We start from the raw sequence: 60,948 nt of genomic DNA, 5'->3' as shown, positions 1-60,948 counted from the left end.
ATTTACTGTCATCATGGTAGAGATGAATAAGTTATTAAAACTAATATGTTTAAAATGTGTTGAAAAAAATTTATCCGTTAAACAGAAATTGGGGGAAAAAATAAACGGGGGCAAAAAATTCTGATAATATATATATATATATATATATATATATATATATATATATATATATATATATATATATATATATATATATATTAGAATTTTGTGTGTGTGTATATATAGACACAAACATACATGTAGTTCAAGATCTGTATTTAAAATAATGTTAATCATCAAAATATTAATGGTCATATAATGGCCCCCCATATTGGTCAATAACATTGTCTATAACAACGCCAATCGGTATATGCGAGAAAAAAAAATCATTCAACAGTCTGAAACCGACAGAACTGAGCACCGACATAGTGTTCACAAGACACTTTTAGGTGGTGTTAATATCAACATATAGCCTAAAATACAGTAAAATTTGAGTTTTACCTCAATCAGACAATAAATATAAAAAAATTGAACACTTGAATACGTTTTATGAATAAATTTGATGTTATTTAAATTAATATAAAAATGACAGAAACTTTTATTACACAAACTACAGGAACATTACAGAAAAAGTCATGCCCCGATCGTCAACTACACTGCAGTATATACGTCTCATGAATTGTATTGTAACATATTTCTAAATAGACACCAACCAGCCACGAAACATGATATAAGGGATGTATGTTTTTTTTAACCACAAGAGTGATTCACTGATGTTTTACGACTTCGCTTATTCATGCATTTCAAACCCGCAAGTCACCTCGTCACAAGATGTTTTTAATTGAAACTCAGCATGTATCGAGAGCAATAGACTCGTGCCTGTCATTCACAACCAGCATAGATCAAACCTATTGACTATTACTTAGTTTGTGAATTTGATGTTAGCGACAGTTAGTTGGCGCTGTTGAAGCTCTTTATGATAAGTAATGGCCATTACAGAAGGGAATTTAAGAAGAGAAAAGGCGGCACATTGGAAGTTGGAAACGACAGATCCTTCATGGGAGGAGGAGAAAGAGTGGGTGTGAGGGGGCGTAAGGACACTGAAGAAAAGCTGCAGCACGTGTTTTGGTTTATTTTATTCATTATTCTCTCTTATGGATTTATCATAGCTTTGTCATTTTACCGAATTTGCGTTGTTAGAATGAACTGAATTAGTTTTACGTGAATTTAATCTAACAGAAATAATATGAAATTGATCATAATGAATCACAATGAACGAAGAGAGTCGTATTATGATTCCCGGATTTCTCCAGCATGGATGGAGCATGAAAACTCCTCGAATCTTCTCTTAGCTCCGGTAGGTCATTAAAAGTTATTTATTCAGCTTCAAATAATTGAAATAGAAGAAATGAAACAGAAAAGAGACGTTTAATAACCTGTGTTTTTATTTGTAATTCTTTAACTGTTTGGCTATTTTTAACTAACTATTTTATCAAACATTTCTAAAATAACTTATATTAGTTATTACTGTTTAATTTAATGTGTAATTTTATTTTATTGATAATTTGCAGAATGACACTGAGGACTCTACGTCCAGCCCAGATCTGGATGTCATTACATCTTCTCCAGATCTCCAGTGGTTTCTGCAGTCTTCTATACTTTCCCAATCAGAGACCACCATGGGCACATTTTGCTCATTCCTACCCACCAGCACCACCATGTTCAACTGCCCCTGTTTGTCACAGTGCTGGAGTCCAAACCCGTCCTGTAATGGAGCAGTGGGGGACAATGCAGAGGGCCATGATGATAATAAGCATGTAAGTTCCTGATCATTAAAGATTATGTTCAGAGTTTATAATGCAGTAAATATTGAAAGTGAACTTGAGGGGTTCTGGTGATTCATTCATTTTTGGTATAAGAGTGAAATGACTCACACCTGAATCACAAAGGGCCAGGAGGAGTGAGTCAGTGCTGTAGTATTTGAGCGGGAATCTTAAGGCGCAGGCTCAGATGAATGCCACTGTCATTGGTGCCAGTGGATGAGTAACAGGAACCAACTTATTTGGTTTTGGGTTCAATTGACATGAATATGCTTTCTGGTTATCTTCCATAAGATGGCAGCATCACCTTGTAAGCTTGTTTCCATAAAGGAACACTCCACTTTGTTTTTAAAATAGGCTAATTTTGTGACTCAGTAAGTTGACCTTACTTAGAAAAATTGAGGAAACCGATTGCCTTAAAATTTCTAAGTAAAGTAGTGTATTCATTTTAAGTGAGCATAACTTAAAACAGTTTGTATTTACAACTTCTTAATAAAGTGAACTTCAGTACTGTTGAGTCAAAATAATTAGTTGTTTTAACTTCTTATTAGTGTTCACATTACTAGGAAAATATTAGGAGGCCGTCTGACTTAAAATTTTCAAGTAAGCTGAACTAAAACATTTAAGTAAAGACAAAAACACATACCTCACTTACTGACTGACTCCCAGGGTCGTTTAGATCAAAGTTGATAGCCGTGCCATGTTGGTGTTTGATAACATCTTATTTTTACGGGGTGGGTCATTAGCCCAACGCTCAACTCCCAACCTGGAGGACCAGGACATTCACACACATACACTACGGACAATTTTAGCTTACCCAATTCACCTATACCCGCATGTCTTTGCACTTGTGGGGGTAACCGGAGCACCCCAAGGAAACCCACACGAACACGGGAAGAACATGCAAACTCCACAGAGAAATGCCTACTGACCCAGCTGGGACTGAACTAGCAACCTTCTTGCTGTGAGGCAACAGCACTACCCACTGTGCTGCTATAAAAACAAATTCCTACACTTCTAAAACTTTTTTGTATTGTAGCATCTGCGTACTGCAAAAACAAAAACAATATAACATTTTAAAACAAGTTTTTCAGCCAAGGTTTAATATAATAAATAAATAATATTTATATAATATTATTTATTTATTGTTATATAAATATTATTTTATTTATTTATTTATTATTATTATTATTATTATTATTATATTGTTTTATAATATAATTTATTATATAATCATATCAATATTAAATGTATTTATGTATTTTAATATATTAATATATTTATAAATTTTGAACATCAAAGAATTTAAAAAGCTCTCAGATTTGTTATGCTTACGTCTGATTATGGTCAAGTTTTAATTTTTTCACCTGTTTCCTCAGTTCCTTCATCACCATTCTCTATTATTAACATGCTTTTGATACATGACCACTCAGAAGTTGTAAATACATACTAGTGTAAGTCAAGTTTACTTGAATTTATTTAGTTTAACAACTTAAAGTGCTAAAAAGTTGGGATTACTTGTTTAAATATTGTAAGGTGAACAAACTTATTAATAAGTTAAATGCACTTAATGTTATTAGTGATAACAGCTATTGCCTTCTACTTTGTGTAGTAAGACTGTAAGAAAATCAAAAGTTGCTATATTCAAGTCTGATATGAACTATATAATCTATCAAGGAACTTTGATGCTGTACTATGGCTGCAGCAGGCGCAATGATATTACACTGATTCTAGCGGATGGTGCGAGTGAAGGGCTTGCTGCTGGAGACTATTTTCAGATGGTACAACAGCAACTTTCTTTGCTCAAAATGCAAGTAGCCATTGACTTGCATTCTAGGAAACACCAAGGACCGCAGCTTCAGCTAAAAACTTCTGTTTGACTGAAGAAAAAATGTATATCTATCACGAGTAACCTGTCTCGAGGGTAGATAAATTAAAGGAATGTTTTTTTAAATAAAATAAAAATGACCCCATAATGTTCTCTCGCTCTAGCCATTTTTGTGTATGTGACTTTTCATCAATCAGATGAACACAGTCAGAGTAGTTTTGGATTTAATCCTGGGTTTTGCTTTGCTGTACAATGGCTCTTTTTTGAAGCTTCCAGAAGCACACAAATCTATCGCAAAACTAACCCATATGACACCAGGGGGTTACCGCATGTCTTATGAAGAGGATTGATGTGTTTTTTAAACCATTTAAATCATTTTATAATCATAAACTTAAACTCAGTGGCTGCCGAATGCGCATTCTTGACCACTTTGGCTGACCTCTGACTAGGTGTTTGATGTAAAGCAAAATCATAGACCTGTCTTGTGTGGTAACCAATTACCACAACGTTTGTTTACCAGAGAAGACTTCGATGAACAAGACCAGTTGGCTTGCCACTTCTATATAACATTATACTGAATATTACTTTTACGCTTTCAGTTTTCATTTTTTAAATGAGCTATTCCTTCAACAAAACATCTTCATTTTAGTGTGAACTCTCTCTTTAAATGAAATTAGTCTAATAACATTTTTTTATTATTATTACAGGTGTCCTCTGAGGAGCTTGAGAAAATAAGGATCCGCAGAGAAAGGAACAGGGTAGCAGCTGCCAGATGTCGAGATCGTCGTCGGATGCTTATAGACACTTTACAGAATGTGAGTAGTGTTTTTAGTTGTGCTATATTATACAGAAACCTGTGTATGTATGTTCTGAGCCTGTGTTTTCTTTTACAGGAGACTGATCATTTGGAGCATGTGAAGACGCAGCTGGAGGAAGAGATTGCCACACTTGAAAGGGAGAGAGAGAGGCTGGAGTTAGTCTTTGAGGCTCACGGGCCCATCTGCAAGTTAAAAAACCCAAATCCAGAATAAACATGGATGCTGGTCATGTTTAGTGCTGAATCTGCTGGTTCAGATCAGCTCTGTATTATATAAAGCAATAGGCATATATTTGTGAAAGCAATATGTTCAAATAAATGTCAGTTATACTTCGAGAATTATTATCTTGCATGCATAATTTGTTTTTTTGTTTTTTATGAATAAAGCATAATAAACCACATTTTCAAATGGTGTTGCTCTATCAAAGGTCTATCTCCAGTAAGGTACAAGCTTTTTATTTGTTCATCTATTTATTTTATATAGTTCGAAAGTACATTTAAAGATTGCATTTGTTAGATATTGTAACAATAAATATACAGAGATTTTAATTTACTTATATGATAGCAAAGTAGACTATTCAACAAATATTAGTCTTTAGTTTCTAGAGAAATCAGTAGTACTGGTTTCAAGAAACATTTTATTATCAGTGTTGGAAATGGTTGTCTTAATATTTCATAGAAACATTTCAATCCCTAATGAAAACAATTTATTCTTTATAAAATAAAAAAATAGTACAGTAATATTAATTATTAAAACCATTATTCTAAAGTAAACTGAAGATTCACTTTAGCATGTCTTAAGACCTATATGCAGAAACCCTATACCTTTTTTGTTGATATATCTTAATTGAAACATTTTTATTAATTGAAAGCTAGTGCTAAATAAAACTAAAAGTATTTTTATGCCAGAAATAATTTAGTGAAAATGTTCTCATTAAATGTACTTTGGACTTTAGTGTTGTGTTAGACTTTGGTCTTTATTGTTATCTTACATTTTGCTAAAGTTACTTAGTGGCCGACTTAAACTAAAAACATTGTGGTTGTCAGACAAATACCACAATAAACATATATACTATATCTGAGGGCGAGGCAGTGGTGCAGTAGGTAGTGCTGTCGCCTCACAGCAAGAAGGTCGCTGGGTCGCTGATTCGAACCTCGGCTCAGTTGGCGTTTCTGTGTGGAGTTTGCATGTTCTCCCTGCCTTCGCGTGGGTTTCCTCCGGGTGCTCCAGTTTCCCCCACAGTCCAAAGACATGCGGTACAGGTGAATTGGGTAGGCTAAGTTGTCAGTAGTGTATGAGTGTGTGTGTGGATGTTTCCCAGAGATGGGTTGCGGCTGGAAGGGCATCCGCTGCGTAAAAACTTGCTTTATAAGTTGGTGGTTCATTCCGCTGTAGCGACCCCGGAATAAAAAAGGGACTAAGCCAACAAGAAAATTAATGAATTATATATCTGAATTAGGTTCATTCTTCGTAATTTTGTTGAAGTAATATATTTTCCAGAACTCTATGCAGTGTTTATTCCCTAGCTTTAGGTGGCAGTCACTCATTGATAGACGCTCGATGGCGCTGCATTATCGCTCGATGGTAAATGTAGTTTAGTTCTGGTTAAACCAGATCCACAAGTCTGCGAGCACCTTGACATCATCCTTTCCTGCCATTTACAGACAACTCATGTAAATTTACACGGGCGTCAGAGATCATAAACGTCCTGATATTATTTGATAGCAGCACGGATTGACGCGCGTAAACAAACCTGCACGTGCGTGTTTGGAAATGTAAGTGCGCAATAAGCTCAGCTCTCAGATGCGTCGCCGCAGATGCCACTTTCTGTTTTAACCTCAGCTTACGACTTCATTGACTGTCTTTTCAGTTTTTTAAAACATATATAAAATTACGGTGAGTTCTTATTGGTTTAATATAACGTTAGTTTATGTATTTCAAAAATTAGAACATCTAACAAACACTTTTTATATTATATACTGTCAAGCAGGTGAACAGTACACTTTCCCTAAAATGTTCTGTTTGGTTAATTCATCAAAGCAGCTATTATCATCGTTTGTGTATTAATATATATATATATATAAATTCATTCATTGTTTTTGTAGAAAATATCCATGGAGTTGGATGTGTTTGTGGGGAACACCACTGTCCTGAATGAAGATGTCTACCAACTATGGTTGGATGGACATTCAGGTTAATTTTTGTTGTTGTTGTTGTTGTTGTTGTCCAAATGTTGTTAATGAGCTTGTCAGGTTTAAATTACTACTGATTTGTTATCATAATAATAATTATATTATTATCAACGTAATAATAATTTACAATCGATTTTTGTCATATTTTGTCCTTTGTCATCAGAACACATGGTTTGAATATTAATGGAGAACTGTTGACTCACTCGCAAGTAAATGCTCAAGGGTATGATTGGCAAACAGCAATGAGTATTGAAACATTTTCAATAATTCAGACTGCAATCAGTTTGAACCTGTTCATGTTTGTTTGACAGCTCATATATTATAGATGGATGCTGATGATTTAAATAAAAAATTTTAATAAATACTCCAGTAGATATTAAATGATCTGTGATATTGATCTTCTGTTGAGGTGAAGTTTACCCACTACAAGTCACAAATTCCTCTTCCTGTCATTTTTTTTTAGATTAGCCTGAAAGCATTGAGTTCTGAAATGTGAAAGGATGTTTTTATAGTGTAGCGTCTCTGTTGGTGGAGATGAACTCTTGTTGAACAGTTTCAGATGTAGTAAGGCAGCGGATGGATGCAGGTGTTTTGCTGGAGTGTGAAGCCAGTCCTGATGTTCTGCAGAGCGATACCATGGACCAGTTCAGAACATTCCAGATGTGTGAGCGGCTCCTTCAGTCTCCTTCAAAAGTGGCCAATCAGCTTTTCTTCCAGATCCCTTCTGACCAGCAGGCCATGCTTATCGAGAGGTCTGTGGTCCTGCCGATTTGCATCTGTTTTCTATTTTTTAATGTTGTTAGTTTTTGGCAGTTGTATGACTCTCTGTTTTGTTTTTTTCGTGCATTGTCAGTGTTTTGATGATTTGTTTCATGCTATATTTGTCCTGTAGGTACTATGAGTTTGACAGCGTGTTTGCTAGAGAGGTACTGGGTAAAAAACTCTCCAAAGGGACCAAAAAAGACCTGGATGACGTCAGTGCAAAGACTGGAATCGCATTGAAGAGCTGTCGGCGACAGGTGCTGCACACACCCGAATTCTGAATGGCTCGTTAGGACAGGACAAATATTGTATGCTAAGCAGTTACATGAAAATGTGGACAGAGTAGAAAACGTTAGTATGTTAAATAATTAATGATAAACTAGTAATATAACCCAGATTTTGTATCAAATAGATACAGTCTTTGATTACCGGATGTTCAGTAGAAATTAAAAAGTTATTTGAAGGTATTACATTATATTCGTAATGAGTGTGTATGGGTATTTCCCAGTGATGTGTTGTAGCTATTAGGGCATCCACTGCGTAAAACATATGCTGGATGAGTTTGCGGTTCATTCCTCTGTAGCAACCCTGAATTAATAAAGGGACTAAGCTGAAAATAAAATGAATGAATGAATTATATTTGTCAACCCTTTAACTTTTCCTAGATTCTGCTGTATTTTATCATCCTATCCCATTTTAATGTTTTCCCATATTTCTCTCATATTTTTTATCTTACTATGTAAGGTGTCAGTACCATACATCCTTCCTGTATGAATATGTACACTCCTTCTACACTCAAATGCTATGCTTTAGTTTTATTTTGGCTTGAATGCACTTTGAAATTATAATAAAAATGTGTTATGGCTAGAATAGATACATCTGAAGGTTATGAGAAATGGTCATACGCCCATAAGCAAGGACATGTATTGTTTTAACTCTTTCTACCATCTTCTCAGTTTGACAATTTCAAGCGCGTGTTCAAAGTGGTTGAAGAGCTGAAAGGCCCTCTAGTGGAGAACATACAGCGTCACTTTCTCCTGTCGGATGATCTGGCAAGGTGAGACTTTCACACCTGGAGCCAAACAAAGGATTTATTCTATCATTCTCTTACTAGTGGTAATGAGCAGCTGTAACACCCACTGAAAGACTTATTTCTTATGCTTGATAAGGCTGATCTTCAAACTTATGTTTCTGTTTTGTTCTCCTCCATTCATGCACTCTCTCTTCTGTTCCTGACACACCTCTCCACTTTCCTCTCACTGATTCAGCCATGTCTCTCTGCAGGGATTATGCCGCCATTGTATTCTTTGCTAACAGCCGTTTTGAGACAGGGAAGAGAAAACTACAGTATTTGTCATTCCAGGACTTTGCCTTTTGTGCTGGTCAGCTCATAAGCTACTGGACTGTGGGGGCCGTTGGTAAGAGCGACTTCATAAAAACACACGACAGACTTATGTAGTAGTACCCAATGGGATAGTTCACCCCAAAATATTCAATTTCACTTCAAGTTTATTTGTAAAGCGCTTTTTACAATAATTATTGTTTCAAAACAGCTTTACGAAAGGTGAAAAATAATACATTACAATAAAATTAAGTTCAAGTTACTATCAAATATAAGTTGTTATATCTAAGCATAGTTAACCTGCAGTTTTGTAGTATATAGGTGATGTCTACGTGTACATGTGCAATGAAGTGTATTAAGTGTATGTTTTGTCCTTAAAATTCTCTCTTCACAGGCCTTGGATCCCATATAAATGTACTCGTTATTTATTTGCCTTCAAGTGGTTCCAAACTCATTTGAGTTTTATTCTTATGTGGAACTCAAAAGAAGATATTTTGAAGAATGTTGAAAACCGATAACCATTGACATCTATAATAGGAAAACAAATACTGTGGAAGTGAATGGTCACAGTTTTCTGCCAATTTTCAAAATACCTTCCGTTCAGCAGAAGAAAGAAACTCAAACAGGTTTGAGACAAAGAAAGGATGAGTACTTTTAATTTTGAGGTGAACTATTGCATTAAGAACCAAGCATATGTCCCTGTTTGCACCATGTATTAACAAGTGTTTTAGTGATCTGATCACAAGTGTGCAGCGAGATACCACCTGGTTTACTACTACTAAATCACATTATAGTGAGTGTTTTTTATGTGCAATAGTGAATGGCAAAAATTTAAACAAGCTGAGAGGTGATGTACAGTATGACCATTTTTTTTCGGAGAAGATTAATGGTTGAAGGTTTCACAAAACAAAAGATCTTTGAAAGGTGATAACATTCTTGTTTTCTTTCTGATACTTTCTCAGACAACATGATTGAAGATATGGACGTTGATCTAGAAAAAGATTTTCTACATGACTTGAAAGACTTGAAGGTCTTGGTGAATGATAAGGACTTGCTGGACCAACACAAAAGGCAAGCAAGTTAATTGCCAGATGTAATGGTGTGGACATGTGCTGTTTCTAACATTTCTTTTCTCTTTGCCAACACTAGTTTGGTGTGTGGACAGCTTAGAGGGAAAATAAAAGTCTTTAATGAGATGGAGGCCAGTTTTAAGGTGAGCAGCATGTTTTTTTTTAATTGTAAAGTCATATATAGATGATGATTTTAAATATATTGGGAATAAAATAAATGCAAAGATCAAAAGTGCTAGCAACAAGAATAGAGCAGTTTTAAATAAATGATTTTCTTTTGAAAAAAATTATTCTTTCATCAAGTGATCCTGAAAAAACAATGGTAAAGGAACACTCTTTTTTTTGAAAATAGGCTAATTTTATTTCCCCTGCAGTTTAATTTTAGTTTAGCCATTTTGAAATTCATTCCACTAATATTAAGGTCTTTTGGGGGCAATTTTAGCTAAGCTTAGCATTAATTATTGAATCAGAATAGACCATAGCGTTGCACTCAAAAATGTTCATATTTAAAGCTTGGCTATTCTGTGGTTACAATGTGTACTAAGACTGATGAAAACTGAATAGTTGCTATTTTCTAAGTTAATTTGGCTTTGAATTATACCAGGGTTTCCCCATATTAATCAAGCAACTTTGCTGCTGTATTATGGCTGAAGCAGGAACAATGATGTTACACAGATTCTGCTGGTGCAAGTGTTGCGCTTGGTGATGGGGAGTATTTTCATGCACTGTGAAATATCATTGTGCCTGCTACAGACATGGTGAATCTACAAAGGATGGTACAAAACACAAAATGGGTCAGTTTAGTTTCTAATCACAATCTGGTATTGTAACACTTAGAAATAACATACATCAGTATAAAATACGTAGTTTTATAATCTACAATTTACAGTATTTAAAATAAAACTATTCTAAAAATTAAAAAAAATCTGAAATTAGGCAGATTTTAGGAAATCTGAGATTTTGATACAGTAAGATGAGGGAAAAGTTAATTCTAACCTCTAATATAAAAGAATAAACATAAGACTTCATATCTTTAACTATAATATTAGACTGAGCTCTTGTAGCTATAGCTCAGGGCTCTAGATTCATTCATTCATTTATATTTACATACATATACAGTTGAGGTCAAAATTATTAGCCCCCCTTTAAATTTTTTTGTCTTTTTTAAATATTTCCCGAATGATGTTTAACAGAACAAGGAAGTTTTCACAGTATGTCTGATATATTTAATTCAACAGCTAGGCCTATGCATGGGATACACACATATTCCAGTCAAATACCAAAACACTACAAACCCTTGCTTCCCTGTCAAATGACAAAAAAAACTGAACACTACAACTGAACACTACATGTCCCAAATTGTGACAAGAGATCAGAGCAGTTCCATTTTTTTTCCTATCCCTAAAGGCTACATAAGAATCAAACTGAAAAATTATCCGAACTATTTTTTTGAGCTAGATGCTATTAGTCTAATCTATGCTAAGCTAAGCTAAAAGTGCTCCTGCCGGACCCGGAGATCTGACTGAATGGATTATAAAATGGTAAAACTGATCAACCTTATCAACTCCTATATCAAGTAAAATGGGCCAAAAGATTGGCCCAAAAAAAATTCCAAAAGACTGGAGTGTTCCTTTAAGCAGGACAACTGTTTTCAGCAATATAAATGTGTAATAAGCACAAAATCACCCAAGACTGGAGTAATATTGTTAAAAAAATCTGCTTTGAATTGCAGAAATAAATGACATTTTAAAATATATTGACATATTTATTTACGTAGAACTATGTTGATACACATTTTTGCTTGTTAATTTCAGAACTTGTCAAGAGCTCTAGTTAACATTGCCTCAAAGCTTACACACGCCAAAGATGTCCGAGATCTGTTCATTGACCTTGTGGAGAAGGTAATGCACTGTACACAAACTGCACAGGATGAGGTGATATTTATCCCTGCATTGTCTCAGGCTGAATGTGACAGAATGATTATGGCTTCTCTTCTCAGTTCATTGAACCCTGTCGTTCAGATAAATGGACAAATGGAGACCTCAGACTTTTCCTCACACACTACAGCACCTCAGTACATACACTAGAGGCTTTCAGGTTAGTATTTATGTCTATATGTTAGCACTTTTTAAAGGGAACTTGTAGGTGAATTTTTTTTCTTTTTTTTTTAGTAGAACATTTAAGAAGATTTTTAGTCAAAGTCAGCTTAGTTCTTAATTCAGCCACAAGTACATGGCATACTGAGAACCAAAATTGCATTACTCTCAGACCCTAAGTGCACAACAGATAATCATAATACAAAAAGTAAAATTTAAACAAAAGAAAAATTCCAATAAACACAATAAAACACATAATATAATCTAAAAAATATAAGTAAAATACAAATTGTATAGAATTACAATTAAGGGCACATGGCAAGAAGTGCAAACCAGAGTTGTGCAATTGCAAACAGTATGTAGTGCAAAAAGCTTGCAAGTATGATAAAGTGTCAGTGCCTTAATATTATTCATACTATTCACATTCATACTATTCACAACATTATTGCCTGTAAGCCTCAAATGGCTCGGAATGATAAACTAAGGAAAATTATTGCATTTTGTATTATTAATAATGGGAGTTTTGATAACAAAGTAACGCCATTGCCTAATTAATCATTACATAAACAAACTGGTGAATCTGTTTGGGGTATTTTTTGTCAAATTTGTCCATTCTCTAAGGCTGTAGATAAGAGCTGTTAGTAATGTTCAGTTTGTTTCGAAAGATGTGAATGAAGCAATGTATCAATCATTCAATTCAGCCCCAAGTATTTAATTAGTTTTTCCTTTATATGTTTTCTTTTTCGCTAGTACTCATTTTGTAAATCACCAAGGACCAAAATGTATTTATTTTTAAGTGAGCAATTTTAATATGAATTTTTTTTTCTATACAGGCATCAAGTAATATGGGACCGATACATGGGTGTCATCAAAAGCTGCATCCTGAAAATGTACCATGACTAAAACACATGCTGCTGGTTTCCAGTTATCGTGACCAAATTTCCCCTTTTTAAGTAACAATACAGTTTCCCTATGTTTGTAAGCGTTATTCTTTTGTCTTTTTTATTTTATTATTTTTACACTTTTTAGCAATACAGTTGCACTACTGTTTGTAAATGTTTCTACCTCAGCTCAGTTTATATATATTAACGTATTCTTCTTGTATAGTATAAGTTAAGTAAACCTAGTTTTCCACAAATCTGCCTTTTTTCCTGTTTCTCAAAGTGGTCATTAGGACAGTCCTGTTACTGATTATGCAGGGTAATAGTAGCAGCATGGGGTCTTCAGTTGGCTGGTCAGCTCTGCAGTGGATGGATGAGGAGACACTTTTACTACCTTATAAAAGGCCTGACCTGGGACAGCTGTCACCCTCTACAAATGGTCATGGAAAATTCTTGCATAAACGTCCTCATGGGAACATGCCCTGCTGTTTCTGAAAGTAGGCTGCCTCTGTTGTTTCCATCAAAGCCATTGTCTTAATGGTGCTCAACCTTCTTTGTGTAATGAAGACGCATGATGTTTCTGGCATCGGCTAGTGTTTTACAGTCAAAACAGAGGCCTGGCCTTCTTTTTTTTTTACTTTTTTTTACCCTGTCTGCATTCCTTTTCGACACCCCTAGTAAATACCCAGCAGTGTCAGACACAAGCAAGCTTGATCAGTACGAAAGTTTACAAGGCAGAGTGAATTAAAAATGGGAAGTAATTAAGGATTTGTCTAACAAAACCCAGATGGATTGATTTGCCGCCGGACATGATTTAGTTTTTTTGTTTGATGAATTTTAAGATTTACTCCAGAAAGCAGAAATTTAAGTCATTTGTGGGCTGAAGGAGAAACATGGCAGGAGGGTGAAGGGTGGCAGAGGTGCAGGAGCCAAACGGGACTGGGTGGAGGGGAAGAAGTGGGACGTCCTAGACTCCTTACAATAGCATTACACCTTTCCTCACATTCATAATACACTTCCCAACAGATTTCAGTGCCTAGGTCTTGTTTGTGCTCTGCTATATGCTGCCAGAAAGAGATATAAGGAGACTTTGAGACTGAAGAATATAGCAAGAAAAGTAAGTGTTCAGCCAAATTTATTTGAATTGAAATGTTTTAAATCCAGCAGAGAAATGAATAATCCAAGTGAGAGAAAACATGCATGAAAAAATAGTTTTCATCAGTCCTGGGATCTACTGCTCAAAGTTTTTTGCTGCTCTGATGGAATGTTTTAATTAGTGACATAAAGTTGTTCGGTTCTTTGCTTTTAAAAAAAAGGAAACTTTAGTCCTACTTGACTACTTTGGGCTTTAATTCTCCCTATTAACAAACCATTAAGTATGTTGTTTGCCTCAGTAATCTTCCAGTTTGCGGTTTATTACCAGTTATTAAGGTATTATTTACATTGTAAAAAATTATCGCTGCCTATTTTTTTTGTTGAATCAAATGAACACTTGTAGTCATCTCAACGTACTTCAGTAAAACTGACAAAAATATTCAATCAAACCTAAATAACTTCTTAAAATTACGTTAAAGTATTATAGAAACATTTGTTTTCATGACTTTGTGTTATATTTTTTGTGTAAGATTAAGGATGTACTATAAAATCATGCAGAATACATACTACATGTGCAAATAAACAGCCAGTATATTAGCAGGTAATGAGCCACAAGTTAATAGTGAGACTTCAAGTGTTACCAAACATTGTAGCTGATGATTACTGACCAAGCTGGGGGCTTGTTTATGGAAGGATCTGAGTGTGTATAGTCATATCCTGCAGAAATTTGCCATGTCTGTCTCCTTTCCAGAACAAACAGTAGAGCCTTTAGAAATCAATGGAAATTCGAGTCTGATTATTTAAGGACCATAACTAATGTGCTAAATTAATTTTTGCATTAAAGAGTAAAGGTAAACATGCAAATAAGTCTGAAAATATTTGAAACTATACAGGAAAGCACACACACAAAACAAATATTGTGCCGCTTCTTCAGGCTAATCTATTTGAAATGATCTAAGTCAACTCAATTGCTGCATTTTTTTGAGGACAACTTAAATGTTTCATGTTAAATCTGCTGAGATTTGTAAAAACAAGTTAACTTTGATTAGAGTAGTTGTGTGGAACCCATAATTTATTACAGCGTAGTTTGCTACATAAAAATGAAAGCTCCATAAATGCTAATTTACAACAATAAAAGTGAATAATGCTAGTAGAAACTTAAAAAAAGCTGAAATTATGCACCATAAGTCTTATGCAAATAAATGTTTTTAAATAGCTACTTGAACATTTTCTGTGGGTATGAATTGATGTATTCATGTTAATTCTTGTGTAAAGATTTGTGTACAGTAGTACAGTCAGCATGAATCTCCAGGTCACTGAATGTGAGGAATGGAAAGTCTTCCATGCAGCGTCTGATTATATGCACCAACTTGTCTTGTTTTCAAAAACTGCCTTTTTAACAAGATCAAAATCACAAACTTACATTTACAGTATCACTGATGCTGATAGTAGTATTTGCTGAAAAGCTGTAGATTTATCTCGGAAAAGAAAAGTTAAGCTTTTATGAGTTTTGGTGTTGGTTCAAGCAAGTTGATACTAGCTTAGCTTGTGGACATTTCTTTTATAAACACGTTTAACAGGTTAATAATGGCTCATGCATTTTAGGCATAAAGTAAACCATGCACTTCATTTTAATTTATACTTTAGCTACTTGTTTTTTGCATTTACATATTTTAAATCATATAAATGAACATTGATGCATAACAAATGAGCATGGATTATGCATACAGTATACATCAGCATTGTTTTAGCATTACAGAGTGACTTATGTGGTTTTTATGGTAACACTAAAGTACGGCCCATTACTTACATTGATGGTTGATGGATTGACTGACATTAGGTATTATGAGCAGTTCATTTGTTAGTGTTTATTCATTTGGTAAGATACATTAATACACGTAGCTGTTTAGATTTAGTTCACTTTGGGCTATATCCTTTAAATAATGTATAATATTGCATTTATTAATGTTAACTATTTTTAATGTTAAGTAAACAAATTATATCCTATTGTAAATTTTTCTTTTAAAAAATGTACACATTTTATTTAATCAAATATAAATCACCGCGCTCTACCAGATAGGTTTGTTGCTATGAAAAATGTTGTAAAATAAAAAGTACCAATGGTCTGCCCTCTATAATTTATTAAATAATCGCAGGAGAAAAGACAACAATTTTAATGCAATTTAAACCAATTATGTAACATGTTCTTTGTCTACACTCACGTTTTTAATTGACTTTTAAAAAATATATTTATAGTTCAATATATAGGTCCCACTTTACTTTAAGATGTTATTATTATTGTGAATGTATTTACCTACATCAATAAGCAATGAGCAATACATTTATTACAGTTTTTATTCATCTATGTTAAATTTAGTTAATGCACTCTAAGTGCATGGACATATTTATTTTCATTAATGTTATCAATCATAACTGGACACAGTAAATGTTGAAATGATGTATAATTAATGCTGTACTAGTATAGTTAATTTTTTGTTTATGTCAGTAAATGCATCAACTAACATTAACTAATGGAATGTTATTGTAAAGTGAACAATGTATCAAACCTGTTCTAAGAAAAAAACTTCACTGTAAATGTATAAATAAATCGTAAATCAGAGCTAATGATTCAAATGAGGGCACCAACACACATTCAATATCCAAAGCAAACCATATGGAGGTGATCAGCAGAGCTGGCCTTTTCAACAGGCCACCTTCACTGCTTCCAAATGTCTGTGTTCCAAATGTACTCCTGTTAACATTTTTATTTGCAATTACATATGTTATTCTTTTTTTTTTTTTTAACAAGGTCTCACCTCTCCTGTTTGCCTGCCCTCTTTTTATATCCCCAAAGGAACTGAACAGACCCTCCTGCACTTCTGTTCCCTCTCTCATTGAACCTTTTGGAGTAAAAGTGTTTTAACAACACCTATACATTTGTTCAGCCCTCCCTCCAGCTGTGTATGTGACAGTGTGAGTGTCCTGTAACTATGAAGGCCACATATGTGTTTGTTTGCGTGGGTCTGGCTCTTCTTCCTGGTACAATCTGCCAGTCTCCTGCTGAAAGTGAAGCTTACACAGTGAGTATGTATGACAATTTCTCCATGTTCCTTCTCCACATGAGCATGTCTGTCTGACTTCCTACTTAAATGTCCTTGTATTTTATGCTGCCGGGCTGAGGGTTGCATTAGAAGTCATGTTCCCGTCAGCAAATGTGTTTGAGTGTGAGTGCTGGTGATTAAAGATAACACATAATACAGTGTGTTTTCTCTTCCAGGACTGTACAGATGGCTATGAGTGGGACGAGCAGACTCAACTCTGTCGAGGTGGGTGGAAGGTCATGTGCTGGAGAAAGAGAGAGGGAGATGGCGATAAGAATTCGATGCTTTTCGCTTCTGAATATTTTGTTGGTTACATGTTATATGCGCAGTCTCCATCCTGAGTCCTTAAAGGTTAAAACATTCAAGCAGATGTGTAGTCAAAAATCTTGCTTGTAAATGTCCAGCTAAAGCTTCATGTTTATGCAAATGTCTTTATTTTCAATGTTAAAATGATTTTTGGGATATATTACCCAAATAAATTGCAAAAAATAAAAACACTTCACTTAAAAAAAAGGCTCATTTTACAATTGCTTTAGAGTTAATCATTTAAGTTTTACAATTTTTATAATACATTTAGCTGATCTCCAGGTCTGAGGAGCACTTTTAGCTTTGAATCGGATTGAATTGTTGTGGAGTGACAGAGTGACGAAAGCAACGTGTGCATGTGATGTCCTTAAATATAGCAGGAATCTGACAGCGGGAAACAGTGTGAATAAATAGCGAAAGCGGGAATAAAATCTGGTGGGAGTGGGGATGAAAAACCAGTCCCACGCAGACCGATATACTAAAAAGCAATATCATCTCAGAAATAGCCTTTATTAGTATGGTTCCCCTCTCCTTTTGTGCTATAAACATATTGCTTACAGGTTTACTGTGAAGTGATGTCAAAGAGTTTTTCTCTGGTCAGAGTTCTTTGATCTTCGGTCGGTGTTCTGCATAATTTAGCTTTCCTTCAACACACCTGCCTGGAAGTTTGTAGTATACCTAGAAAGAGCTTAATTAGCTGGTTCAGGTGTGTCTATTTGGGGTTGGAACTAAACTCTGCAGGACACCGGCTTTCCAGGACCTAGTTTGGGCATCCCTGTTGTAGACGTTATTTCTAAATAGCAAGAAGAAAAAACTCCAATTGAATCAAAAATGAAGTGTTTCAATAATTTTCCTATTCTCTATTTTCTTATATTAATTATATATTTTTAATAATTTATTTTAGATTTTTGTTTTTACCAACAACCATTACAACATGTATGATCAGTCTCCCTATATTTTCGAAGTACTAAAATCTTTGTATTTTACAGCATATTTAGGAATAAACCATTTTCTTTCTATAAATACAAACCAAATAGTTTCATATTTTCATTTAATCATGATTAAAATCTTTCTTTTAACATCACAATTCTTACTATTTTATTTAGTAAACCTAATTTGCACAATAAACTTAATTTGCTTTATTTATTTATTTTTCCCTTTTACTGATTCTCTTAAATTGATAGTTCACCCATATATCCACTAAAATAACCTGTATGATATTATTTATTTATTTCTTTGTTTGTTTGTTTGTTTTTTTATATAAAAGAAAGCTAATTTGCAGATTTAATTTTGGTTAACATCTTAGATGGCATCAATTAAACAATTCTGAAACATTTCTTAAAAAACTTCTGTTATTTTGCTCAGAAGAAATTAATTTATATATTTATTATCTTACATATGTTTTATTGTTCATTGGATAAAAATATTCATAAGTAAACAGCTAAAATCAGTCCAAGGTACTCTACAAATATTAAAAAGCCTTTATTGACATGGCAATAAAGGGTTTTTAATATTTTTCTACATTTCTCGAGTGCCTTGGACTTACTTGTGCTGTTTATTCTGATGAATCCCTTACCCAGAGAGCACCAACACATTGTTTAAGCTACCCCTGAGCCTTTTGTTTGATTTAACATACAAAAGTGTTTGAAAAAACTTATGAGTTAATGAACAAAATATCATCAAAACAGAAATTATTTGCTATGGTTTCAGTTTCAGTTAAGAAAAGAAATTGAAATAATTTAATCCATTTTGTTCAAATAAAAGACAATAAAAAGAACATGCCTTACTTTGTGTTTTCTATTGTACGCAGACATAAATGAGTGTGAGACCATTCTGGAGGCCTGTCGAGGAGAAATGAAGTGCTTCAATCATTATGGTGGTTACCTGTGTCTTCCTCGCTCCTCCTACGTGATCACTGCACCTGAGACTTCCAGCCAATCAGAGCCCAATGTGCCTGTGCCAGTGCCAGAAAACGAGGCCTTCAACCCATGTCCACTTGGCTACAGGGCCCAAGGAGAGTCCTGCGTGGGTGAGTGAGTTAAAGAGAGAGTTCTCCCAAAAATGATAAATCTGCCATCATGTAGTCGCCCTCAAGCATGTTCAAACTGTTGTGTGTGTATTTTCTTTCCGTTAAGCACAAAATAAGATATTTCAAAGAATGTTGAATAAAACAATTCTCACTCTGTACGTAAATGGCTGCTAGTTTCCAGCATTTTCAGAATACCTTTTCAGGAACTGCTTGAGGATGAGTAAATGACAGAATTTTCATTTTGAGGTAAATCCTTCCTTTAAGGCCAGATTTGGGAACTAATATTTAGAATAGAATAGAATAGAATAGAATGCCATTTAATGTCACTGTACACGTATACAATGTACATTATATATTCATGTGTGATGTGATAAGGTGCATCACACTACTCAGTGCAAACTTGTAAATGTAAGTTTTTAATAGATCACACTAAAGAACAAGCTACAGTTGAAATGGCTGTAGACGATAAATAGTAGTGCAAAATAGAGGATAAGAGGGGGTAGGTCAAGGTGGAGTAAACAGTTCTGAGGTAGAACGTGAGAAATATACAAGAAGTACTATGTAGATGTAAGATAATAAATAGTAGTGCAAAAATAGGGGATTTGGTGGGGAACTTGGGGAGGTAGGCTGCGGCTGAACGAGAGATATATACAAGATGTATATAATAAAATGTAATTAGATTTAAGTGGTTTTTAACACCTTATTAATATTGTGGAAACATTCATGTGGATTTAGATGAGGGAAAAGTACAAATGACCATCTTATATGATTGGACACTTTTCTATGTTATGGCTTTTTATAAAGGAGCATGCAGTAGCGGTGGGTGTACTAGTGTCCTGACGCATTTAAAAATATTGTGTGTGTGCATTTTGTGTTGGACAGATATTGATGAGTGTGAGCTGAACATGCATGACTGCCAGCCCAGCCAGGAATGTATCAACACAGTGGGCACCTTCACCTGTCAGTGTCCTGACGGCTACAGCAAGATTGGCATAGAGTGTGTGGGTGAGAGAAATGACCTTCTGTCTTTCTGTTTTGAGAATGTGAATGTGTTTACATTTTGTAGCACTTAGACAGTTTGCAGTCATTTTAAAAGGTTTAGGCTTGAATGTGCAAATGATCTATAATTAAAATATGCTCCAATATTTGGTACTATTGTTTTTATAATAAATATAGATTTTTGGCACAAAAAATCTGAACAATGAACGAAGTTAGGTTAGGCATAATAGAGTTAAGAGGGAATCTCTTCTTTCACTCTGTAATTTAGAATATTGTGGACAGCCAGGTAAAGAACTTAAGTATTATCTATGATCATATTGTTCTTAAGTATACACATATAATATAAACTTGAATATAAAACCCAAAATCTCAACGTTTCGAGGTGCATGAACATAATCTGTGTTTTTTGCCTGCAGTGCGTCTCTTTAAATGATCTCCAGTTGTTCTACAGTGTAAATTAAGTGTGTCCTCTTGTCTGCTAGATATCGACGAGTGCAGGTACAGGTACTGTCAGCATCGCTGTGTGAACGTGCCAGGATCTTTCTCTTGTGAGTGTGAACCAGGCTTTCAGCTGGCTGGAAACAACCGATCCTGTGTTGGTGAGTTCTCGAATCTGAGATCCATATTCCAACTAAATTCACTTGACAAACAACATGTTTAATGGTTTAATAACGTTAACTAATATGTTTTTTATTTTTTTTATTTTGTTGGGGTCATGACAGAACTTTTCTCTTTTTTTACCATGATGTAACTTTAAAACATGATAGAGTTTACATCTGGAGATTATTTTAATTCAATTAAATTCATCTTTATTTCTTTAGCGCTTTTACAATGTACATTGTGTCAAAGCAGCTTAACATAGAAGTTGTAATATATTGAAACTGTGTCAGTCCAGATTTCAGAGTTGAAGTTCAGTTTAGGTCATTTAAGTGTGGTTAAATTTCATTGCTGTAGTACAAACACTGAAGAGCAAATTCATCGAGAACCTAAGTGTGATGTAATACTGCAGTGTGTCTGTGTATGTGATATCTTTAACTATGATATCTGTACACAATCTCATACCAAATGTGAAAAGCACAAAGGAATGCACAATACCAGATCACGAAGCTAAGTGGTTAAAGATAATATGTTTGTTAATAATGATGGGATAAATATTATGCTGATGTTTTAATTTTGTTAAAATTAGATGCTAATTTTACTGATACTTCTTGTCTGGTCTGCAGCCTTTTAATGGTTATTTTAAGGTTTTTCTTTGTAAGCATAAAACATAATTTTCTATTTATTTAAAAAAAAATTACCTATACAGAAAGTTCACTGACTGGTGCTCGGAGTTACAGTTAATTAGTTATCTGATTACGATTGATCCAATTGATCAAGTTTCACCAAAATATATTACTTGTGATAAAATGTATACATTTTTGAATGAGTTACAATATTTTTCATACACTTTTTTTGGATTACATGGTCATTAACACTATCAGAATTGTTTAATTCTTACAAATTCTTCATTTTTCTTTTCTTTTTAATATTCCTTCTAAAAAATCTACCATGTCATCCCATTTAAAACTGAATATTAAAAATATATTCAGGCCATATGCTATGAAAATTCTATGCCTCTGCAATCAGAGTCAAAGAAAAAAAGCAAGTTATCAGTTTGCCTGTATAGAGTTTACATTATCAATGAGGAGTGTACTGAATTTAGCCTTTTAATAGCACAGTTTTGCTAAATAAGCACTGAAACCTAGTCAAAATTAATAGTATTTAAATGAGGAAACTTTTTTTCTGTCCTCCAGATGAGCAAAACCATCTAATATCTCTATTGTTTGTCATCAGATGTAAATGAGTGTGAAATGGGAGCACCATGTCAGCAAAGGTGTTACAACAGTTACGGGACGTTCCTGTGCCGCTGTGATCAAGGCTATGACCTGGGACCTGATGGCTACTCATGCAATGGTTAGTGTACAAGACTTTAACCAAATTGTTACTAATACCTCATTTCCACTGACTGGTACAGTACGGTACGGTTCGGGTCGGTACGGGTCACCTTTATCAGGCTTGCATTTCCATCACAAAGGGTAACGTTACCCTTTTGGTGGGCGTGGTGTATGACAAAGTTTTAGTCGACGTCATGCTCGCTCGAATAAATGTCTATGGTAAAGCTGTACGAGTCGTTTACATATCATAATGAGCAGCACTTCTCACAAAACAGATGCTTTATACACATAAATACTGGTTTATAAATGTTTATTACTAACTTTTCTATGAATATGATTTGATTATAACTGCAGATCAATGACTATGAAAATAGGCTACTGTAAAAAAATATGTACTGTACTGTATAAAATTAATACATAAATGCAAAATATATGAACACATACAGCCCCTTACAGTCTCCAATATATTATTAATTACAGAAAAATTACTCACAGCAAACATTTAGTAATTATTTGAGTTCAAAAACACACTATAGCCCACAGTCAGTGCAAACCTCTCATCTGCACATGTAAGCTCTGTTAGACAGTAATTTTGTCATACCCGGTTCATAATAATCCAAAAGACGCAGATAAACATGGCAGTATGTTCATAATTCAGGTTGCTAAAACAAGTTTGCTCCTGTGTTTTGATGGCTTCTCTTGTTTTTCCGCGTTTCACTCCCGCTTCACTCTCGTGCTTGTCCTTTTTTTTTCTGAATGGATCAGATGACAGAGACACTTCAATAAACACACACACACACGTTATAATCATCAGCTCAAGAAGTTTGTTTTATCAAATATAGAAGCCATCGCGAGCTCCCGGAAGAAAGCAAATACCACTCACACTTTTAGAAGGGCTCGTAAAACAACAACAGGACACGGCAGATTTTTCTTCTTGGCTTTGTGTCTGTTCCTGTTCATCGAGACGATGTCAAGGTTTGTTTGAGCTTGGGTCATCCATGGCTCGTTATTATGCATATATTTCCATGTAATGTCTCGGCTTTGAATTTAAAAAAACATGGCGGATCCTTTGTTTACATTCTGTGTAGCTCCATGAGCTCGTGACAGATCTCTGTAACCATTCAGTGTTCTCTTTCTCCCGTTTGGTACCCTTTCGAAAGGGTGCCGAAAAAGAGGTATGGTACGGTTAGGTTCGGTACGCTTTTTGACAGTGAAAACGTTTATAATAGCGTACCAAACGGAACCGTACCGTACCACTCAGTGATGATGGACCGATGTTTCACTGAGTTTTCTGTGTCTGTCCTGGCAGACATCGACGAGTGCAGCTACTCCAGTATCTTGTGCCAGTATCAGTGTGTGAATGAGCCTGGAAAATTCTCCTGTGTTTGTCCAGAAGGCTACGAGCTACTTGGATCTCGACTCTGCCAGGGTGAAAGTCATTTCTGCACCCCTAACAACATTTATATCTCTAAATGAATCTTGCATTTCAATTTGCTGTGTTTTTATTATTTGCTGGGTGTAGATGTGAATGAGTGTGAGACTGGCACTCATCAGTGTGGAGAAGGACAGGTCTGTGTGAACATCCATGGAGGACATCAGTGTGTGAGCGCCAACCGCTGCCAGGAGCCCTACATCCAGGTCTCAGAGAAGTGAGATGCTTTTATTACTTCCTGGTTATGAATAGGTTTACATTCATCCAAGCAAGGTCAACAACATCTAATTTTTTTATTATGTACAGTATACTGCAGCATCAGCTCTATAAGATTGCAGTCTCTCCCTAAGTAACTTCTTTTTTCAGAGTCTCATTTTGCTCTGATGGGTCAGATAAGGTCCAGTGTGTTATAATAAATATACTGCTTACAGTAGGGGTCTCAAACTGCCGGCCTGCGGGTATTTGTAGCCCACCCCCTCCTCTCTCTGGCCTGCAACTGACGTCAAAAATATAGCAAGATTCGGCCCACCAAAACATATTTTTGAACCACTATTGTTGTTGTGCAGTTGCATCTAGCCACTAGGTCAATATTTAAAGTACTTCATTCAGATTAGTTTTACTTTCATTTTCTCAGTGTACGGTCAAGAATAACACGCATGCGTTTTAAATCTGTGGCTAATTTAAACGTTAAAAATATATGCCCGTAAGTGCTCTATTTTTACTAAAGTTCTATTTTTGTAAATATTCAAGGTTTGTTTGATTATTATTAGTTGTATACCTCTTGCATTTTGTTGTACAAACACTTCATGGTTTACACATTGTGCTGGTGTTGTAACGAATATGATCTATTCCCTAATATTCGATTCAAATGGTGTGATTAAATAGATTTCCCTCATATGCTTAAGATTTGCATAAAAATTATGTACATTGGTAAAATTGTACTGCTAGTTGTAGTGAACTTGTTAAAGTAAATGTGAATATGTAGATACTTTTACCTTCTTTGTTGTAGTTTTACAAAAAAAAAAAGAAAGATATTCAGAAAACAAATGGCCAGTAAAATCACTTAAGTTACCCAAACAGCTTTCTGCTGTTCTTAAGCTATTGGGACAATACAATAGGTTGGTACAGAATAATAATTATTATGCTCATTATTTGTAGTATTTTCAGAGCAGTTTAAACTACCACTTCAATATGACCGTTTAGCCATACACACAACAACCACAGATATATTTTAGCAGCTGATGTGTGTCACGATAAACGTGCTAATTTGCATTATCACTGATGACAGGTAATGCTTGAAATATAAACGTCATGTCTGTTGTCCTAAGATGCATCTATTGTGTCAGGTTTCCACTTTTCGCTTGTACTTAAACGTTAAAACGGCCCTCCTATGAACTTTCAGTCACTGAAAAGTCCCCCCGCCAATTTAAGTTTGAGACCCCTGGCTTACAGTGTATGCGGTGAAAACTAAAGACTCATTATCATATATACAAACGGTAACTATGCTGTCAGTTTCACTGCAAAAAAAATTCTTATCAATCATTATCTTGATTTCTTTAAAGTTTAAACAAAGATTTTCCTTCTGAGCGATAGCTGAAGAAACCAGACAATTAACATTTATTTATATATTTATAAAACTTTGAATAAAATATTTTGTTCCCTGACTTTAAGGACATAATGTAGATGTAAATTTATGTTCAGTATCACGAAAGTGCCCCGACATACTACAATTCATACTACACATACTACATTCGTTTTGACTTTGTTTTGGAAGTTCAAAACAGCTCATCAAAGCAAACTCTTTGGTGAAGTGCATTTTTTTTGGTTCCTAAACACCTTTGAGCTTCCTTTGAGCTTAGACAGGAGAACAACATCCAACACAACAACACCCAGTTATAAACATGAATAAACAGGATAATAGAGAAGAAGACCTGGTACAGATATATCCACACTTGGACGATTGCTTGCAGAGATTTTAAAGACTATGAGAGGGTCCACACACTGGACGAGAAGCACCACTGCGTCGCGTCGCACATCTTTACAATTTCTAAGCACTGTCCCATTTGGTGTCTGTCCACTGTAAATTGAAAATGGAAGTTTGGCAGATGTTTAAATGTTTCTCTCTTTGTACTGATATGGGTTTGTGTGAGCAGCATGACACATTTACAACGCCACATACTGCAACAGTATACTGTCACTCTGCCTATTCAAACTTCTTTTTGCCCTCAAACAAAAATTATGAAATAATCTTGTTTAACGTATGCCAGGTATCAACAATTTTCTGTTTTACCACTTGGTTGTGTGTTTGTTTTTGTGTGCAGTCGTTGTATTTGTCCGGTAGTGAAGCAGGAGTGCCGTGATCTGCCCTTCTCTATTGTGCATCGATACATGAGCATCACGTCTGAACGCTCCGTTCCCTCCGACATCTTCCAGATTCAGGCCACCAGTGTCTATCCTGGAGCCTACAACTCCTTCCGCATCCGATCCGGAGACCAAAATGAGGAATTCTACATACGGGTCAGTCAGAGAGACATCAACAGGCACCAACTTATGTTATGTAACCTGTGATATTGATATTATTTTTTTTACTTCTACAAAACTGTTCAAAAGTTTAAAAAGAATTATGTTTGAAAAATCTCAGTTGCTCACCATGTATAGAGCCAGATCAGTCTCAAAAATAATACATTTACGAAATTAAATGTATACATCTATAGCAAGATTCACATTTGCAAATCCAATTTGAAAGTTCTAAACATGATTCATAAATAAACAAATCAAATACATAAGTTCAAAACACAATTTGTAAATACACAAATCCATTTCGTAAGTTTAAAACAAGACTCATGAAAGCACAAATCCAATTCATAGGTTCTAAACACGATTCTTAAATACACAAATATAATTTATAAGTTTAAAACACGATTCATAAACACAAATCCATTTGTAGGTTCTAAACACAATTCATAAATACACAAATCCAATTTGTAGGTAATAAAAGACAAATAATAAATACACAAATCTAATTTATAAGTTTGAAACCCAATTCACAAATACACTAATCCAATTCATAGGTTCTAAACACAATACTTAAATACACAAATATAATTCATAGGTTTTAAACATGATTCATAAACACATAAATCCAATTTGTCAGTTTAAAACAAGATTCATAAATACACAAATCCAATTTGTAGGTAATAAAAGACAATTCACAAATACATAAATCCAATTCATCAGTTCTAAACCCGATTCTTAAATACACAGATATAATTTGTAGTTTCAAAATCCAGTTCATAAATACACAAATCCAATTCGTAGGTTCTAAACACGGTTCAAAAATACAACAAATTCAATTCGTAAGTTTAAAACGCAATTCAAAAATACACAAATCCAATTCATAAATTCTAATTCTATAAACTTAATTTTGTAAATGTATTATTTTTGAGACTGATCTATGGTACCATTTATTTAATGAAAAACACATGCATAATACTTGAATTCAATACTGAATTTGGAATCTTGCCATTTTCTTTGTAAAACTTAAAAAGTGTTAAAAGTTCCTAATATTTAATATTTCACATTAGATTAAGCATTAAAGTTACTAACTTCAAAACTAAATAAAAACATTTATTTAAGCTTTAATAGTATAAAATATATACAAATAATAATGACTAAAGAATAAAAAAGTTAAGTATTTATTAACGAAAAATAATATATACAAAATTCAAAATAAGACTGAAGTACTACAGGGTGGGCCATTTATATGGATACACCTTAATAAACTCATTGGGAATTTCACAAGAAAAACAATTATGTGCTTGGTTTTAAAAGTAACTTCATTCTTTCATGAATTATTTACAAGCCCCCTTACATATACTAATGTGCCCCAAACAGGACGTTAATATCACCAACCATTCCCATTTTATAAAGGTGAATCCATATCAATGGCCCACCCTGTACATAAATTACAGTAAAATATTTTTGATGCAAGTTGAGACGGACTGAAAGTCTCTCATTTTGTGTGCATGCTAATAAAATGATGCATAGAAAGCTGATAAGAAGAACATTCATTTGTAATTGAAAGCTTTTGTAAAAATGTATATAACTCATATATTTTTCTTTTCTTTTTGAAAAGCTATTTCCTTTAAAATGTTTTACTTTTTAATATTAAATGACTATTTTCATCTTTACACTTATTTGTGACTTAAACTATTGTAAAATCTTTAACATTTCCCTTCTTAACTTGATGTCAACTGTTGTGTTTTCAGCAAATCAACAACATCAGTGCTATGCTGGTTTTGGCGCGGACCGTGACGGGGCCGAAGGAGTACGTCCTGGACCTGGAGATGCAGTCGGTAAATCCACTGATGAACTACCAGACCAGCTCAGTCCTGCGCCTCGCCGTTTACATCGGCCCTCATGCCTTCTGAACACACTGAGAAACAGACGGAGCAACACAAGGTTTTCTCTAGTCAGTCTATTTCTGCTTTCATGAGTTGAAAATTAGCAACACTTTCCTCGAATTCACAAGCTAATAATGTGACTTCGGTCTGTGACTGTGCTTTATTCTGGGAAGTGTGAACGCATCTGAACATTCATTTATTCCTCTCACTTTGTCATCGTAGACTCATTTTTACACATCCAGTACATGAGAAACACAAACACAAAACAATTTGTTTGAATCGAGGCATTGTTTCTTATTAATAGCTCAATACAATTATAGTTATCTAATCTGCATGAGATATACATACAGTCCAGCCTTAAAATGTGTCTGCTGTGTACTTTCCAAAAACACTAACAAACTAAAAACAAATCCAGAACTGAAATGAGGAGAATATGAGAGGATTAAATGAATTATGTAAATAATCTGAGACACAATTCTTAGGTAACTTGTTGCATTTTCTTTAGTATTTTTCAATGTGAGATTTTTGTATTGATTTGTCTTTTGAAATATTTTTAATGTTGTTTTAGTATATTGATTTTTTGATTTACATATGTTAAAGTAAAAATGTTTGATTAAATACAAGTAAACTAAAAAAAGCTCTTTATATCTTTCTATTCATGATTTTCTTCCTTTTTTATCTTTCCTTTGGTCATCTGTAAGTCAGTCAGCCCCAGCTGAATCAAAATATTCCTTTCTGTGTGCATGCAGATATTATTGTGCAAATGGACAGGTTAGTATATGAAATGTATTTCTCAGGTGTCTCCACATGGTGACAGTGTAGCACTAATACACACACACATGCTATAATTTTACCTTTGTACAATGAGCTAAAATAACAGTTATTAAAGTCACGGCTAAAAGCCAAAGTTCACAAGCGTGTAGCTCTAAATAACATCACATTTACAGGCTCTTTCAGGGCTACTTTAATCAACCTTTTTATTGTGAAAATCCTTTATTTTATTGTAAGAAATTTGTTGTTGGGTGGATTTAGATTTATTGTAAATTTATTGTTTCATGTCAAACATTTCAATAAGTTGACGCACTGCAGGTTAAAAACAATAAATCTTTTACTATTATAAAATTAATACTTTTACTATTTTTCCCCATGCAACTAACTGATTACACTAAGAATTGCAAAGTGTTTTTGCACTGCAAGTTTTCTCAAATGTTATGTTTAAATATGCAAATTAGATATATTTAATTAGGTATTCAAATATCTAATTTGCATACATTTCTAGCACGAAAATATAATTTTGTATATATATTTTTTGAAGATTAAATACAGATATGAATAGAACTGTGAAGTTTTTTGTATGAAAAAAAATATTATGAAACATTATGTACTATACTTGAAATCTACCGACACAAACTCACATTGCTCAGTATAAGTACACGCCTCACAAATCTATATTTTAAATTCATATTTTTAATAGGAAGCTATACAATATTATATTTGTGCATATACGTTAGATTAATCAGTACTGAACCTGAATCTGGAGCTCATCTAACAAAATAACTTACGATAACGTTCCAAAAACTAGTACAGCGAAATTTATGTTGTAGAAAAATATTAAAAACAAATAAAAAAAAAGAGGAAAAATCAAGAGAAGCAAGAAAATGAAAAATTTAGTTGAAATTTTGTAGGTTGTGATTTTTTTTTTTTTTGCAATATTTAGCTTGAATTTAATTGTATTATCTTTTAATTTCTAAATATGTTTGGGGACTAAAATATTATTTTAATAAATAAATCTGTTTAATAAATCTGTTTTGTTTCAGTGCACCAAAACACATTGCCTATATTCACTGCAAAATGGATACAAATATTCGCTTTCAAAATGGGTGGTGCTCAATTATGCTGAGCACTGAATATAGTGTAAAAAGGAAACATTTAAAAGTGCATTTTGTGCCTTTTATTTACAATAGTGAAAAAACTTTGACAAGCCAAAAATCTAAATTGAGATGGAAAAAAGTATCCAAAACCGCTTCTTATACTCTTAAATAATAATCTGTTTGAGGGAGCAGCCATTTGTAGTAGTGTCCGAAACTAATTGGATGTCCTGAGGTGCACTCAGTCAATCCCATAATGCACCGCAAAAACAAGTGTACAACCCAACGGCTACAGAATGCTCCTAATGCTCACCGAATGAATTTCTGCATCTGACCACAAGAACTCCTATTAGTGTAAGATTCTAAATAAACTATTCTTTTATTTTTTCATTACCGGTGTTGGGGGAAGTTACTTTAGAAAGTAATGCATTACAATATTGAGTTACTCCCTAAAAAAGTAACTAGCTGCGTATTTGGTTACTTTTTATGGAAAGTGATGAGTTACTTTACTTTTGAGTTACCTTTGCATTGCTTTTTATTAATGGGCTCAGGCTTGATCTCCTTCAGGACTGGAACTTCACCATTTGTTTGTTATCTAGGATAATGTTATCCTCTGAGAACTTCCTGGTCCCCGAGCGATACATGTCGTATATACAGATTAATGAAAGTTTAAAGCAATGCGTTTGCTACTTTTGTACTTTTTGTCTTATCAAAAAAGTAAAATCACTATATATTCAGGAAATGCCCTTTTCTTTTTCTGCCATGTGTTCAAAATAAAGAGAATCTTCCTTTGCAGAAGTGTAAGGCCCTGCCACCTTCCTTTCTGTCTGTTCCTGCATTCTCTCATTGTGTACGGTATTCAATGATCTATGATCATTTTAATACAGCAATAAAATTTTTAAAAAGTGAATTCACTAAACTAGGTGATGTGGTGGCACAGTAGGCAGTGGTTCGCTGGTTCGAGCCTCGGCTAGGTCAGTTGGCATTTCTGTGTAGAGTTTGCATGTTCTTTCCGCGTTCTTGTGGGTTTCCTCCGGGTGCTCCGGTTTCCCCCTCAAGTCCAAAGACATGCAGTACAGGTGAATTGGGTAAGCTAAAATGGTCCGTAGTGAGAGTATATGGATGTTTCCCAGTGATAGGTTGCAGCTGGAAGGGCATCCGCTGTGTAAAACATAGGCTGGATAAGTTAGTGGTTCATTCCGCTGTGGGGACCCTTAATTAAATTGAATACAATTAAAAGGGACTAAGCCGAAAAGAAAATGAATGAATGAATGAATTAACTAAAATAAAAAGTAACCTGCAAAAAAAATTTTTTTAAAAGTAACTCAGATATTATAAGGTTTATTTTGAAAAGTAATGCGTTACTTTCATTTTTACTTAAAGTATTATTACGTGACTCGTGTTACTTGTAATACATTACCCCAACACTGTTCATTGCTGGTAGACAACTCACTAAGTGTTAAATAACTATCCCAGGCTTAATATTTCTGCAATGTCTTGCCTTAATATATATTCAAAAACATAAAAAATGTAAAAAAAAAAATAGCTTTAAATGCAAATTGATGCGTAATAAAAGAGAAGTGTTTTTGCAGGCAGTTGATTGTGGCAATCTCATCAATGGACTGGTCATTTCGCACTTGTTTTGTAACAATGGTGAAGAGAGTAGGAAGTTAAGTTTGACTCAGCGTCTGATCTGTGTGTGAAAGGATCTGCATGTTAATAATAACGGCATGTAGTGTATTATGAGCTGAGAAGTGTGAAGTGAAATGATGAGCTCATTGATGGTCAGTGTTGGCACAGAGGGCTGGTGGGCAGTGCAGCAGATGGATGTAGGTGTGATAGGAGTCGCTGAACTCACTGATGGTCAGATGAGATGCTGATGCTGTAATATCTTGTTACATAGCATGCACAACCTTAAAGAGTATACTTCACAGCCTTTTAGTTTATACTTTATGTATTTATGTATTTTTTTTGTTTGTTTATATTTTATGGTGTGCACTTGACGTATGTGCACTAGATTCCTTCCCGGAGTCTGTGCTTCGAGTTTGTAGAGATAAAAATGTCTTAGTGTTTAAGTTGATCAGTTCTAATCATTCATTGCCCTTATAGTCTATTATTTTTAGCCTTCTTCAGTAGTTTGCTATTGTTATAGTCCTTGTCATCTATTAGTTTATGCCTTTTTCAGTAGTTTGCTATTGTTATTGTTCTTGTTTTTTTTTTTTTGACTATTTTTGGCTTCTTCAGTAGTTTGCTATTGTTATAGTTCTTTTTTTTTTTTTTTGACTATTTTTGGCTTCTTCAGTAGTTTGCTATTGTTATAGTTCTTGTTTTTTTTTTTTTTTTTTTTTTAACTATTTTTGGCTTCTTCAGTAGTTTGCTATTGTTATAGTTCTTGTTTTTTTTTGTTTTTTTTTGACTATTTTTGGCTTCTTCAGTAGTTTGCTATTGTTATAGTTCTTGTTTTTTTTTTTTTTTTTTTTTTTTTTACTATTTTTGGCTTCTTCAGTAGTTTGCTATTGTTATAGTTCTTGTTTTTTTTTTTGACTATTTTTGGCTTCTTCAGTAGTTTGCTATTGTTATAGTTTTTTTTTTTTTTTTTTTACTATTTTTGGCTTCTTCAGTAGTTTGCTATTGTTATAGTTCTTGTTTTTTTTTTTTTTTGACTATTTTTGGCTTCTTCAGTAGTTTGGTATTGTTATAGTTCTTGTTTTTTTTTTTTTGACTATTTTTGGCTTCTTCAGTAGTTTGCTATTGTTATAGTTCTTGTTTTTTTTTTTTTACTATTTTTGGCTTCTTCAGTAGTTTGGTATTGTTATAGTTCTTGTTTTTTTTTTGACTATTTTTGGCTTCTTCAGTAGTTTGCTATTGTTATAGTTTTTTTTTTTTTTTTTTACTATTTTTGGCTTCTTCAGTAGTTTGCTATTGTTATAGTTCTTGTTTTTTTTTTTTTTTTTGAATATTTTTGGCTTCTTCAGTAGTTTGCTATTGTTATAGTTCTTGTTTTTTTTTTTTTGACTATTTTTGGCTTCTTCAGTAGTTTGCTATTGTTATAGTTCTTGTTTTTGTTTTTTTTTTTTGAATATTTTTGGCTTCTTCAGTAGTTTGCTATTGTTATAGTTCTTGTTTTTTTGTTTTTGTTTTTTAACTATTTTTGGCTTCTTTCTATAGTTTGCTATTGTTATAGTTCTTGTTTTTTTTTTGTTTTTTTTTTTACTATTTTTGGCTTCTTCAGTAGTTTGGTATTGTTATAGTTCTTGTTTTTTTTTTTTTTTTTACTATTTTTGGCTTCTTCAGTAGTTTGCTATTGTTATAGTTCTTGTTTTTTTTTTTGACTATTTTTGGCTTCTTCAGTAGTTTGCTATTGTTATAGTTCTTGTTTTTTTTGTTTTGTTTTTTTACTATTTTTGGCTTCTTCAGTAGTTTGGTATTGTTATAGTTCTTGTTTTTTTTTTTTTTGACTATTTTTGGCTTCTTCAGTAGTTTGCTATTGTTATAGTTCTTGTTTTTTTTTTTTTTTTTTACTATTTTTGGCTTCTTCAGTAGTTTGCTATTGTTATAGTTTTTGTTTTTTTGTTTTTTGACTATTTTTGGCTTCTTCAGTAGTTTGCTATTGTTATAGTTCTTGTTTTTTTGTTTTTTTTTTTACTATTTTTGGCTTCTTCAGTAGTTTGCTATTGTTATAGTTCTTGTTTTTTTTTTTTTACTATTTTTGGCTTCTTCAGTAGTTTGGTATTGTTATAGTTCTTGTTTTTTTTTTTGACTATTTTTGGCTTCTTCAGTAGTTTGCTATTGTTATAGTTTTTTTTTTTTTTTTTTTACTATTTTTGGCTTCTTCAGTAGTTTGCTATTGTTATAGTTCTTGTTTTTTTTTTTTTTTTTGAATATTTTTGGCTTCTTCAGTAGTTTGCTATTGTGATAGTTCTTGTTTTTTTTTTTTTTGACTATTTTTGGCTTCTTCAGTAGTTTGCTATTGTTATAGTTCTTGTTTTTGTTTTTTTTTTTTGAATATTTTTGGCTTCTTCAGTAGTTTGCTATTGTTATAGTTCTTGTTTTTTTGTTTTTGTTTTTTAACTATTTTTGGCTTCTTTCTATAGTTTGCTATTGTTATAGTTCTTGTTTTTTTTTTGTTTTTTTTTTACTATTTTTGGCTTCTTCAGTAGTTTGGTATTGTTATAGTTCTTGTTTTTTTTTTTTTTTTTACTATTTTTGGCTTCTTCAGTAGTTTGCTATTGTTATAGTTCTTGTTTTTTTTTTTGACTATTTTTGGCTTCTTCAGTAGTTTGCTATTGTTATAGTTCTTGTTTTTTTTGTTTTGTTTTTTTTACTATTTTTGGCTTCTTCAGTAGTTTGGTATTGTTATAGTTCTTGTTTTTTTTTTTTTGACTATTTTTGGCTTCTTCAGTAGTTTGCTATTGTTATAGTTCTTGTTTTTTTTTTTTTTTTTTACTATTTTTGGCTTCTTCAGTAGTTTGCTATTGTTATAGTTTTTGTTTTTTTGTTTTTTGACTATTTTTGGCTTCTTCAGTAGTTTGCTATTGTTATAGTTCTTGTTTTTTTGTTTTTTTTTTTACTATTTTTGGCTTCTTCAGTAGTTTGCTATTGTTATAGTTTTTTTTTTTTTTTTTTTTGACTATTTTTGGCTTCTTTAGTAGTTTGCTATTGTTATAGTTCTTGTTTTTTTTTTTTGTTTTTTTTAACTATTTTTGGCTTCTTTAGTAGTTTGCTATTGTTATAGTTCTTGTTTTTTTTTTTGTTTTTTTTAACTATTTTTGGCTTCTTCAGTAGTTTGCTATTGTTATAGTTCTTGTTTTTTTTTTTTTTTTGACTATTTTTGGCTTCTTCAGTAGTTTGGTATTGTTATAGTTCTTGTTTTTTTTTTTTTTTTAACTATTTTTGGCTTCTTCAGTAGTTTGCTATTGTTATAGTTCTTGTCGTCTATTATTTTTTACCTTCTTCAGTAGTTTGTTATTGTTAGTTCTTGTTGTCTATTAATTTTGGATATGGGAATTACAAATACTGTACATTGTGTATGTGTGTATGGAATGCCAAAAAGGTCAAAATAATTGCATTCAATGGATCACACTTAGATCCAGTCCACTGTATTTAATGAAACTAAGGCTGTCTTAAATGCCAACCTGACTCCAAATTCTGTAAATACCAGGCTTTTTTGTGCAACTAAACCTGTTTTTTTCAACTGGCAAGCCAGGGGAACCAAATGAAAGCTGACTCAAATGCTGTAAATAACATTTTTTACATTTATTTATTAATTATAAATTTTATCTGCATTAGAATGATCTCAAAGTAAAAACATGTGCTTTAAATTAAATTATTATCTTAATGGACCCTTGTCACGTTTCTGGGTTTGCTGAAGAAGTCATCTTAGTTAAGTTAACTTAGAGTGCAGTAAATGGAAATATTTAAAATATTTTTATTTGTTCAAATAATATAAGAAAAACTCAGCAATAGTGTAATCATGACTTTTATAAAATGGAAAAAAGATTTGTGTGGTATTGATGTCTGAAAATGATTAACAGGTGTGGTGACATTTCTAAATAGTTGTAAAACAGATTTTGTGGGTTGGCACTCCTTTTAGCATCAAGAGGTGTAGTGAATTTGAGTTAATTGTTGATGGGTCTGTCTTGTCACCATCTCCGCAGGTGCGTAATCTTGGTGTTCTCTTGGACTCCCAGCTTAGTCTGAAGCCTCATTTTAAACATGTAACTAAAACGGCCTTTTATCATCTTCGAAATATAGCCCGCTTGCATCCTTTCCTCTCGAGGCTTGACGCTGAAAGACTTGTCCATGCTTTTATCACGTCTCGCTTAGATTTTTGCAATTCTCTGTTTGGAGGGTTACCAGCTAATACTCTCAAGATTTTGCAATGCATCCAAAATTCTGCAGCTTCACTGGCTGCTCGTCAAGTCTCGTATAGATTCTGCTCCTGGTTACGTTTGTGACCTAATATCCATTTCCTCTACCTCTCGCTGTCTACGCTCTGCCTTTGGTCCTACGCTGTTTCAGCCTCGCTGCAAACTCAGCACCATGGGAAGTAGGACGTTCGCTTTCCGTGCACCCAAACCGTGGAATGCTCTTCCCACTAACATTAGGAATGGGGGTTCATTGGACGGTTTTATAAAGCTACTTAAAACTCAACTTTTTAGGACTGTTTTTAACTTGTGATACCTTTTATTCTTACTGTGTTCTTTACTGTATTTGTTTATTGTTTTACTGTGCTTTGTTGTTTTTACTTTCTTGTAAGCACTTTGGGATTTAGAAAAGCGTGTTATAAATAAAATATATTATTATTATAATTTGTAGGAAAAGTTATTAAAATGTATTCAGTTACATTAATAAAGTGATTAAAATAATTACACAACTACTAATTACATTAGGGTAACTTGTAATTTGTAACTGAGCAAAATTGCCATGTTCACATAAGCCTAAACGATGATGCGCTGTTCAGTAGAGAAGCGCTCTCGTTCAGCACAGTGGAGATTTCTTTAGTTATATTGTTTAAGTCATTTGATATGCAGTGACATGCAGTCAAATAGTTTGCTGAAAAGATCAGCCACTTTTGACGCTAATGAACAATCATAAAGTCCATGTGCTGCAGGAATTAGCAAGTTTGCTGAGGGTGCAGCTGTCGTGCAGTGAGGAGTTTGCGTCTTTAATAAACTATGACAGTTTGCGTTCATTAAACAGTAAGGATGACTTATAAATCCATATGAAACATATGAAAAAATGCAGTGTTCCACATACTTCCTTCATGTTGTTCCAACACAAACCAATTACTTGTTTTTACAAATTTAAGTAAATTGAAACATAAAACAATCAAGTAGTCCCCTTAAAAATATTAAGATTTTGTATTGTGTTTGAACAAGCAGCAAAAAAAAAAAAAAAAAAAAAAAAAAAAAAAAAATATATATATATATATATATATATATATATATATATATATATATTAAAACATATAGCATAGTTTTGAACCTCTTTGCATTCAATATGTGTGGTTAGAAAGAAATATGTTTCAAAATTAGCTTCACATTCACCTTACCAAATACCATACTTTGGGCTTTACATAATATGAGCAGAATTTTATTAATATACTCTGTTTTGCTGCTATGGTCCCCTTAGATGGAAATCACGGTAATGGTATGTTAACTTTTAAATTTGAAATCAAAATGAAAATCGTTCATATGTATATAAATAGCTGAGTTTTGTCTCTAAATATAAACAAGGGTAGTTATTTTCCTCTGCAGGGAGAAAAATATGGCCTTTGGTGCTATTTTTGTTGCTTAGAATTGTAATGGTACATGGGTTATAAGGAGAGTAATTTTCCTGTCCACCCCCTCAAATCAAACGTCACAATCAGCCCATTAAAACATATTATTTCCTGATAGCTATGAATGACTGAAACAATAGATGCACACTCGTTGTGTAATTTCAAATGTTGCCTTTTCCCTTTTTTTTCATCCCACACAAATCAGCTCTACAACTACAAGATGAAATTTTACCTTCTAAATTATTTGATATGTCTGGCACCAACAACCATGTCACATTCAAAGTCACCTAAATCACCTTTCTTTGCCATTCTAATGGTCATTTTGAACTTCTTGACCTCGTCTAAATGGCAGGTGCATTGAGTTACTGCTGTGTGATTTAGATATTTCCATAACATATACTCTCAATGACCACTTTATTAGGTACACCTGTCCAACTTCTCGTTAACACAAATTTCTAATTAGCCAATCACATGGCAGCAACTCAATGCATTTAGGCATGTAGACATGGTCAAGACAGTTTAAACCAAGTTCAAACCGAGCATCAGAATGGGGAAGAGAGGGGATTTTAGTGACTTTGAACGTGGCATGGTTGTTGGTGCCAGACAGGCTGTTTTGAGTATTTTAGAAACTGCTGATCTGATTATACTGTAATTTTCATGCTTAACCATCACTAGGGTTTACAGAGAATGATCAGAAAAAGAGAAAATATCCAGTGAGCGGCAATTCTATGTTTGCAATCCATAGTCCTTGTTGATGCCAGAGGTCAGAAGAGAATGGCCAAACTGGTTCCAACTGATAGAAAGGCAAAAGTAACTCAAATAACCACTCGTTACAATCGAGGTATGCAAAAGAGCATCTCTGAATGCACAATTATTCCAACCTTGAGGCAAATGGCCTACAGCAGAAGAAGACCATACCGGGTGCCACTCCTGTCAGCTAAGAACCGGAAACTGAGGCTAAAATTCACACAGGCTCACCAAAATTGGACAATGGAAGATGGAGAAACGTTTCTTGGTCTGACGAGTCTCGATTTCCGCTGTGACATTCAGATGGTAGGGTCAGAAATTGGCATCAACAACATGAAAGCATGAATCCATCCTGCCTTGTATCAACGGTTGAGGCTGGTGGTTGTGGTATAATGATGTGGGGGGTATTTTCTTTGGACCCATTACTACCAATTGAGCATCGTGTCAATGTCACAGCTTACCCGAGTGTTGTTGCTGACCTTGTCCATCCCTTTATGACCAGAGTGTTACCCATCTTCTGATGGCTACTTTCAGCAGGATAACGTGCCATGTCATAAAGCACGAATCATCTCAGACTAGTTTCTTGAACATGGCAATGAGTTCACTGTACTCAAATGGCCTTCACAGTCACCAGATCTCAATCCAATAGAGCACCTTTGGGGTATGGTGGAATGGGAGATTCACATCGTGGATGTGTAGCTGAAAAATCTGCAGCTTCTGCGTGATGCTAACATGTCAATATGAACCAAAATCTCAGAGGAAGATTTCCAGTACCTTGTTTAATCTATGCCACAAAGGATTGAGAGGGTCAAATTCGGTACTAGTAAGATGTACTTAATAAAGTGGACGGTGAGTTTGTATAGACAAAAAAGCACTCAAATTTTAAATCAGCGAGAAACAGTGTACACAAAATGCATATAGACTTACAGAATGACCATTTGTCACATGTGCATCATGTTAAAATCACGAATGTGAAACAAGTGAAGCACACATTAAACACAAACGTCACTCATGAAACACAAGTGGAACACATAAAATGCATGAAACAAATGTGAAATACACAGTACACCTGAAATGCACAATACATACATTGAACTTGAAAAAATTCACATTAAAATGTTTTAAAATCCCATTTTTGCATAATTTTTAAAATGTATTTATTGATTTATATTACATCTGAAGCCATATTAGATGTGTGGTCTTTCAGTAAGAGCATAAATATACTTTCAATCTCACAATAAAAAACCTTTGTAAGATTATATTCTAATGCTTAGCTTTAGGGTCATCACTTTTTGGAATCTAATTATCTTTTTCTAACCAAAAACCTTTAATTATCGCAGATATTCTTACATTTAATTCATGTCCAGAAGTTTTAGTTAAAAAAATTTAATTATTAATCCGATACTGTTTATAACAGATTTTAAGCAAAATTTGGATCATGGTGAAACTTTAGAAATGCATGTATTTGAGCAGGCTTTATAGATGTTCTATTTCAGATCAATGAGACTTCACTAGGATGGGTTGAAGACTATGATATCTTTCTGTTGGGCTTATATTGATGTGCTTGAGAAGAACCATCAGTCGCATCTCTTGTAATGCGCAAATTTTGTTACTAAGATACTGCAGCTCTGTTGCCATGGGTGCAGAGATACAGAGATGGTCAAGTAACAGCTTATAGTATAAACCCTCGAACCAAAAAAGAAGAATAGTCAAGAAAATGAGACAAAGTCAAGGAGATCTGCAAGAGAGCTGCATCAAGCATTTCATTACTGCAGTGACACTTCCATCGCAACAATAAGAATAAAAAAAAATGCAGATTTTTATTTTTATTTTTTTTGTGAGCCATGAGAAGCCAACAGAAGTCAATAATAACAGGTGGGCATCTGATCTGAATCAGGAAATTTCCTGGAAATTTGAAAGTAAGACAATTATCCAACTGTTCATCGGATTCTTCGAAAAATGACCAGAGTTCAATGCATATTAAAAAGACATGTGAACAGATTATGAGCATTACACATTTTCTCCAAGAAATCCCAGCCCCCATCTTTGTGATTTGAGCAGATGGCCGTGCCACCCACGTAATAAACAAAAGTGTCCAGTGGGAGCTCAGAGGTTACGGTGGCATCTCCATCTCTCTCCCAAGGGCCGATGTGCATCATCCAGCAAAACTTTTCATTAATATTGATAGCATATGTTCTGAGCGACGTCAAAAGCTGCGCCCCTCCAATTATGGCCATTACAGTTCAAAGGCTCAGAGATTTAGCTATTTGATCCGTAATAGCAATAATTGCAATGGTTGGACATGAAAAAGATGCACGTAAAGGATGTAAGGTATTACAATCAGGATGTGTGAGTCAGGCTTATTTACTCTATGACATGGGAAGCGGTTGGATGGATGGATGGATGGATGGATACCAGATATGCTAAAGAAAAACACAAAGGTGGCCTATTAATCTGAACACATGCACAAGTCGCCAAAGTACATAAAACACTTGCGAGTCTGTCCTTGAGATGTATATTTATAACCTTATAGAGAACTGAAATAATTGAGCACTGTTGCTGGGGGTTAAAAATAGCCTGAGCGACTAAGGAAAGAGAAAAGCAAGTGCAGTTACAAGGTTGCAGATTGAACAGGCTTCATCAGCAGGAGGAGGGGGATGTGTGTGTGTGGGCGAGAACTTTAGCTCTTGTACATTTGCTGGTCCAGGTTTGAAACTTCTGTTTACATGCAGAATGCATATGTGAACGTTTCTGCACTCTCATTGGGGTCATGACATGTTTTCTTTTATTATTTTTATATATAATTGTCCTCAAAGCTCGCTTTTAATATTTGCATTTAACCCTTTGGCAGAAGCTTTTAACCCAGACAAAATAAAGGCAATAGAAGTAATCAAAGGACATCCATATATAAATTATTCGACAATTCCTAGTGCGAACGAAATAATAATTTTTAACAAACATGGATGCCTATGAAATATTATATATAAAATATATGTACTCTGTTAAAATAGTTGAGTTAAAAATACCCCAACATACAACCCAACTATTGAGTATTATAGCACCTTCCCAACTATGGGCTATTTTAATCCAGTCCATTGGGTTATATAATTTATCCCAATGCATTTGTTTATTTTGATCAAATGTTATTTTTTTCCATTCTGGTATTACTATTACTAGTACTACTATTAATTTTATAATTATGGCTGTGTAAATAAATAAAAGTCCCCGCTAGGTCCTAAAGGTGAGAATGACGGCTGTATATCCCAAATATGTGTATCATTTCCTTCAAAAAAAAAAACAAAAAAAAACTGTAGCGATGAACACGGGAGGCGTTCTATCCATTTATTATAGATCGACTATGAAGTGTGCGTTTGTATCATCAATAATTTGTAAACGGATATTAAAACACGACACAGAGAGGTCATTTAATGAATAAAATATCAACAATATTTTTGCATTAAAGCTTAAATAAACTACATAACGCAAAAATAAAATTACGCACGCATATTAATACAGCTTTTCTGTGTCCATTAAATCAGTTGACTGTTGAAATTCAAAATTTTACCCCAACTGGTTGAGTTATTATATAAATAACCATATAAAGGGTAAAAATAACCCAACAAAGCACCACATATGTTTAACTCAACAACTGAGTTAAATAAATAGCTTAACGCTTTTTAGAGTGTAAAGAGGTGGAGAACATGCAAACTCCACACAGTAATGCCAACAGCCCCTACCGGGACTCAAACCAGTAACCTTCTTGCTGTGAGGCGATCTTGCTAACCATGTTTCTGATATCAGACATATTTTGTTAATTTTTTTTGTCCTGTGTGGAAAAGTATAGCGGGTAATGTAACCTTGAAAAACTGATATAAGCAGGAGAAAGCCCTCCCTTCTTTGTCATACTCTGCCGCGGCCGGTGTTTCTGTTTGACTGTCCAACCCTCTTGCAAGAGATAAAATCATCTTTAAAGGAGCAATAGGTGATCTGCCAAAATGCTAACCGGTTAGCAGAATATCTTTGAAACACAGGCCCTCCCCTACTGTCCAAAGCCACACCCCCTAAAATCATGAACGCACACATTAAAGATTACAGAAGACAACTCACTAGATCATGTTATTCGCCAGGTAGAAAACTTTATAGTACTTTATAAGACTACAATTCCGAATGAAAAACTGCATTATATCTAGCATGTTTACAGTTGTGTAGATAGCAAGTAAAACTTTAACTCATAATGTGCAGTATTTCATGCACGCAAGGATCACTGGTGACTAGTTGCTACTGGTCTCACTCTCTTATGCGCTTTGTCCTAAAGCAACTATTGTATGCTTAGTGGTTGGCCGGCAGGGTGCAGGAATTTGACTTATTACTGTCATACTTGCATGGTATTTCAGATCGAACATTCAAAGTAGCATGGTGAACAATATAGGGAGCGCATAACAGGTTGTCATTGTTCAAAAATATACCAATGTGATAATAAAACCAACTTCAACTCAGTAAAGCAGGCAAGGTGGAATAGTGCTATTAACTGATGTTCAAAATATTCATTATCAGTGCTGTAAAAGGTCCCTGATGAAATTAAAAATAGTCACATCAATCTATTGCCGGATGATTTCAGTGGCTGAACAACACTTCTTTGCGCCCATTAGTAAAACAACACAATCTTTGCGTGACTAAAATAGTTTTAAAACATAACATGACTTGTCTAAGAGAAATACTTTAGCCATGGCAAAAAGCTTAAAATGACCAAGAGGCGACACTCAACAGGACTTTCCATTGCAACAGCGGCGCCAAGCAACAGTCCTGGATTCCGCTATTTTGCAGTGAAATTGATCGGCCGTCCATTGGATCTTATTGCTGTCACGATGGCAAGCTTTGTTTTTTATTTTTTTATTAAAAGAGCGCATTAAAGTGGAGATCCAACCTGAAAGACGACAATACAACACTTACAATCACAATCATCAGCACTTTTAATAGATTATTTTACAGACTTATAATATGCTGTTCTTTCCCAGAGATGGGTTGCAGCTGGAAGGGCACTCGACTCATTTACAATTATTCAGTACTCGTAACTACCAGAAAACATTTATTAAACCATCACACCTCCACCGTGACTTCTACAGTCACTTTGTGTTCAGTCTCTTCCCAATTTGAGCTGATGTTTCCTATGATTTTGCTTTCAGCATTGTATTGAACTTTGGAGCAGTTCTCTGTCCACACAACATGCTCCTCGGCAAAGGTTAGTCTGGCCTTTTTTTTGCATCTCAAATGCCTCTCGTGAGTGCCATTCGCGCTCGACCCACCCTCCTCCTTACCTAATCCCAACCAATTTTACCGATTGACCTGCCCGCCCGCTTACTTCTCTAAACACAGCCGACGGTTTACAAAAGCCGTCTAGAAAAAGAAAACGTCTTTTTTCCCACATTTTCAGATTTGTTCGGATTCGTTCGTTTTTTTTTTTTGGGATTTTGTTTTTGTCTTACCTGATTTCTGGAACTGCTCTTTCTCGGACTCGAACACAGTCTTCGTCGTGGTCAACTCCTCTTTGTGTCTCAAGTCCGCCAACGTACACGACCAGCTAACTGGACAAACTGGTTGTGGCAGGAAAGCCCTCCACACAGAGGTAAGCGGTCAGCCGGTAAGCGACAAAAGGAATGGCGTCATACCGCCCCGTAGCGTTCGCTTAAAAAAAAGAAATGAAGCCAAACATACGTCCGGCTACATAATTCGCGGCCTCCAGAAACATCCGCGGTACTACGTTTTTAGAACGACCCTGTTTTGGATCAATTAAAGCTCTCATTTCCCAATAGATGTGACAATGTTAGCTCAAGCTCTAAAAAAGTTTCATGGATGATAAAAGTTTTTACATGCTTTTAAAGAACTTTTATTTTTACGAGTTTATAATATGAATAAGCCTTCATTACAGCAAAATGCAAAAGACAATCAGTGTAATTGCATCTTGAATGAGTGAGAAGGGTCATGATGACACAGCTTGAATGATCAAAGCACATGCAGATGAAAATAGCAAGGACAATTTCACCACAGAGAGCTCAGAAGATCCAGTATATTGTTTTCAAGTGGTGTGAATCATGAGAAGGCACATGTACATTAGCAGACTCTCGTACATATGACTTTGGATAAACAAAGTTTGAGTTTGAACATCAGCTGATCATTGCTGTCCTCAGTCATGTCCTGATCAGAGCGTTGCCAGGCAACAGATGATCTTTTTCTTTAAAGTGAAAGAGCGGGGACCTTGATTCTTTTGGTTTTAAAATAAACATGAAGAGAAAGAAGTAGAAACTATTAAACCAGACAAGTGTCCTTCAAACTGTTCATTCACTGATTACTTCGCTCTCACAACACATACACACACACACACACACACACACACACACACACAATCAATCAGTGAATAAGAAACTATTTTCATGTTTTATTCACATCAAGTTTGCTAAGAAGGATAAATCATTTAGGAGTTTTAAAACTATAATATTATAATCTAATAATAATCAGTAATATTAATCTGATTTCTTTGAATGTTAAGGCATATAGATACCTTTTTTTTTTTACTTTATGAAGGTTTATTCAACACCCCACTGTGGTTCCTTTTATGAGAAAAAAGAAAACCCTTTAAAGCACATTATTCCCTCAATCTTTACCTGTTGATTGAATTTTTCCTTGTATTTATATATAGTTTTTATTTTGTTGGATAAATTGTTAATACACATAATTTTGTGACAGTTCTGTTATTCATTCGTTAATTTTCTTTTTGGCTCAGTCCCTTTATTAATCTGGGGTCACCACAGCGGAATAAACCACCAACCTATCCAGCACCTTTTAAGCAGCGGATGCCCTTCCAGCTGCAACCCATCACTGGGAAACACCCATACACTCTTGCATTCACATTTACATACACTATTAATTTAGCTTACCCAATTCACCTATATTACATGTCTTTGGACTGGTGGGGGAAACCGGAGCACCTGGAGGTAACCCATGCCAACACAGGGAGAACATGCAAACTCCACACAGATGCCTACTCAGCTTAATTTTTTGGTTAACATTTTAATTCCCTAACACTGTAATCCCTGCAGTTGTCATTACTAAAGATTTTAAGTCAATATAACTTGATAATATTTAAAATACCAAGTTTTGGAATCAAAACTTAAGCAGGTGTGTTTAACTTGTTCATTTGGCAGCAAAAAACTTTTAATTAATATTTGTATTTAATTGATATTTTTAATTTAGTATTCTCTGAACTTAACATTTTAATTTCTTTAAATGATTTAAGATGTCTCTGTTTAAAATGATTGGTACCGCTTGGAATACTGCCTTGACTACCGCGCTGATTGGGTGATATATGTTATATGACACAATTTGGTCATTTTGCTTGTGATGCTGAATTTAGCTGACGAGCAGCAGGACAGAGGCACTACCTCAACCCATTTGATGAAAGAGAAAAGTTAAATTAGTAAGTAGATATTTTATTGCTTATATGTATTTTCTTAATTGGTACACGCAGGGGCGACACAGTGGTGCAGTGGATATCGCTGTCGCCTCACAGCAAGAAGGTCGCTGGTTCAAGACCCAGCTGGGTCAGTTGGCAAGTCTGTGTGGAGTTTGCATGTTCACCCCATGTAGCGTGGGTTCTCTCCGGGCGCTCCGGTTTCCCCCTCAAGTCCAAACACATGCGCTATACAGTAGGTACTAACTAAACTGTCTGTAGTCTATGTGTGTATGTCCTGGTCCTCCAGGTTGGGGGTTGAGCATTGAGCAAACGATCCCCCTTATAAAAATTAGATGTTTTGAAACACCATCATAGTGCGGCTAAAAATAAGTAAGAAAATTTTTGAAGTTTAGTATCAGCCATTTTAAGTTATCTGTAATTAAACATTTAAGTTAATTAAATAAAGTGACCACATTTGGTCAACTCAATTTATTGAGTTGTCAATTTTCCATTACGCAAACAATCTGAGGGAATCACTTTCCTCAAATCATTTGAGTAGTCTCAGCTTGTTAGGGTTTACAGTGTATAAATAAAAAAATAAGTCACCATAAAAAGCAAGTTGTAATTTGCAGTTACATGTTTTTTATTTCAACTGCAATAAATGTAATTATGTTATTGCTTATTTTTTATCAAGTTATTGTAAAAGTAAAAAAGCACTGTATTTATGTCAGAAGGGTCAAATGTCAACCATGTTATCATGATTTTCTGGAGATTATGAACTTATTGTGTAACTAACTACATTAATACAACATTTTATTAATTCATTTTCCCTTTATTAATCTGGGGTCGTCGCATTGGAATGAACCACCAACTTATTCAGCTTATATTTGTTTTACGCAGTGGATGCCCTTCCAGCTGCAACCCATCACTGGGAAACATCCATATATACTCATCCACTATGGCCTCAATTCACCTATACCTCATGTCTTTGGACTGTAGGGGAAACCGGAGCACCAGAAGGAAACCTACGTGAATACGGAGAGAACATGCAAACTCCACACAGAAACGCCAATTGACCCAACCTATGGCTTTAACCAGCGACCTTCTTGCTGTGAGGCAAATGTGCTACCCACTGCACCACCGGGCAGCCCCATGATTATACATTCAAACCTAAAATGATATGAAAAAATATGTATTTATATTTTGTTTTATGTGTCTTTCCAGAGACTTTGTGACTCATTGGTCACCAATATTAATACTAATAGATTTTATGTTTCCCTTTTTTCCTTACCTCCATCTATCTATTGACTTATTTACTTATATTGTTATTTTTAAGGATAACTATCATTTCTACAACCCATTGCACATTTTTTGTAAAACTTGCCTTTGATTATGTCTGTAAAAGCACATTGTACATTTATTTTGATAACCTTAAATAAACATGTTACGAAAAGAAAAATATATTAATAAAATATGTAATGATGAATAAAGCAATATATATATATATATATATATATATATATATATATATATATATATATATATATATATATATATATATATATATATATATATATTTTTTTTTTTTTTTTTTTTCCCTCATAAAATACTTTATGCTTCTCAAACTTTTAAATACCAAACTGGGTCATTTCGGAATGGCTGTATATTGTCGTGATCCGTCAATTGCTTTAACTGTAAAATGCATTCAATTGAGCATGTCTAGTGCGGAGGAGGGGGTCTGTCGTGGGGAAAAAACACTTATTTTTAAAATCGTGGTTATTGTTTGTTTTCTATTTTCATTGCATGGGTGGCATGATGTAACTGTTTGTGATTTATCTGCCTCCTACTAATCGCGCTGATTAAGGAGCGCAACCACTGGTTCAATTAACATATCTCAAAAAATGTTAAATATAACTTCTTACTTCCAAAGCCGTCCTGTGTTTCCCTGAAGCCCAGCAGCGAGATTCAGTCATACATGCACCTGCTCCGAGCGCGCAACAGGGCGGAGAGTTTGGACCGCTGCCTGCCTTTAGATTTGTCCAAATCTGGCTCTGCTCGCTGAAAGGGATCCCGTATTTATTCTACGTCACCATCACAGCAGCAAAACGAGAAATACTTGGAGATCTGATTCAAGTCCATCTTTTTGCGCGCGCCCCCTCCCATCAGTTCCTAAGGCGCGCGCTCTCTATATAAACGATCTGGAGGCAATGTTTTCATCAGAAAGCAGACCAACAGTAAAACTACCGGATAAATGGGCAAAGAAACGATGGTTTTTCCAATTGCTGAGTAGTTTATCCAAAACTTTAAAGAAGTTATGTTCGAGTAGCTCCCATTGTAGCGGTTTTCACTTGATTATTCGTCCGTTTCAACGATTCTTCGGACTCGAGAAAATGTACCGGTCCACTAAAGGAGCCTCGAAAGCTCGGAGGGATCAAATCAACGCGGAAATCCGCAGCTTGAAGGAACTTCTGCCCATCTCTGATGCTGACAAAGCTCGTCTTTCCTACCTTCACATAATGTCACTGGCCTGCATTTACACAAGGAAGTCCGTCTTTTTCTCTCAAGGTAGGGTTGAACTGACAAATTGTGGTTTTGTGTTGGTGGTAAATATTTTACAGTTGTGTTTTTAGATCTATGTCTTGATTTGTAGATTCTTTAAAGAATAATTTAGGGCGTACTTTCTTAAACTACTTTCTTAAACTTATTTTATTTTTTTTAAATGTATAAGATAAACTCCTAACATATTGTGTTTCAAATGTGGTCCTTATTTGAGTAAAATATGTTCAATCCTTTATTAAAATCAACTTTAAAATCAAATGTTGTTTTTTTTTTTAATTTTGACCTTAATTTGAGTTGAAAGAACCCTGTATTTGCTTAAATATAGTATGTTATACCTGTAGTGCAACAGCAACAATAATAAAAACATCAATATAAAGAATAATAAAATGTCTTTTTTCATTTTTTACCATTTAAAATGTATATAAAAAAACAATGTTCAGATGTTTGTCAAATAAAATAAGTTTTTCTTTCTGCATTGTGAGCAATCTCTGTCCAGAGTTCTGAAAGTTGCTCTGTCTATGGTGCTGATATTGACCTGTCTGTATGGATGTTGCTTTAACATTATTCCTTTTCTTTTTTATCCTCATCAGCTGCAGCAGGTCACGATATGAGCGGAAGCCTCTTGTCTTTGCCAGAGCTCTCGGATCTCTTACACACACTCCCAGGATTTCTCCTAGTGCTGACAAGTGAAGGAAAACTTCTGTATCTGTCGGACAATGTCGCAGAGCACCTGGGTCATTCCATGGTGAGGAGCATCAGTGCATATTTAACATTTATTTTATTTATTAATTGTATGTGAAACTAAATATGTATGTTTCTTCAGGTGGATCTGGTGGCTCAGAGTGACAGCGTGTATGATATTATAGACCCGGCTGATCACTTCATCATGAGGGGCAACCTTGTGCCAATCACCACACCTGACACAGGTACTTTCAAATAGAACCACTAAGGATTATTGCATTCTTAAAATAGGTAGTGATCAGCAAGTAAAATTTACCTATGAAGAGTACTTGATTATTGTTTTGAATTGACCAAAACATTTTATTGAATTATGCCACAAAGTAATGTCTAAAGTCATAACAATTCAGCATTTGATGTAAAAACACTTTTATTATTTGTTTTTGTCCAGACCGCCTCTTTCGCTGCCGGTTCAGCACTTCAAAGTTTGTAAGAAGGCAGGGATCTGGCAACAAACAAGCGCTTGTTCGGGCTCGCTGCCTGCCTCCTCCATACCATGCATCCCCCTACTGGACATCCAACCCAGTGTGGGTGTGTTTCTGCTCCCCATTGGAAGCTAGCATGCCTCAGCTATCATCATCCAGGAACCCTCTTCCGACTCCACCAGCGGAGCAGTCTTTTCTGCTGTCCTGTTTCCAGTCTCAGCACAGCCGAGACATGAGGATCCACACAGTTCAGGACAGGTACAGTGTAGTCCCATCAAGCTGTTTGATGATAAGTGTGTGTGTTTGAGTGTGAAGAAATAATTGGTGTCTCTCTCTCTCTCTTACAGTGTAAGTGTTTATCTTGGCTATGACATCGAGACTCTGCGTTCCCGCTCGTGGTACAGTCTGATTCATCCTCGCGATCTCTCGCACGCCTCTGCACAACACTGCACCCTGTGTGAGTATTTATTTATTTGTCTGTTTTAATTTTTACAGTGTTAGTTGAGAGTGTAAGATTTATACTGTGTATCAAAGGTCTGACTGTGGTGAATTTGGGTTATTGATTGGTCATTGATTTTGTTATTCAGTGCATAATGGAGGCGAGAGGCAGGTGGAGATGGTGGTCCAGGTGGAGGCAGCAGATCACTCTTGGATTTGGCTCTACATTGTTCTTCAGCTGGAGACTGGAGAATATCCCATCAACAGCCACAACTATGTCATAAGGTATAAATAAGGCCAATCTTTAAGCTTTATGATGTGAAATAAAAGCAGTTCCGTTTACTTTTGTAGTTAATTTTGATGTAATAATAATAATAATGAATACATGTTCAGATTTTAAACGATTATTATGTTTATTATTAATTATCTATTGAATAATCTTAACAATATGTTATTATTTTCCTTCCTCAGTGAGTCTGAAGCCTGGTCGGTACGTCAGCAGTTGCACTCAGAGCAGAACCAACTGGCTCTCCTGTACCAGGAGTCACGCCAGAGCTCTGACCCTCTGTCCAGCCCAGATCAGGTCTTCACGCCCAGCAGCAGTGGCCTGTCCTCCCAGTCCTTCGACTTCAGCTTCACCACTTCTGGACGAAGCTCCTCTGAAGAGCTCCCTGGTACCTCTGCCCCATCCAGCATGACATTCGACCCACTTGAGGGCGAAGAGATCCACCCACAGTCACACGGTGGTGGTCACCAGATGTGGCGATCAGCCATGACCATTGCCCCCGAACATCTAAGTAACATCAACCTTTCTACTGTTCCCCAATCCCAAGTTGCCCCTCCACCCCTTCCTCCATTCAAAGCTCCTCCAAAGCGCCAAAGATCAGAGGAGTTTATCTGCACCCCTCCTTACACCCCAAGACTCAGTGGGGGGAGTTTCATATTTGGTGATGAAACCTTAAGACCATCAGATCATAGCAAATCAGCTAAAATGAGGCAGTCTATAACCTCAGCCACCAACATTGGCCCTGCTCAACCCTGCCGCAAGCGTCTTTATGAAACTTTGCCTCCTACACCAGATAGCCCAGGCAGTGACGAATGCATTCTCATGGCGCTGCCGGAAATCAGAGGCCCTCTCTATGTAGATGTCCCCCATTTACCATTTCACGCTCCCCCAGAAGGCCTTCTAACCCCTGAGGCCTCACCCACCAAGAAGCCCTGTTTGAGTTTCTTCCCTCGGGAAGACGAAACTGAAAGAGAGCGAATGGAAATCTCGCTTCTGGCTCAGTACATCAGCACTTTAGCTGAAGGTTTCTGTCACAGCCACCCACAAGGCGCATCAGCTCCCCCTCATCACGCCAACTCCTCTCTGGCTCACATTGATGTCTTAATGTTTGAGGAGAAAGCAGTGGATGACATCCCTCTGCCAAATCTGCCATCCACCTCTCCAGTGCCTCCCTCGCCTTACTCATCAGTGCCATCCTACTCCCAGTGCCGCAGCTCCCCTGTCCAGGAGGAGGCGGCGCTGACTCTGATTGGTGTTAACCACCTCTGTAGCGTCCAGTTGACGCACTGTAATCGCATGACCGAGGGTGGGCTGCAGGATGGTGAGAGACCCGACGAGGACATGGAGATGATGTCCTCCCAAAGGTCCAGTGAAGCTCCTGCCCTTACCCCTGCTCTGCCTTGTGCCCAGTCCCTCTTAGAGGAGCTGGTCACCATGGAACCTGTGTTTGGGGCAGCTGTCCCGATGACTCCTGCCGACAGGCAGCAAGATGAGTTGTATCAACTCCCTCATCAAGGCGGACCACAGATGTTCTACCAAGGTGAGTGAAGATCACCTTTTTGCGATTGATGTTCCAATAAGTCAAAGTTTTCATATCTAATCTCTGTGTTTGTCTTTTTTTTGTCTCTTTTCCTTTAGATGGAACCGGTGATCACATGTTTTAACATAAGTCTGTGACTTAATCGATGAAGTATGGCATATTGTCATCTTTTACAAATTTATTTTTCTGGAATAATGTGTTAGAGCTGTATCAAAAGTGTATAAAGATTTATTTATGTTTAAATCTCAATATCATGAAGTCACATGAACATGCATCCTATTCATATTGGACTGTCACTTTGGGGGAAAGTACTTAAAGTAACATAAAGGCAATTGCCACTTTGTATTCACTTATAGTGAAGATTGTGCTGGAAGAATATGTTTATGAATAACAATTGTATCTTCGTAGAGTTCTACGGTCAAGTAGAGGATTGATTCCTACAGTACTTTTCATTGTGCCTGTGCATGAAAATCTTCATAATAAACTATATTGTTTTATGATGTTTTGTCTTTTATGAGTTGTTTGAAGATCCAGAAGACAGGACTTCCTTAAACAGTTTACAATAAAGGTTATATTGTGCATTATGAACAAAGCTAGCCAAAAGGTAGCACTTCTGAAGTGCCGTAAATGAAACAGACATGATTTTGTCTGGCTAGTATGTTTCACTTTGTCTTTACGGTTTGGAAACACATTGATAGTCTAAAGCAAAGTTCACCAAACCTATTCCTTGAGGTCCAGTGTGCTGCAGGGTTTAGCTCCAACTTGCCTCAACACACCTGCCTGGAAGCTTCAGGCATGCCTAGTAAGACCTTGATTAGATTGTTCAGGTGTGTTTATTTAGGGTTGGGGCTAAAATCTGCTGGACCCTCTAGGACCAAGTGTAGTTACCTCAGCTTAAAAATTGCAGAAGTTCTTAAAAAGGAAAAGGGGATATTAATATTTTGCACACTCATTGTTTGAGAAATCTGAAATGGTTCTTCTATGACATTTAAACACCCCCTCCCCCTTTACTTTTAATAGTGCATTAGCTGTACCACATTTCTTCTCTCCATAAAGAATGTCCTTGAATTCTATGCTCTCCTGTTTTCCAAATATGCATATGAGTGTCAATTAAATGCATCAAAGCAAGGTTCATCGTTGTTCGATCATTGTTGCTGCCCCCTCTATTGTTTCCTCCTCTCTCACACTTTCATTCACTGCTTTTTTAGAGTGTCACCATGGTTTCCTAGGACCGACTGACGCAGATGATGAGGTGCTATCTGTTTTTTTCTGACGTAGGCTCTTGACTCAGAGGCACAGTGGAGACAATCAGCCTCCTACACGCATATATGTCCGCTGAACACATGCTGTACAGTGAATAGTCAGCCCACACTTTCCCATTATACCTGTAAGCTCACGATAATACCCTATATGGCCTTTCCTCTCAATATCTGCTTCCATTTTTTCCTCTTGTTGCTGGGGGAAGCGAGATCTTCCTTTCGTAATCTCAACCTCCGGTGCCCCTAAGCCATTGTTTGCTTGTCATTTACCCAGTTGTGCACCTTTTCAATGAGTCCGACGTCCGGTGCTGCACTGCTGACCCTCCCACATGTGACCATGGGCCAGACTTACCCCCCATCGTCCAGAAATACACTCCATCCTATGAGTTTTATCTGAATAAAACCTCTCTCTCATGTCTTCTCTTCCTGTCCTTGTGCGAATGATGCTCTTTCAGCAAATGAAGAGGAATAAAAATAGACCGGATTGAAAGGAGGAGGAAAAAGAGGGAATGGGGAGCGCTTGGAAGGTGCACAAGGACTTTTAGGTACTTATTCATCCTGCTTTCCTCCCACTCCTCCAATCAGTTAGCTGAGTTTCTTTTCATCCTCCCTCTTTCACACATCTGTGCTTTCTCATTCATATGGTCCCATTCATTAGGACCCTCTCTCCTTATGACTCACCCTTACCTCTTTAACATCTCTCTCTTCTCTCGCTCTCCATCGTCCTCCAGATACGTCCATACAAACAGCCAGTGTCCACTTAAATGATAATGGAAATGCAAAAATTAAGATGCTCTCATCTTGTTTTCTGGAAAATATGATGAAAACAACCACCTACATTGTCTGTACTATTAAAAGATGTACAAAACATGTGCTTGCACTTGAATGGCATGGAGCGACATCAAAAGAACACTTAAATTATATTGATAGAAATGAAGCAAAGTAAACAAAACAAAACAAAAGATTGAGAATAAGAATTTGGGCCTTATTAGACAGTGTTCTCAGCTCTCGTCTCTCACCATGGCCTGCATTGCACCAACTTTAATGGTTTGATTTAAGATCTTCTTTTTGATTAGTCATCTAAGACTGCTCAATGCTGACGTTCAGTGGTCATTAATGAGAATTGTAGACAATGTAAAGATACATTGATGATAAAAACAAATACATTTATATTTATATTAATGATCTTTTACTATACAAAAAGTATATGATGTTATTATTACAACCCATCTAAAAGACTAGTAAAAGTACGTAGAAGATGGCTCCATACTCCATTTATGTTGAAGAGATGAAGTATTTAATTAACTCATTACCTTTAACACGGAGTTTAAAACTGAAGTAGAATTAACTTTCATTAAATTTTAAGTTAACTACACTGATTTGATTTCATTTAATAAAGTTGACTGTTGGGTTTTACAGTGTGTCTACAAAATAATTTTTACAGTGCCTATAGAAAATCATCATATACCCCTTTGAAATAATTGCTTTTTCATACAACCTGAAATCAAATCACATTCTAAATAACTTTCCAGCCTTGGAAATGATTTCATAGCCTTCTGTCTTTCAACAACTTTATCCCAAAGATCAGGGTGTAATTTGAGTAAAAGTTATTACATTACCCATGCAATCCGAGTATCACCACATGCAAGCAACTGACCAAATCTTGATATAAGTGCAAACCCTTTGTGCAGTTTTAAAAGTTATGTTGTATATATGAGCTGACAGAGATATTTGTAGAATTTTATTAAATTTTTTTAAAGAAACAGCAAATAAGCAATTCTATTTTTAATGCATAAGGCTTTTCATCACTGCAAAAACTCCAGATAGAATCCCTCATATAATTTGTAATGGTTTTAATCATTAGAATGGAAATACTGGCTGTAATGAAAACTGTAATGGTCTCTGTAGGTCACTAATTGTTACTTTTTATTGGTGCCATTTTAGAATCACTGAAAACTCATGAAATATGTCCCAAAATTGACTGAATTTAAAGATGAGGGGTTGTTGCTTTCAATGGAAGTAAAACAACCTATAACTATAACTATAACTTTTGTGATATAGTTTCCAGTTAATGCTTTTTTTCATCATGGCTTTCCATTTCTTTAATCTTTGTCTTCACAACTACAGGTCACTCCTAAGATGTAAAGTATACTCTCATAATCACAGTAAAATAATTATCAAAAATGTATATATAAGATCTAGATAGATCTTTTGAATATATTTTAATAGGTTTTTTTTTGTCAGAGTGGTTCAAAAAGTGGTGAAAAGAGTGTTTTAGTGTTGTAAATCAGCCATATTGGAGGAACAAAACATAAACAATGGCACACTAAACCAAACGAAACTCACATATTTAGCTGAATATTGCTGCTGAAAATGATCAGTTATTGTCATATTTTGCTCTTTATTAATTGGTCAAACCAGGAAAAAAACAATCACTGTATAATTTCTACCAAAAATGTTATATAAGGCTATATATAAGATCTAGATACACATATTTTTTTTTAATATATAATTTTTGTGACTTTTTCAGCAAGCAACTAAATGTCTTTTACAATTTAGAATAGTAGTCCCTCGCATGAGGAAGATCATGTGTTCATGAGGAGCTTATGTATTGTAAAAAATATTTATTTATAATCCCCCATAACTCGAATATGAACTCCATCCGCGAGATGGCAGTGTGATGCGGTTCAGGAATCAATTGTCAGGAATCCTCGAGGAAACATACTCCTCTTTCAGGGTCGCTGTGTTTTCAACATGGCGATGTTCATGTCACTAACATGACCGTCAGGGTGAACAAAATGTTCTGTTTTCTTATTAGCTGAAAAATAAAAAAGAATAATTAGCAAACGTGGGATTATTTATTTTACCGCACCGTACATGCAGGTAAGTTAAAAAGAGCACGGATAATTTAGCACTAGTCTAGTGTTTAACCAACGTTAGTTCTTATAAGTGAATGACAGGACACATGTTTTATTATTTGTTTTTGCAATTGTTCCCGCAGATGTATTAAAAATGGCTTTTCTCGGAAGTCTGAAACCAATGCTCTCATCAGCTCTGCAGGGTGAGTCTCAGTCATACACTTTTACATCGTGTTTTTGTAGTTAAACCACAGTTAGCACAAAGTGTCCATAGTTTAATCAATGTATTCATGATAATTCAAATGGTAATCAAATGGTAATTACTACTCCTTTTCTGTAAAAAGCTTTTTGGAAGGAATATCATGCAATAGAAGAAAATAACAAGACAGGACTAGATAGACAAAATATAAAAATATATTTAAGAAAGAAAAAACTAGGTAACATGCACTAATGCAAAATGAGGTAAATGTCAACATATTGTAAAATGCTAAAAAAGCAAGGGTTTTAAATGTTAGTCATAATAAAATATTATAACAAAATAATTTAAAACCAAAACCAACAATAATACATTGTAAGTTCAATATAAAAGTGGACATTTTCCATCTAATCTGTTGGTGTATTTTCTGTATCAAGGATAAGCTGCCAAACTGTATAAAAAAGTTTTACTTTCATATATTATCCATTGTGTTCCTAAAAGTACACAATTATTAACTTATAATAACCACAGAAATTCCAGAAGCCTCTTTTATTAAATAAACTCTCATAAAGACAGTTTTGCAAAGTAGCACCAGGATTTTTTTTTTAAACATGCATTAGTGCTGAAAATCTTATTTACTTTATGTATTCATTTGTTTGATGATTTTTAATTGCATATTTATTATTGAAATGTTCTTGCCATGAAAATAGCCTTGGTTGCTGACATGGCATAAAATAAAAAACACATTATATAAGCTACTAATAACCACAGATTTATTTGAAAAACCTCTTAATTTTCCACTGCATTGTAATACATTTTTTGGCAGAATTATGCAGAATGATTTTTGTGAGTATCGTAACTAAAAACTTAATATAGTAAATTTAAAACCTATACCTTTTTAACTTTTATTTAATGTTTACTATGCAAATCCAATTAGATCCACTTATTTAGTAAACAAAGCAAGTCTCACGTATAATATATCCACTAAAAGACAAAAAATATTACTTCACAAACTGTATTGTAAATAAGTCATATAAACAGCTCAATCTAAACACTGAATAAACATAAATTTACACTCATCTACAGAAGTAAGTGAATAGCCTCAGTGATGGGCTAAAAATCTGCAGAATTCTGTACGCGGAGATTCTGTGTGGGCTTAGCGATAATTAACAAAAGTTTAGAACGTTTTATCTCATTGCATTTTCAAGATTTTTGAAAATTACATACAAAAGAAATTCTCTATAGCAGTTGAATAAAATAAAACAACATGCCAGAACATGTAAACTAAAGCATGGGACCATGTAGAGTGTAAAAAGTTTTCCTAATACCACCAAAATAATAATAATAATTTATATATATATATATATATATATATATATATATATATATATATATATATATATATATATATATATATATATATATTTATTTTTTTTTACTCCCTTGATGCTTTTGTCTTGTTTCAGTATTAAAACAAGAATTATTTTCTGAGCAAGAAAATAATGTTTTCAGAAATAAGTGAGTGAGTTACATTAAAGCAAGCTGAATTATTCTCCAAGTAATCTTTATTCAAACCAAAAACAAGATTAGTTTACTTCCCTGTTTATTTTGACTTATTATTTCTGAAAACAAGACCATTTTTTTACTTGTCTTGAAAATGCATCTTGTTTTATAAATTTTCTGATATTTGGTATAGAGTGGAGGAACTATGACGTTAATTTGTATGCAAAAACCCGAAAGCAAGTTCCCTCGTCCCAAAGTCAATTGGTTTTTTCAATGGTATTTAGATTCAATCACTTAAATAAGGTTGGTAATTAACACAAACTCAAGATACTTTCACATTTTATTCTGCGAAATAAAACACATCAGTTGCATCTCACTCTTGATTTTTTAAAATCGGTTGCTTCTTTAAAACGATGGTTTATATCAAGTTGCTAAATGGGACTACAGGCGATGTCGGGCACAGTATGCGTCATCGAGCTGAAATGGTCTGGAACACAGCCTGCTTGCGTTGAACATTTGGATTTGTCTGTTATTTAAGTATTTTCATAAATAGGACTTTATAATTTTAGTATTTTTCTAATTGGCAATTCATATTGAGTGTAGATAATGCCTTCATTTGTAGAGACCATCATGACAGATTAATTTGTTGATTATTTATTTTAATAAAAACATTTTATGAAGATACAGCTGCAGCCTGTCTTTCCTGCCCTCAGTAATGCAAATGTGTTGATAAATATGTAAAACGAGATAAATATTAACTGTCTTTTTATTGTGATCAATTGAATTTTTATCCTTTTTTTCTTCATCTGAACACACTTAACTCTATCATAACTGCAGTATTTACACTCCTCCTTAAAATGTAGCATGTGTGACTGTATGGGCTGCTTTTCGCTGTACTTCGTGACAAAAAATATTGTCCAAAAAGTCTATCCATGATGGGACCTGCCGGCATTTTATAGACTTGTCCCTCACTCCTCATTACTTGGGTAAGCGGGCTGTGTGCATGCACTCGATACACATATTTAAATATGTCTTATGATAATACTATGTAGGCACATTTATAAAACATATAGTACGTGTTTTTAAATTTTTACAACAACTGTAAAGAAAACAAATGTTTTTCCCACATAATAACTTACAAGGCATGTCAGTCTTTATACAAATGTGTTTTGGAGTATTTGTTTATAATATATAGCAAGGATTATAATATAATAAATCGAGAGAGTATATCGTTGTCATGCACCATATTACTAAAACTAAGCTTGAAGAGTTGACTGTAGCAGGGTGGTGCTGACGTCACAGGCGAGCGCCTCGAAGGTACTGTAGACCGTCTATAGCCTATGTTAGCTTTTCAGTCCTTGTGTTTGCATTTAAGACCCAAAGGTGATAAAGAAATATTATCGTGTGAGGATTATCCGGTTGGACAAAATGTGCAAGTGTATTGAATTATGTTTGAACACAGAGCTTATTATTTGCAATCTTCAAAAAGCCTATGGGAAAGTCCTCTAGGGATTTTATCAAGGCAAACAGTTTTATGCTAGCAGCAGATTGGCCTACAAGGTGACGTCATAGTTCCTCCTCTCTATAGAAACAGGACAAAACCAAGTGGGAAAATAATTTTTCTTGTGCATGTTTGAAGCATCAGTCACCTCATTTTGATCATTTAAAAAATGAAAATACCGGAAATAAATGATGCCACTTTCCACTAAATCATTTTCGCAGCATCGCGCTCTGTATCTCTGTGGTCTGCACCACTCTTCAGTAGAACTATGGCCACCCTCAATCAGATGCACCGCAAGGGCAAACCACCACCTCCTCGCCGAAAGATCAGTGCCACTTTTGGGCATCCTCAACTCAAAGCTGTAGTTCTGAAGACCATGATCAGAAAACCCAAGAAACCCAACTCTGCCAACCGCAAGTGTGCACAAGTGCGTCTCTCCAACGGTCAAGAAGCCGTCGTCTACATACCCGGTGAAGGACACAACCTGCAGGAGCACAACGTGGTGCTGGTGCAGGGAGGACGAACCCAGGACTTACCAGGGGTCAAACTTGCCGTGATCAGGGGCAAATATGACTGTGCACATGTTGTAAAGAAGAAGCAGTAATTATTGTGTCTAATCGTGTTGTTCTGTAAAAAGTTGGATGTCAGTAATAAATGAACTTGGTTGTGATGATCTGATTCTGTGGTCATAAAAATCTTGATCTTGCTTTTCCACAATTAAAAGTTTAAATTCTATTGTAAGTCATTACATTGAATGCATTTCTTTTACAGTGTTGTGTTGTTGTTTTCCAATGCAAATGCTTAAACACCCGTAAAAGACAGTTCACACAAAAGAATTAAAATTACCTCAAACTTCACCCACACTCAAGTGCTTTTAGCTTTTATGAATTTCTTTGTTTTTCTGGTGAACACAAAATAAGATATTTTAAGGAATATTGGAAAAATATAATTTTAGGTTCGTAGTAAGAACAAAAAAAATTGTCAATAAGTCCATGGCATGTTTTTAGATGCAATATGCTTAAAACTATAACAAATATCTGTCATTAGGGTATAAAAATGTTTTTTTTTTTTTTTTTGCTAAATAGATTGAGTTAATTTAGTAGATAATTGTTCTTTTAATTTGTATACACCCTTTACATTTTCCTTTTAATCCCCAAAATATTAGATAATTTAAAAATGCTTCTCAAGTAAATATATGCTAATTTAAAAATCTTTGGCCATTTAAACTAATATAATAAATATCATTTACTTATCTTTATGACTTTTCTATTTTAAGGACACAAAAGAAGATATTTTGAGGACCTGCTTGACCTCCAAGCTATGTTTTATGATTGTTTATGAATGTTTTTTTATATATATATATAAAGGTCAATGTCTACCAGTTTTCAAAAAAAAAAAAAAAAATCCAGTAACACTTTACAAAAATAGCACATGAAAAATTATGTGTTAATATGTAAACTAAGCATTATTACTTTATTAAGAATTAATGATGAGTTAAGGTTTGTGCTAATGTTGGAATATCAATCTTATTTCATGCGTGTTCAATAAGAAAAGGTCTGGAGAGGGGTTTTTTCAATGCCAAAAATATTAGTAAATTATTAGGTAAAAATGAATAATTCGATGACAGAGCTCTGGGTTACCTTATCCCAATGCAATACAAGAATTACATTCAAGAGGTTCGCAACTAAAATACATTTCCCGACTCCAGCATATGCACAACTGATAATAACAGGTGGAGTTTTGCTGTATTGTCACTTATTAGTCATTCTGCAGTATTTTGGCTCTTGAACCCCAGATATATTTCTGCAACCCATCTCTGCATACCAGAACTGAACAGTTACGTGCATTTTCATTATATTTTTAACCACTTCTACAAGCATCATGCTCCTTGTGACATGTCTAGACTTTGTATTAAACAACAGTACGGAACAAGGGTCCCCACACTAAATGTATTCTTATTCTGTTATTTCTTTCTGGTCAGCAGTTCCTTATAAAAAGTATGCAGCACGGTAAAAAAAGGAAGTGTGTCTGGTCAGGATGTGGTATCATACAAAAAAAGATTGATTAATCTGTTGTTAGTCTAAACATTTTTCTAATAAAAAATAAAGACACAAAAGTAATACAAATAAATTCCTTTTGTCCACACTAATTATGAACTAACATTAACTACAACATAAGTCACAAGTGATCATCTGTGAGTAATGGCTATTATTA

The 60,948-nt window shown here is 34.7% G+C and overlaps 5 protein-coding genes across 12 annotated transcripts; all 5 read left to right on the top strand.

Annotated features, from left to right (window-relative positions):
• The first annotated feature begins 223 nt into the window (after nt 1-223).
• On the top strand, nt 224-6,341 carry fosl1b (FOS like 1, AP-1 transcription factor subunit b). The gene is made up of 4 exons (XM_087301379.1): nt 224-1,336; nt 1,551-1,796; nt 4,335-4,442; nt 4,521-6,341. The coding sequence occupies exons 1-4, from the start codon at nt 1,226-1,228 to the stop codon at nt 4,656-4,658; spliced, it is 603 nt and encodes a 200-aa protein (XP_087157505.1). The 5' UTR covers nt 224-1,225; the 3' UTR covers nt 4,659-6,341.
• fibpb (fibroblast growth factor (acidic) intracellular binding protein b) lies at nt 6,016-13,045 on the top strand. Of its 5 annotated transcripts, none has more exon segments than NM_212861.2 (11): nt 6,016-6,220; nt 6,551-6,638; nt 7,191-7,389; nt 7,530-7,656; nt 8,356-8,456; nt 8,684-8,817; nt 9,704-9,812; nt 9,891-9,954; nt 11,626-11,712; nt 11,811-11,908; nt 12,741-13,045. In NM_212861.2, coding segments are annotated over 10 exon segments (1,068 nt in total). In that variant the 5' UTR covers nt 6,016-6,220; nt 6,551-6,559; the 3' UTR covers nt 12,811-13,045.
• A 750-nt stretch (nt 13,046-13,795) lies between these two features.
• Nucleotides 13,796-29,889, top strand: efemp2b (EGF-like fibulin extracellular matrix protein 2b). Of its 3 annotated transcripts, none has more exons than XM_087300230.1 (11): nt 13,796-13,905; nt 16,829-16,963; nt 17,161-17,209; nt 19,101-19,319; nt 20,202-20,324; nt 20,801-20,917; nt 22,152-22,271; nt 23,562-23,681; nt 23,775-23,901; nt 26,006-26,201; nt 27,953-28,724. In XM_087300230.1, exons 2-11 carry the CDS (start codon nt 16,874-16,876, stop codon nt 28,112-28,114), a joined length of 1,323 nt encoding a protein of 440 aa, XP_087156356.1. In that variant the 5' UTR covers nt 13,796-13,905; nt 16,829-16,873; the 3' UTR covers nt 28,115-28,724.
• Nucleotides 29,890-47,370: 17,481 nt separating this feature from the next.
• npas4b (neuronal PAS domain protein 4b) lies at nt 47,371-51,878 on the top strand. 2 transcript variants are annotated; one of them, NM_001423854.2, is given in 8 exon segments: nt 47,371-47,996; nt 48,581-48,735; nt 48,814-48,916; nt 49,120-49,411; nt 49,501-49,610; nt 49,741-49,876; nt 50,063-51,417; nt 51,516-51,878. In NM_001423854.2, coding segments are annotated over 8 exon segments (2,535 nt in total). In that variant the 5' UTR covers nt 47,371-47,638; the 3' UTR covers nt 51,542-51,878.
• A 3,494-nt stretch (nt 51,879-55,372) lies between these two features.
• Nucleotides 55,373-59,458, top strand: mrps12 (mitochondrial ribosomal protein S12; the record flags this gene model as incomplete). Its single annotated transcript, NM_001386273.2, is given in 3 exon segments — nt 55,373-55,559; nt 55,678-55,737; nt 58,956-59,458. Coding segments are annotated over 2 exon segments (432 nt in total). The 5' UTR covers nt 55,373-55,559; nt 55,678-55,688.
• Nucleotides 59,459-60,948: the final 1,490 nt, after the last annotated feature.

Source organism: Danio rerio, chromosome 21, assembly GCF_052040795.2.
Source record: "Danio rerio strain M-AB ecotype USA chromosome 21, GRCz13ab, whole genome shotgun sequence".
Taxonomy (NCBI): domain Eukaryota; kingdom Metazoa; phylum Chordata; class Actinopteri; order Cypriniformes; family Danionidae; genus Danio; species Danio rerio.
The sequence above is the reverse complement of the archived record's forward strand: the minus strand, read 5'-3'. Positions and strand labels throughout refer to the sequence as shown.

Excerpts from the sequence above, each read along its gene's own strand:
- efemp2b (XM_087300230.1), top strand. The coding sequence starts at position 16,874 with ATGAAGGCCACATATGTGTTTGTTTGCGTGGGTCTGGCTCTTCTTCCT. Across the intron at positions 19,320-20,201 it reads CCAAGGAGAGTCCTGCGTGG|ATATTGATGAGTGTGAGCTG; the intron begins GTGAGTGAGTTA and ends TGTGTTGGACAG. Across the intron at positions 26,202-27,952 it reads ATGAGGAATTCTACATACGG|CAAATCAACAACATCAGTGC; the intron begins GTCAGTCAGAGA and ends TTGTGTTTTCAG.
- fibpb (XM_087299454.1), top strand. The coding sequence starts at position 6,560 with ATGGAGTTGGATGTGTTTGTGGGGAACACCACTGTCCTGAATGAAGAT. Across the intron at positions 8,457-8,683 it reads CTGTCGGATGATCTGGCAAG|GGATTATGCCGCCATTGTAT; the intron begins GTGAGACTTTCA and ends GTCTCTCTGCAG. Across the intron at positions 8,818-9,703 it reads CTGGACTGTGGGGGCCGTTG|ACAACATGATTGAAGATATG; the intron begins GTAAGAGCGACT and ends ATACTTTCTCAG.
- fosl1b (XM_087301379.1), top strand. The coding sequence starts at position 1,226 with ATGAAATTGATCATAATGAATCACAATGAACGAAGAGAGTCGTATTAT. Across the intron at positions 1,337-1,550 it reads CGAATCTTCTCTTAGCTCCG|AATGACACTGAGGACTCTAC; the intron begins GTAGGTCATTAA and ends GATAATTTGCAG. Across the intron at positions 4,443-4,520 it reads TTATAGACACTTTACAGAAT|GAGACTGATCATTTGGAGCA; the intron begins GTGAGTAGTGTT and ends TTTCTTTTACAG.
- npas4b (XM_087299122.1), top strand. The coding sequence starts at position 47,639 with ATGTTTTCATCAGAAAGCAGACCAACAGTAAAACTACCGGATAAATGG. Across the intron at positions 47,997-48,580 it reads GTCCGTCTTTTTCTCTCAAG|CTGCAGCAGGTCACGATATG; the intron begins GTAGGGTTGAAC and ends TATCCTCATCAG. Across the intron at positions 49,877-50,062 it reads AGCCACAACTATGTCATAAG|TGAGTCTGAAGCCTGGTCGG; the intron begins GTATAAATAAGG and ends TTCCTTCCTCAG.